General features: G+C 36.1%; 3 protein-coding genes, 3 long non-coding RNA genes and 1 pseudogene across 14 annotated transcripts in view; all 7 read left to right on the top strand.

Annotated features, from left to right (window-relative positions):
* Window positions 1-15,433: 15,433 nt before the first annotated feature.
* LOC112031819 (cathecol O-methyltransferase 1-like) lies at window positions 15,434-24,353 on the top strand (annotated as a pseudogene).
* Window positions 24,354-29,383: 5,030 nt separating this feature from the next.
* LOC136063836 (uncharacterized) lies at window positions 29,384-29,717 on the top strand. Its single transcript, XR_010625486.1, has 2 exons — window positions 29,384-29,433; window positions 29,524-29,717. It is a non-coding gene; the product is annotated as an uncharacterized LOC136063836 (long non-coding RNA).
* An 844-nt stretch (window positions 29,718-30,561) lies between these two features.
* On the top strand, window positions 30,562-31,568 carry LOC136063835 (uncharacterized). Of its 2 annotated transcripts, XR_010625484.1 has the most exons (4): window positions 30,562-30,634; window positions 30,740-31,147; window positions 31,238-31,328; window positions 31,412-31,568. It is a non-coding gene; the product is annotated as an uncharacterized LOC136063835 (long non-coding RNA). The 2 variants fall into 2 exon arrangements; XR_010625485.1 differs by having other exon boundaries at window positions 30,562-31,147.
* A 6,378-nt stretch (window positions 31,569-37,946) lies between these two features.
* Window positions 37,947-39,401, top strand: LOC136063844 (serine/threonine-protein phosphatase 7 long form homolog). Its single transcript, XM_065764805.1, has 4 exons — window positions 37,947-38,418; window positions 38,526-38,613; window positions 38,794-39,189; window positions 39,282-39,401. Exons 1-3 carry the CDS (start codon window positions 38,024-38,026, stop codon window positions 38,929-38,931), a joined length of 621 nt encoding a protein of 206 aa, XP_065620877.1. The 5' UTR covers window positions 37,947-38,023; the 3' UTR covers window positions 38,932-39,189; window positions 39,282-39,401.
* A 2,129-nt stretch (window positions 39,402-41,530) lies between these two features.
* LOC136063843 (uncharacterized) lies at window positions 41,531-42,887 on the top strand. The gene is made up of 2 exons (XR_010625492.1): window positions 41,531-41,767; window positions 42,455-42,887. It is a non-coding gene; the product is annotated as an uncharacterized LOC136063843 (long non-coding RNA).
* A 5,402-nt stretch (window positions 42,888-48,289) lies between these two features.
* On the top strand, window positions 48,290-49,610 carry LOC112010734 (uncharacterized). The gene is made up of 2 exons (XM_024043118.2): window positions 48,290-48,550; window positions 48,810-49,610. Exons 1-2 carry the CDS (start codon window positions 48,290-48,292, stop codon window positions 49,608-49,610), a joined length of 1,062 nt encoding a protein of 353 aa, XP_023898886.2.
* A 20,433-nt stretch (window positions 49,611-70,043) lies between these two features.
* LOC112004434 (disease resistance protein RUN1) overlaps window positions 70,044-72,089 on the top strand; it is a 13,190-nt gene continuing 11,144 nt past the window's right edge. For all 8 annotated transcript variants that reach the window (XM_065764799.1, XM_065764796.1, XM_065764798.1 and 5 more), the window contains exons 1-2: window positions 70,044-70,208; window positions 71,653-72,089. The exon at window positions 71,653-72,089 is cut by the window's right edge and continues 128 nt beyond it. In XM_065764799.1, the coding sequence (XP_065620871.1) occupies window positions 70,123-70,208; window positions 71,653-72,089 (523 nt within the window). In that variant the 5' untranslated portion in view covers window positions 70,044-70,122. The remainder of the gene's footprint in view (window positions 70,209-71,652) is intronic.

Here is a 72,089-nt window from a genome sequence, read left to right on the forward strand (position 1 = left end):
AGGGTTGAGATTGCATCCCCAAGACTCCTGTTTCATCCAGAACATACTAGTTAGCTTTTGCCTTGCAATCTGAGCTATGTCACCACTGTTCATGGTCATTTCCTCATTAATGCGGTCAGAAGAGTGGTTGTCTTGCATTTAATGCGGAGGGGTATAGCTTCCACACCCTTCTTCTTTCAGCCTCCTCATATTCTGTGCCAACTCCACCTTCTTCCTTTTGCGATATTTTAACTTCATGCATTTCGCCTGGTTATTGCTCGTCCCTAGGGTTAGCTAGTCCTCATCCCGTGGTTATACAATGCTCGTCACAGAGGTTCGAAGTGCGCCCTCTGAAATCCCTCTAGCAACCCGTTTAAATGGAATTTGAGATCTTTGGGCACATAGTTACACCACCTAATAACTTGTTATTGAATTAATATTTTAAAAATCCAACTGTTGAATTACATGTTTTATATGTTCTTAACATGCATGCCAATTTTCATATTAATTGGAAGCTATTTACCATTTGATTTATAAACTTATCTTTTATGCATTATTTTAAACTACAAAAATTTGAATTTTAACAATTGATTGATGACATGGCTAATCTTTGATCACTTCGAAATTTTGCAAGTATGAAGAATATATGAAGATAATGTAATCTAACAGTAGATTTGTCAATATTCGCATCCAATTAAAAAATATTGAGTGGTGTAACATTATTTAGAATTGTACATGTTACACAAGGTGTAACTTGAATCCAAATCATATATATATATATATATATGGGTTGGGTTCAAGTTACACCTTGTGTAACTCTACAAAAGTTACACATTTTTTAAACCGTAAATTTCTAAAAGCTCTATCAATTAAAAAAAAATCATTAAATGTGATTGCTTTCTACCTTATTACCTAATTAATATTAGCTCTCTCTCTCTCTCTCTCTCTCTCTCTCTCTCTCTCCTTATTTATTGCTTTCTAGTTTCCACTAGATAATAATTTTATTCCACACAACCTAACAAAAAAAATTTTAAAAAAAAAAATCTATTTTCTCTAATTTCACAACAACTACCAATTAAAAACAAGAGTCAAATAAGAATAACTTTCAATTGCTCCTTGAGAAAACAAAAACAAAACAAAACAAAACTTCAATTTTGAGCCTATCATACACTAAACACGCAAACCTCCCACCTTTTCATCGCCAAGCAATTGAAATTTTGAAAGGTAGATCTTCTGGACTTGCTGCTTCAAAGCAGTCTTACCAAAAAGAAAGAGAAAAAAGTCATATATCACACCATATAATAATTGTGTAGGTTTGTTAAAATTTTAATTATGTAAATGTTTTTTGTTTATATGTATCTATTAAAACATTGATAATGTAGAATTCAATTAAAAAAAAGTGATATTCTGTTTAGTGTATGATATGCTCAGACTTTTTTTTTTTTTTTTTATATATATATTTTAATTTATGGAACTTTTCATCTGTTTTGTTTACTGGTGTTTGGTAGCCATGGCCCACCGGGGTGGCCCTTGTGTTCAAACTCAGTTTTTTCTTTGTTTTTTGTTTACACAAATATATACTTCTATTTTCACTATAAATTAAAAAAAAAAAAATTTATTTGATGAGAAAAAGTTATCTGATAAAAAAAAAAAAAAAAAGTTATCTGCTGCTTCAACGCAATCTAACCAGAAAATTAGATTTTTTGTTTAGGTTATGTTGAACAAAATATTATCTCTTGGAAAGCAATAAATAAGGAGAGAGAGAGAGAGAGAGAGAGAGAGAGAGAGAATGCTAGTATTAATTATGTAATAAGGTAGAAGCAATCATATTTAATGATGTTTTTTTTTAACTGTTAGATCTTTTAGAAATTTACAGTCTAAAAAAGGTGTAACTTGAACTCATCTCTCTCTCTCTCTCTCTACACACACACACACACACACACACTCTACTACTACTACTACTACTACTACTACTACTGCTGTTGCTACTACTACTATTAATACTATTTAAGGGGTTTCCTCAGTTTGGAATCTTCATTTTTGTGATTCAAAAATACCACTACACCTGAATAAAATTGGAGGACAATCCAATAAAATTACATTTCTAACTTCTAAACAACCCACTACAGAACTTCACATCCACTATATTACTAAAATTCAAATTTGCTATAATCACTCCTATTAAAATACGGCAACCAACTCTCCTCTTCTTCTTTTTTTCTTCTTAAAAAAAAAAAAAAAATCTCTATTGCAAGATCTCCTTTATTTTTTTCCCTCTCCTTCACGTTAAGTTGGCTTAAAAAAAAAAAAAAACTTTTATCCTTATCCATTTTTCTTTTTTCTTTTGGAATTATTATCCTTATCTCATCATCTCATGTAATTTTTATTTTTTATTTTTTTTATTTTAATTAGATTATCCAATGTAGTTAAAAGAATATTCAATTATCCACCAACATATACATATATATATATATATCACAAAATTTCTAAAAAGAACTATGGGGGTTGTCTTGGTCTTGGCTGCGTGCCTTAGCCATGGCGGCCTGGCCCATAAGTGCTACCTTGATCTTGGATGTGTGCCTTTGCCAAGGCTACTTCCCCATGGGGGCTATCATGGCCTCCGGAGCATGCATGTGGGCATGCCATGGCCTTGGAAACGTGTCCACGGGGGCTGTCTTTGCCTTGGCTACTTGCCCATTGGAGGGTTATTTTCCCAAATCAGGGTTTTTTCTAAAAGAAGATTTTTTCCTCAAAGGAGGTTATTTAGGCAAGCTAGCATGCCTTGGCCTAGGCAGCATGCCCGTAGGAGCCGTCCTGACCTTTACTGCTTGTCTATAGGTGCTGTCTTGATCTTGGCTGCATGCCTTTACCATGGCCGATTCCCTATAGGGGTTATCATGGCCTTGGAAACATGCATATGGGCATGCCATGGCCTTGGTAGCATGCCCACCAAGGCTACCATGACCCTGGCTGCTTTCTCATTGGATGGTTATTTTCCTAAATAAGGGTTTTTCAAAAAGGGGGTTATTTTCCGAAAGTAGGTTATTTAGGCAGGCCAACATGCGTTGGCCTTGGCAACGTGCCCATTAGGGCGGACTTGGCCTTTACGGCTTGCCTATGGGGGATGTGTTAGCCGTGGCTACGTGCCTTAGCCATGGTGGCCTTGCCCATAGGTGTTACCTTGAACTTGGCTGTATGGCTTTGCCATGGCTACTTTCCCATGGAGGTTGTCATGGCTTTTGGGAGCATGCATGTGGGCTTGCCACGGCCTTGACAACGTGCCCATGGGTGCTACCTTGGCTTTGTCTGCTTGCCCATTGGATGATTATTTTCCAAAATAAGGTTAATTTTTTTTTCCTAAAAAGGGATTATTTTCCCAAAGGTGATTATTTAGGCAGACCAGTATGCTAGCAGCGTGCCCACGTAGGCTGCCTTGGCCTTTTTAGCTTGCCGATTGGGGGATGCTTGCTTTGGCCTTTCTAGCTTGCTTATGGGGGATGCTTTGGCCTTGCCTATGTGCTTTTGTCATGGCTGCTTCCCCATTGGGGCTGCCATGGCCTTAGCAATGTGTCCACATGGGCTACTTAGCTAATTACCCATCGAAGGTTTACTTTCCCAAATGTGGGTTTTATCCAAAATAAGGTTTTCTTTTTCTCAAAGGAGCTCATTTAGGCAAACTAGAATGCTTTAGCCTTGGCAAAGAGCCCATGGGGGTTGCCTTGGCCTTTGCTTCTTGCCTATGGGGGCTACCATGGCCATGGTTGCGTGCCTTAGCCATGGCAGCCTTTCCCATGGGTGCAGCCTTGATCTTGGCTGGGTGTCTTTGCCATGGTTGCTTCCCCATGGGGCTATCATGGACTTGGGAGTGTGCATGTGGGCATGCCATGGCCTTGGCAGCGTGCCTATGGGGGCTAGCTTGGCCTTAGCAACTTGCCCATTGGATGGTTATTTTCCAAAATAATAGTTTTTATTTTAAAAAATTTTTAAAATTTTTTCTCTCTAAAAAAAGGGGGGTTATTTTCACAATGGAGCTTATTTGGGCAGGCCAGCATGCCTTGGCCCTGGCAGAGTGCCCACCAAGGCTGCCTTGGCCTTTGCTGCTTGCCTATCGATTATGCCTTGGCCTTGGCAGTGTTTCTTAGCCATGGTGGCCTTACCCATGGGTGCTGCCTTGAACTTGGTTGTGTGGCTTTGCCATGGCTGCTTCCCCATAGGAGCTATCATGGTCTTGGGAGCATGCAAGTAGGTAGGCCATGGACTTGGCAACGTGTCCACGGGGGCTACCTTGCCCTTGGCTACTTACCCGTTGGAGGGTTATTTTCCTAAATGAGGAATCAATCGAAAATCGTATCTGCTAAATTTTAAGTCGGCCCAAATAGCAGCTTAAGCCCATTAAGGATTAGGGTTTCAGATCTACTTCTCCCACTATATAAAGGAAACCCTAAGTCACGTTTTTGAGTTTTGAGAGAGAGAAGAGTGTACCTCTTTTGTATCTAGAGTTTTGTACCCAATCCTCTCTAAGTTTTTGTTGCTCATACTTTTCTATTTTGTGTAAATCTCTTGTGAGATCTAGAGGAGCTTTCCTTTACACAAAGTTTAGGGTTTTCAAGGTAGAAATAATATCAACATCTTGATGATCAACTCGGTTGCTGCTATTGGAGTTTAAAGAAAAACAAGCGGGGATACTTGTATCTTGATTGGAGAGTTCAAGAAAGAAGGAGTCCGTGGATTCAGAGCTTGCACGTGGTCGTGTCAGTAAGTTCTACTGGTAGGTACCATTAAGAAGTCAAGCGGGGAGCTTGTAAGTCCTTTTGTATGAACTTCGATTCTTTCGCATAGTGGATTCAGGTTTACCTTGAGGATAGCTAGGTCAAATCCTCCCTAGGTTTTTACCGTGTGGTTTCCTGGGTGATCATATCATTGTGTCTTTTATTTTCCATTGCTTTACATTCTTGATATGATTGTTTGTTTGTGATAATCTAGAATTGCATAAATTGACTAAGTTAATCACTTGACTAATTAACTAGGTTAATCTGGTTGGTTTAAGGGGTCTAAATTTCTATCATACATGGCAAAACCCACCGAGTGATTTTAAGTCACCATTCCTGAGAATTCACTATTATCAAAACAAGTGGTTACAAGATAAGGAATCTTAGTACATCATACCAACACACAGTTAAACCCTTATCGTAATACCCAATTGGACTTGTTCTGTAGTGACAATCTCTCATTTTCAATGTACTGCTCCCTGTACATGACTAACCAATTGTGTGGATCCCAGTATGCGACTTGATTACCAGCTTGAGAAGGATGTTGGCTTCAAAGTTCTTCAATTCATTACACGTTGAAGTTCAAGGAGCTCCTTGGTCACAAAACCTTATGGTGTACAAACACAGCAGCTTCCTCAAAAGAAAGAAGAACTAAGGTAAACTAGATTTCCGGTCACACTTTTCTTCACGCTTGTGGAATTGTGCTTTTGTGCAATTGTGCGTAACCTTTTACGGCCCTTAAAATAATCCTTATATATGTTTAGGGTTGTGAAAAAAGAAAGCCTAAACATATACTCACGAATTGAATGAAAAACAGCTTTGAAAAACTTAGTTTCATAAAACTCGATAGATAGTCATCTATCGAGCTAGCTGTTGAGGCACGGGCTTCAACAGCTTTCAAACCTCGATAGATGCTAGTTGTTGAGATAACTGTTGAGCTTTAATGAACAATACTTCTTCACTTGATTTTTGGACAGGCTTGCATAGCTTTAACACTTAAACTTGAAATATAGTTTCTTGAAAAATTAAACACATCCTAGATCTACCAAATTACAAGTAAAGTGCGTTTTGTCAAAGGATTAGACAATTACATAAAATGTTGACACATATTCCTAACATTGAATCACATATGTCCTAACAAGGGACTCCGACCAAGTTGAGCGCCTCTGCCCACACTTCCTTGCAGTAGTCCCTGTAGACCTCCGCTAGCTTCTCTGCTAAACGGATCTTAGTCTACTGCATCCCAAGATTATAGGATGCCTGCTTCGAAGCCTTTGCTGCTTTCTTAGCCATCCGAGCAGCCTTCTTGGCCTTCCTAAGTTTTGCCTTCAAGTCCGCGACCTACAGCTTAGCCATGGCTAGCTCTATTTCAACATAATGGAGCTTCTTGCATTGCTCCTTAGCCTGGTCTTGGGCGTTCTTGAGGTCGGCCTCGACACTCCTTCTCTCCCTCTCCTCCGCTGTCAGCTTCGTGAACAGCTTCTGGTTTTTCTGGTCTGCTACACTTAGGGCCTTACTGATCTCGGCGTAAAGGTTAGCCTCGAACCTGGCTTCATTGCGGGCATCCTTCACCCACTCCTCAGCCATAAAGACCTCCTGGACGGCGTGCACAAAAACAAGGGAATTCTATGTAAAAGAGAGAGAGAGAGAGAGAGAGAGAGAGAGAGAGAGAAGGACAACCTATCATAACAACCTAGCATGACAAGAAGCTTACCAAGGCTAAGTCCCTCTTTAGGGACAGCAAAAGATCTTGCTGCCTCATGGCCTGTAATGTAGCCATATATTTGGGTAGCAGTATGGGCTGCTCTAGGGCCTCAACTAGGTAATGGGCATGCCTTTTCTAGAACTCCCTGATGGAGGAGCTTCGCAGTATGGTTGGCCCTTCTAGCTTCAACCAAGGATCCCACACTAGGGTGGGAGGGCATACCTCAGCCGTGCTATGGTCCTCCTTACTTTCAATCGAGGAGGCCCTCTCCTAGCCCTTGGTTGTCTTTTGCTTCTTGGGTTCCTTTTGGGGGACCATTTCCCCTTCCAAAAAAAAAAAAAAAAAAAAAAAAAAAAAAAAAAAAAAGGTTGGCCATAGCAAACGGGTTAATTGTAAAAGGAGGTGGGGGGAGAGAAGGAAGAGGCTACAACCCGGGGGTGTCCTTGGACACCGAACCCTTGGCCTTATTCATAAGGAGTTCACGTAAGCCCTTCTTCCTGTTCAGGGCCATCTCCTTTCCTTCTTCCACGGAGCTACTGTCTATGCATGTGATGACAAGGCTAGGGGTGTGAACACTTGAAAATCTATCGAGCTTTTCTTCTAAGTCTGAGACTTGAACCACGTGCTCTCCTTGTTCCACTCCCTCTTCCTTGAGATGGAACTAGTCTATCTCTACCTTCAATAACAGCCATGATGAAGCTGTCTCTCCTCTTAAGATCGCAGCTTCGCGGGGAGAGCGATGGGAGGGCAACTCAATTGGCACAATATCTTCTCGGGCTAAAAATCCAGGCATTGAGACGTCTATCCTAGCTAGCCGAGGATCTCCTACCCTGATTATGTGGCCCACGTCTTGGAACTTGTCGGATAAAGGCTAGAAGTCGAGGATGAGATGGATGACTCTCAACTGTCTGTCCTCGCTCATAAACACCTCTGACCTTAGTACTTTGTTGAGGTCTGCGACATTGATAAAGTTGATGTTGGGGGCCACGTATCTTTTATCTGCAAAAATTGCTGAGAAACAAAACCACAGTTAGAACAATAAAGCCCTCTATCAAAAAGAAATGAAATACTAAAGAAAAGGAGAAAGCAACAAAACTAAGGAACTAGTGTCCATGTTAAAAGACCTAAACCTAGGGTACCCCACCTGGCTTTCCCTCTCGAGTTGGGCTGTGAAGACCGTTGTGCCATTCACCAGAGATGATCAGCTATTCATCCTTCATGCCCTTGTTGGACTTGGGAAGACGCGAGATGAGCCTAACCACTGAAGACCTAGACTTAAGGTAGTAGCTTGAGTTTGCCAGGAGATGGCATTTGTACATCCAAACGACGTTGTGCCAGGTGAGGTTCAACCTCATTTGCTCGTTGAGAGCATCTACGCTACCCAAGACTCTAAATAGGTTAGGCATGCACTGTTGAGGGTAGATCCTATGGGCTATCAGGAAGTCCCTAATCACCCTCCCTATGGGTAGCCTCATCGCCCCTTTCTATGAAGGCAATCATGGGAATGACGATCTCCCCTTCCCTTCTGTGGGTAAGCCACCCACCTAGAGGGCAGTACTATAAGGAAACGCCTTAGGGAATGTGATACAAGGCTCTAAACCCCTCTATACCAGTGAGGGAATCTACTAAATGAGCGAACCTACCCATCTAGGTGGACTAAGGAGAAAAGAGAGAAACTTGTGTGAAGGCAGAAATAGAAAACCGACTAGCTGAGGAGAAAATAGCCTAAGAACAAAGAAACTTACGAGAATAAGGACAAGGGTCACTTCAAAAGCTTCTTGAAAGCTTGAAAATTTAGGAAGTCTTGAGAGTTTGGATATTTAGGAAGTCTTAAGAGTTTGAAGATTGGTAAAGTGAGAGAAATGAACTTCCCAAGCGCCTTATATAGGAGGTAGAATTGGGTGGGAGTTATCTCGCCCAAAATTTAAGGAGAAATGCTAACCATACGATCTCCATCTCACTGTAGAATGTGGGGAACAAAGCGTCGCTTGGAGCATTTAATGAGATGTTGTGGACTCCAAAGCACCAGAACTGTTGCGGGGCACATAAAGTGACACTTTCACATGTGGAAATCAAAGAAACGTGTGGAATTAATTATCCAAGGTTGAAACACCATTTTTCTCCTCAGATAAGGGAAAAAAACCGGAGTTTTGAGGCGCTATTGTGGGGTACAAGAATTTAAATAAGGTATTTGCACCACATGTCATACCCATGGCCGAGGAGGGCATTATTGCGCTGAGGAGGTCACACGCTCGGATAGTAAGGCCACGTTATCAGCACGTTACTAGAGGAGATCATATTGTAGAGAAAGAGCTTTAGAGAGGGGGTTAGCCTTGACATGATTCAAGGGATGGTGGCTACCACCACATTTAATGCATCCCACCAAACCTTCTGGCTACATTTATGTGGAAAAGACCCCTGAACTGTGCTGCCTTGGCTGTCCCAACTCACAAGGGGCTTGGGAGGTGTCTGATAGGACAAGTAGTCAAGTAGTGGCCTAGATGATCAATAAATGAAGGGCTAAGATCATCTAAAAGGAGCTATATAATGTAAGAGACCCTCCAAGGAGTGGGGATCAGAAAATTTGGAGAGAACACACTGTAGCAACAAGAACTGAAATTGTATCTAAGTCCAAAAGAACTATATTCAAGAATCATTTTCCTCGGACTTCACCGAAGAAGGATTTCCTTGCTTAGAACTTTTCTTTCTTTGCTTTCTTAGTATCTTTAATCCACTGTGCGCGTTGCCTGATCCATTGAAGCACAGCTTTTAAGCCCACTCTCTACAATTTTATTGTATCGGGCTCTTTGGGCCTTAATCCATTCATCTTTTGGGCTTAGGACCAAAACCTTCCCTTACATATATAATTATAAACAAAGTGGATACAATTAAAAGAGTAATGGAATAATGTGATTTGAAAACAATGATGTTGCAATATGTCAAAAATATATATATACATATTGATGGTGAAAAAGTGTGATTAGAGAATATTACTCCGATTTTGCTATCCAATGTTACATTAGCAATAGCACAATAATTGTCACCATAAATCCATAGGCACAGCAAATCATGAACAAAAAAAAAAAAATGTTGGCATTATAGTTTTCGTTGTTGGGAAAAATTCCATATAAGTGGGAATAAGTTTCAGTAGGCACAGTGAAAGCACAACCACACAAGAACACTATAATTTACATGGAAAATCATTTCTCCTTGAAGGGAAAAATCACAAGATAAACTCCGAATAATTTTACTATATTAAATAAAGACTACAATATTTAGATATACAACTTGAGCAAAGAAAAACTCTGTTTTTCTTTTCACTTGTGGCTCTTTTCTTTACTGTTTATCACTCACATTTTTCTCTTGTTGTATGTCTTTTTCTCGTCTTTTGCTTTCTCTAACTCACACAGTCTTTCAAGATTGCACTGTCCTCACACTCTGGGACTCTTTTTGCACCAAATGGCTGAATGACATTTTCTTTTATTTTTTCATCTTTATCTTCTTTTCTTCCTTTCACACGCATGTCATCAATTCACAATAAATGCAAGCCAACTTGCCTTGACTTTTGTATGTAATATTACAGAAAAAGATAACTTCAATTCTTCCTTTTTGGCAAGCTTCTTTAGGAAGCTCCTTTAAACTTGCTGACTTCTCAGCAGCTTGTCCAATATTCTCATTTAATGAGTTAAGCCAAAGTGTAGGCTAGACCCATGTGGTGCAATGCACCCAACATTCGTATCCCTAAATCATTCAATCTCTATAAATCCAATAAACAAAATTTCCAGTTTGTGAACAAAAGAGATTCAAATCAATTCAAAGTTTATGTTAAATATGTTATTATCAATGCGATGTGTTATACCGTGTTGTATATGCTAGAGTGGATGTGAAAGGGGAAGCATAAAATAGGAACACTAAAGTTTATGGATTAGAGTAGTTATATTGTTCATCCGCTCGCTTTTACACTATTCCGCACTTTATATTAAAGTTGTGTAAAATCTATCGAGCCGTAATTTTAATCGGGGGTCTAAACAGCTCTTGTGTTTTTCACCACGTTTTCGAGCTTTCACTTATGGTGTACAAACACAGTAGCTTCTTCAAAAGAAAGAAGAACTAAGGTAAACTAGATTTCCGGTCACACTTTTCTTCATGCTTGTGGAATTGTGCTCTTGTGAAACTATGCGTAACCTTTTACGGCCCTTAAAATAATCCTTATATATGTTTAGGGTTGTCAAAAAAGAAAGCCTAAACACATACTCACGAATTGAATGAAAAACAGCTCTAAAAAACTGAGTTTCATAAAACTCGATAGATAGTCATCTATCGAGCTAGCTGTTGAGGCACGGGCTTCAACAGCTTTCAAACCTCGATAGATGCTAGTTGTTGAGATAACTGTTGAGCTTTAATGAACAATACTTCTTCACTTGATTTTTGGACAGACTTGCATAGCTTTAACACTTGAACTTGAAATATAGTTTCTTGAAAAATTAAACACATCCTAGATCTACCCAATTACAAGTAAAGTGCATTTTGTCAAAGGATTAGACAATTACATAAAATGTTGACACATGTTCCTAACATTGAATCACATATGTCCTAACAAGGGACTCCGACCAAGTTGAGCGCCTCTGCCCACACTTCCTTGCAGTAGTCCCTGTAGACCTCCGCTAGCTTCTCTGCTAAACGGATCTTAGTCTCCTGCATCCCAAGATCATAGGATGCCTGCTCCGAAGCCTTTGCTGCTTTCTTAGCCATCCGAGCAGCCTCCTTGGCCTTCCCAAGTTTTGCCTTCAAGTTTGCGACCTACAGCTTAGCCATGGCTAGCTCTATTTCAGCATAGTGGAGCTTTTTGAATTGCTCCTTAGCTTAGTCTTGGGCGTTCTTGAGGCCGGCCTCGACACTCCTTCTCTCCCTCTCCTTCGTTGTCAGCTTCATGAACAGCACCTGGTTTTTCTGGTCTGCTACACTTAGGGCCTTACTGATCTCGGCGTAAAGGTTAGCCTCGAACCTAGCTTCATTGCGGGCATCCTTCACCCACTCCTCAGCCATAAAGACCTCCTGGATGGCCTGCACAAAAACAAGGGAATTCTATGTAAAAGAGAGAGAGAGAGAGAGAGAGAGAGAGAGAGAGAGAAGGACAACCTATCATGACAACCTAGCATGACAAGAAACTTACCAAGGCTAAGTCCCTCTTTAGGGACAGCAAAAGATCTTGCTGCCTCATGGCCTGTAATGCATCCATATATTTGGGTAGCAGTATGGGCTGCTCTAGGGCCTCGACTAGGTAATGGGCATGCCCTTTTTGGAAGTCCCTGATGGAGGAGCTCCGCTGTATGGTTGGCCCTTCTAGCTCCAGCCAAGGATCCCATACTAGGGTGGGAGGGCATACCTCAGCCGTGCTATGGTCCTCCTTACTTTCAATCGAGGAGGCCCTCTCCTAGCCCTTGGTTGTCTTTTGCTTCTTAGAAGAAGGAAGAGGCTACAACTCGGGGGTGTCCTTGGACACCGAACCCTTGGCCTTATTCATAAGGAGTTCACGTAAGCCCTTCTTCCTGTTCAGGGCCATCTCCTTTCCTTCTTCCTCGGAGCTACTGTCTATGCGTGTGATGACAAGGCTAGGGGTGTGAACACTTGAAAATCTATCGAGCTTGTCTTCTAAGTCTGAGACTTGAACCACGTGCTCTCCTTGTTCCTCTCCCTTTTCCTTGAGATGGAACTAGTCTATCTCTACCTTCAATAACAGCCATGATGAAGCTGTCTCTTCTCTTAAGATCGCAGCTTTGCGGGGAGAGCGATGGGAGGGCAACTCAATTGGCACAATATCTTTTCGGGCTAAAAATCCAGGCACCGAGACGTCTACCCTAGCTAGCCAAGGATCTCCTACCCTGATTATGTGGCCCACGTCTTGGAACTTGTCGGATAAAGGCTAGAAGTCGAGGATGAGATGGATGACTCTCAACTGTCTGTCCTCGCTCATAAACACCTCTGACCTTAGTACTTTGTTGAGGTCTGCGACGTTGACAAAGTTGATGTTGGGGGCCACGTATCTTTTATCTGCAAAAATTGCTGAGAAACAAAACCACGGTTAGAATAATGAAGCCCTCTATCAAAAAGAAATGAAATACTAAAGAAAAGGAGAAAGCAACAAAACTAAGGAACTAGTGTCCATGTTAAAAGACCTAAACCTAGGGTACCCCACCTGGCTTTCCCTCTCGAGTTGGGCTGTGAAGACCGTTGTGCCATTCACCAGAGATGATCAGCTATTCATCCTTCATGCCCTTGTTGGACTTGGGAAGACACGAGATGAGCCTAACCACTGAAGACCTAGACTTAAGGTAGTAGCTTGAGTTTGCCAGGAGATGGCATTCGTATATCCAAACGACGTTGTGCCAGGTGAGGTTCAACCTCATTTGCTTGTTGAGAGCATCTACGCTACCCAAGACTCTAAATAAGTTAGGCGTGCACTGTTGAGGGTAGATCCTATGGGCTATCAGGAAGTCCCTAATCACCCTCCCTATAGGTAGCCTCATCGCCCCTTTCTATGAGGGCAATCATGGGAATGACGATCTCCCCTTCCCTTCTGTGGGTAAGCCACCCACCTAGAGGGCAGTACTATAAGGAAACGCCCTAGGGAATGTGATACAAGGCTCTAAACCCCTCTATACCAGTGAGGGAATCTACTAAATGAGCGAACCTACCCATCTAGGTGGACTAAGGAGAAAAGAGAGAAACTTGTGTGAAGGCAGAAATAGAAAACCGACTAGCCGAGGAGAAAATAGCCTAAGAACAAAGAAACTTACGAGAATAAGGACAAGGGTCACTTCAAAAGCTTCTTGAAAGCTTGAAAATTTAGGAAGTCTTGAGAGTTTGGATATTTAGGAAGTCTTGAGAGTTCGAAGATTGGTAAAGTGAGAGAAATGAATTTCCCAAGAGCCTTATATAGGAGGTAGAATTGGGTGGGAGTTATCTCGCCCAAAATTTAAGGAGAAATGCTAACTATAGGATCTCCATCTCACTGTAGAATGTGGGGAACAAAGCGTCGCTTGGAGCATTTAATGAGATGTTGTGGACTCCAAAGCACCAGAACTGTTGCGGGGCACATAAAGTGACACTTTCACATGTGGAAATCAAAGAAACGTGTGGAATTAATTATCCAAGGTCGAAACCCCATTTTTCTCCTCAGATAAGGGAAAAAAACCGAAGTTTTGAGGCGCTATTGTGGGGTACAAGAATTTAAATAAGGTATTTGCACCACATGTCATACCCATGGCCGAGGAGGGCATTATTGCGCTGAAGAGGTCACACTCTCGGACAGTAAGGCCACGTTATCGGCACGTTACTAGAGGAGGTCATATTGTAGAGAAAGAGCTTTAGAGAGGGGGTTAGCCTTGACATGATTGAAGGGATGGTGGCTACCACCATATTTAATGCATCCCACCAAACCTCCTGGCTACATTTATGTGGAAAAGACTCCTGAACTGTGCTGCCTTGGCTGTCCCAACTCACAAGGGGCTTGGGAAGGTGTCTGATGGGACAAGTACTCAAGTAGTGGCCTGGATGATCAATAAATGAAGGGCTAAGATCATCTAAAAGGAGCTATATAATATAAGAGACCCTTCAAGGAGTGGGGATCAGAAAATTTGGAGAGAACATACTATAGCAACAAGAACTGAAATTGTATCTAAGTCCAAAAGAACTATATTCAAGAATCATTTTCCTCGGACTTCACCGAAGAAGGATTTCCTTGCTTAGAACTTTTCTTTCTTTGCTTTCTTAGTATCTTTAATCCATTGTGCGCATTGCCTGATCCATTAAAGCACAGCTTTTAAGCCCACTCTCTACAATTTTATTGTATCGGGTTCTTTGGGCCTTAATCCATTCATCTTTTGGGCTTAGGACCAAATCTTGCCCTTACATATATAATTATAAACAAAGTGGATACAATTAAAAGAGTAATGGAATAATGTGATTTGAAAACAATGATGTTGCAATATGTCAAAAATTATATATATACATATTGATGGTGAACAAGTGTGATTAGAGAATATTCCTCCAATTTTGCTATCCAATGTTACATTAGCAATAGCACAATAATTGTCACCATAAATCCATAGGCACAGCAAATCATGAACAAAAAAAAAAAAATGTTGGCATTATAGTTTTCGTTGTTGGGAAAAATTCCATATAAGTGGGAATAAGTTTCGGTAGGCACAGTAAAAGCACAACCACACAAGAACACTATAATTTACATGGAAAATCATTTCTCCTTGAAGGGAAAAATCACAGGATAAACTCCGAATAATTTTACTATATTAAATAAAGATTACAATATTTAGATATACAACTTGAGCAAAGAAAAACTCTATTTTTCTTTTCACTTGTGGCTCTTTTCTTTACTGTTTATCACTCACATTTTTCTCTTGTTGTATGTCTTTTTCTCGTCTTTTGCTTTCTCTAACTCACACAGTCTTTCAAGATTGCACTGTCCTCACACTCTGGGACTCTTTCTGCACCAAATGGCTGAATGGCATTTCCTTTTAGGCTAGACCCATGTGGTGCAATGCACCCAACATTCGTATCCCTAAATCATTCAATCTCTATAAATCCAATAAACAAAATTTCCAGTTTGTGAACAAAAGAGATTCAAATCAATTCAAAGTTTATGTTAAATATGTTATTATCAATGCGATGTGTTATACCGTGTTGTATATGCTAGAGTGGATGTGAAAGGGGAAGCATAAAATAGAAACACTAAGAACACAAGAGTTACGTGGTTTAGCCTTGTTGGCCTACATCCACGGAGGAATCCCTTAAGGGCTACATATTTATTGTATAAGAGTGTAGTACAATAACCTGTGTTACAATGAACCATAACATAAGTATATATAGGCGACTAAATCCTAGACTACTAGTCAAAGTAGGAATAGGCTTGAGCCTATTACATTGGACTAATATGTCAAATATATCTCTAATAGTTTATTTAATGGCTTCTCCCAAAGAATCCCATCGAAGCATTCTTGATGGTGATAAAAAAAATAGAAGAAGAAGAGAGTTTCTCCCATGCCATGTAGCTGGTGACATCCATTATGCTGCCTATGGCCTTGCACTTGGCCATTGAGCTTGGGGTTTTTGACATCTTAGCCAAAGCGGGTCCTAGAGCCATCCTTTCTCCTTCAAAGATTGTAGCTCAAATGCCTACCAAGAACCCTGGCGCATCCATACCGCATTCTCAAGTTGCTGGTCAACGACTCTATGCTTGGTTGTGCTGTGGTTGCTAACAATGGGAACTTTGGGTCTTTCTAGAGGCTCTACAGTTTTACCCTTGTGTCTAAACACTTTGTGCCTAATGAAGATGGCGTTTCATTGGGTCACTTCACGGCCTTGCTTCAAGACAAGGTCTTCCTTGGCTAGCTGGTGTGTCATGTCTTTTTTCTTGTTTTTATTCATGATTCGCTTCATATACATTACCTTGCTCTGAATTGCTTAATGTTAAGGTCGTATTTTATGTAATTAACTAATCTTTTGACAAAATGCACTTTATTTGTAATTAGATAGATCTAAATTGGGTTTAATACATCAAGAATATGTTGTTCATGTATATTAAGTGTTCATATTGAATGGTTTTTAGACCCCTTTACCCAACCAAATTAACCTAGTTAATTAGCCAAGTGATTAACTTAGTCAAATTATACCAATCTTGGTTATCACAATCAAACAATCATATCAAGAATATAAAGCAGTGGAAAAATAAATAACATAATGATATGATGACCCAAGAAAACCAAACCGGTAAAAAACCTGAGGAGGATTTGACCTAGCTATCCTCAAAGTAAACTTGAATCCATTATCTTAAAAGAATCGAAGTTCATACAATAAGACTTACAAGCCCTCACGCTCGACTTCTTATTGCTACCCACCAGTGGAATTTACTGACACGACCACGTGTAAGCTCCGAGACCACGAACTCCTTCTTTCTTGGATTCACCACCAGATACAAGCACCCACGCTTGTTTTTCTTTAAGTTTCAATGACAGCAACTGAGTTGATCATCAAGGTGTAGATAACATCTCCTCCTTGAAAACCCTAAGCTTTGTGTAATGGAAAGCTCCTCTAGATCTCACAAGAGATTTACACAAAACAACAATATGAGCAACCTCCAAAACGTGGCTAGGGTTTGCCTTATATATTTAGGGCAAAAACATAAAACCCTAAACGTTTTAGGAGTTAGGATTGAGTTGGAAATTTGCAGAAAAACACGTTCTGCCCGATACTCGATTGATTAAGCCAAGCCGAAAGTCACTAATACTTTCTACAGCCACTCGATTCCAACTTTACGTAAACGCACAACTTTGATCAAGCCTAAACAAGACTAAATAACCTGTTTTGATCATGGTTTGCAAACAATACAAATTAGAGTTCTAAATATATAAATTCCTAAATCTTTAGAACCAAACAAACTCCCCCTTTGGCAATCCGTGACAAAACACAAACTAAAGCTCAAAGTTTAAAAATAAAATAGCCCTTTACAAAACAAATCCAATCCTAACTACTATCCATTAGTTGCAAGTGTAGACAGCAGCTCAATTGAATCAACCTCTATTTCCTGAAATACTCAGCAAATGCTTAAATGCATGTGTGGAAAATACAGGTAAACAAAATAAATTCTTGATTTCACAAAAACACAAAATAAAGACATATATCAAATGAATAACTCATAAAACATAAGTCAATAAGCAGTGAAACAAGAAACACAAAAAAATCTCCCCCTATCATGAATAACCCAACAAAAATACATCTAAAGCCAAAAGAATGTAAATACAAGGTACAGCTGCTATCTAATCACCACAGGCTCCAAAGAATTACAAAACTCCCCCTATCAGCAAAAACACTATAGGCAAAAACCAAAATCTACTCCCCCTTTTTGTGACAGAATGCCAAAGGGCAATCACAATCCATCATTAAAAGAAGGTGGCTTACATCCATTTTTACATTCTTGTCCATTAGTGGAATCTACTCCCCCTTTATCAGTCTAGTGGAATCTTGTTCATTTTTTTGGTGACTTACATCCATTTAAGGAATCTTGTCACTTAGGTTTCGCCAGTGATTTACATCTGCCTTGGTGAAATCTTATCACTTAGCCATTTTTTGGTGACTTACATCCATTTAAGGAATTTTATCACTTGGCTTCGTCAGTGATTTACATCCATTTAAGGAATTTTATCACTTGGCTTTGTCATGTGATTTACATCCCTTAGATTAGGGAATTTTATCACTAGCCTCATCATATGATTTATATTCCCACTTGGGGAATTTGTGTCATTTTTTGCTGGAAAGATTTCTTGACGCTATGTCATTTCGGATCTTCTTGAGGCCATGTTGATATTTGCATTAAGTAGTACATGCACTTGTCAAGACTTGGTTAAACAAGAATTTTAGAACAATTTATACATGAACCAATGGCCTAGGTGGGCCTTTTTCTTATTTTCTTGTAATCCTAGAGTTTTACCTCTTTTGATTTGTCTAGTACTACATACATTTTTTCATGAAACCTTACTAGGTGTAAATTTTTATAGACGAATATAAAAGAGACAAAAATAAATGTGTTACCTTAAATGATGATGTTATTTTGTCCCATACCTTGATCTTTTTATTGTTGGGATCTTCTTGACTAGCTCTTCTCTTTTTAAGATGATGAGCTCTTCTCTTTAAGCTCAACATGATACTTTGTGTCTAAGGCCTAGATTTCTTTTGCTACAATTTTTTGAAGGCGTAAGAACTAGGCCACGTTATTGCCCCCATTCAAACATGAAAAGTGCAATTCTCATTTGTTGACAACTAGAGGAATAGTCTATCATGATTGAATTTTTTTTTTTTTTGGGAGTGCTTTGACGACTATGGCCATTGTTGTTTGTAATAGCAATTTCCTCTTCCTTCTTCAGGAATGAAAATGTACAAATATGCGATTGCATGCTATACAATTATTTGACAAAATGCATTCTATATGAATCATAGAGAAGTATTCTATGATATTAAAAAAATTGAAGCTATTTGACTATATGCTTTAAAATGGTATTTGTTAGTTGCTTGCACCGTATATAATTTTTAAAGAAATTTAAAAAGCTCTTGGTGAGTTGACAAAGATAGCACATATTTATTGAGACTTAAACTCATGACCATATTGTGAACATGATCAGCTAGCATTTTAAGTTTGGGAGACTTAATAAAACTTCTCTGAATCATGACGATGAAACATATGCTACTAATAATATATGTAGACATATTAATTGTTATAATTGTGATAATTTTATAGCAATATTTTCAACATGTTCTATATATACATATTTGTAGATAATCATGCAAGCTAGATATGCAATTAGTTATAATAAGCTAATATATGGCATGGCTAATTAAAAAGAAAGAAAGAAATGAGTTACCTCGACAAGAGAACTTAAATCACAATACTATTGTGCACGTATCTCGATCATTTCATTGTTGTAGTCTTCTTGACAAGCTCTCCCTCTTTTAAGATCTCTTTTGTTAAGCTTAACATGCTATTTCATGTTTGAGGCTTAGATCTCTTTTGCTTTATTCTTTTGAAGGTACAAGTACTAGGACACTTTGTCTGTTCAAGGTTATATTTCCTTCCTTTAAGGACAAAGGTTATGCCAAGTGCTTCTATTATTACATGACTAATTGGTTACGCATATACTACAATTTAAAGAGAGTACTTATGCTTGACATGTGATCTATCATCATACTTTTACATTCAATAAATATTCAAGCTAATGTTTTTTCATCACGTCTCATACATACCATTGTGTGAGCCATTATTTAATAGACATATAGCAGTGTCAACAATTATAGACATATAGCAGTGCCATTATGAAAGAAATATTCGTGGTGCTATGGAAAGAGTCTAGGCCTTTCCATGATTTATGGCCTTGATACAAAATTGCCTTATAGCAGTGTCAACAATTATATATAGATAGAGATGTTGTGGTATGATGTTATCATGTCACATACCTCTGATCTTCTTTTTAGCAAGCTCTTCTTGATGAGATCTCATCCTTAATCTTATGGACTTGACAGTATATGTACAATTGAGATAATCTAGTTGCTCTAGTCTAGTTGTTGTACTACATGTACTCTTTTTGTGCAAAGTGTACTAGGAGCAACAATACCAATAAAGAAATTCACAAAAAATATTAACCACAAATGTAAAAAAAAAATTTGTGGCTTGAGCCCAGAGACATTATGACTTTTCAAATGGAGTCATTTAAGCAATAAAAATATCTCTTAGAAAAAGAGAAATCACAATTTCTAGGTAAGATTCAGATTTGATATTGCCCAAATATCACAATTTTTTTTGTTTCTAATACACAATGATGTAAATTTTTCTTTTTACATAAATGTATAATTCTAGTGATCTCTTTATCAGTTGGTCATTTTCTTAGACTGTGTATCATCAACATAGAAAATCCATGGTGTTGTAGTCAACATTATTATTTTATAATTGTTATCATATCCTCTTTTGTGTGGATGTTTTTAAGCTCATAGGTGACTGCTGCCATATTAGCTTTTTTGGACATGTATATATAATGCTCTTGCCAGACTTGTATCTCATGTATAATAGATCTATTTAAACCTAAATCGTGAAAGTTTTCACAAGGTACATTTGTAGCGAAAAACTAGAATATTCATTGTCATTACCTAATATTGATTGGGTTTGGCCAAGCTAATTGGACTTTCTTTTATGTCCAAATATAGTGTTTTTAAACTTGGTAAGATAGTAAAATCTAGCATTAGCCTCTTTAGTGTCTAAACTTTGAAATCATGATATAATTTTGGTGATACAAAAAAACTTTGTCAAGGCAATAATACTAGATTTCACCTTTCCTATTTTAGCATGACATATTAAGAAAGAAGAGCGATGATAAAGCATCTCTGTATTTTTCTTTACTAACCAATACGGAGTTTTCAACTTTGTCTGATATCTAGTGTAGTATTCTTGAAAATAACTAACACATTTGACTGACTGCTCTAAGAAGCATTTATAAAATTAACTTTCATTAGAAAAGTAACTGTAGAAAGTAGGAACATATATTTACTAACTTCATTTATTCAAAAATTCTTTGGAATTCTTACATTTAATTTTAAAATTCTAAAATGGCAACCTAGAAGGTTTTAATGCCTTCTAAATCTTGAAAGGCGTTAAGGTTTGACTTCACATATTTAACGTCCAAAATTACGATATACAATTTTGGTAAGATGGTAGATTTTTGGCTTCTTCATTTTTCTTCAATGCTCAAAATTAGTATCTTTAAATTTGGTAGAATAACGAAAGTTGAGAGCCTTTACCTTAAATGGTCCTTATACTTAGATAATGTAGCACTGCAAATTTGTAACCTGAAACAACAATCTTAACATAAGCATTATTTTAAAATAAGGTGCATGAGAGGTAGGTGTTGGGTGTATAAACTGATGGGCCACTAGGTAGATATAAGCATCATAGAAACTCATTTACCATGTAAAGAAGATATCATAGTTTGTAACCGAAGTAATATCACCTGTTTTTTTATTTATTTATAATTTTTTTATATTTGCTTTCAGTCTATATTAGTCAAAGGCTGGTGAATGATTCATTTCAAATGACATAACAAACAATAACTTGAAATTGGTGAATATGATAAACATGAATGGCACATGGTGATATGTGGTGCTAGTGGATAACAAAAGGCTTGGCCGTGTGGGTCATCGACCATCTTATTATCACTTTAGCCTCATGAGTATGACACATGGGCTTCAGGATTGCCCCAACTTCTGATGGATGGCCTAGACTAGCTAACATGAGTAATTGAGTTATTAGATAACATACCAGGCACCAAGCGAGCCTGAAGAAAACCACGAAAATTTATCCCTTTTGCATCCTCTTTTGTCTAGCCCCCTCCTTTACCATTTTGACACTTCTAGTGACGTGAAATGTCCACGAGGTATGATTGAAGAAAATTTCAACTCAGATTGGGGGCAGCACGGAGAAGTGGGGCTTAAGGAGCCCATTGTTGTTGTTACAGACGATGAGCGAGATTTGTCTTTTATTTTTGGAGTGTATGCGGTAGTGAGGCTTGTCTCGATCCAGCCAAATATTTTTAAGGATAGCTGGTGGTGTTGTTGCAGTGGCCATGGACATATCTATGGATCAGTTAATTAAGATCGTTCATTGGAGTGATTGTGGTAAGTTTTTTGTCTATTGATGTGTGGATATGCATTTTTCGTTGATTGTTTTGGGACGAGCTTAGCAGTTTCAGTATCTGTGGTTTTAGATTAAGCAGAGTAACCCTTTTGTCTTAGGAAGAGCTGAATGGCTAGTCTCTCCCCGCATATGGCGCCAAATTGATGATGCCAAAATCGTCAGTTGGGTTACTCGTTCAATCCGAAGTATTAGAAGATCTTGTCGGACTTGCAAGATAAAAGAGAGATAGATTGAAGAGACCACTAGGTTGTGTCTGGTGGGAGAGCCTCCGATGCTTAAGTTAGTATTAGCCCATATATTTCGTATATAGATAGTGTTTTGTAGTAATTTTTGATATACCTTAGCTAGTGAGACAAATTGTCCCTTTTATAGGTGACTTAGGTAGCTATTGGACATAAATGAGGGTGATTATTACCCTAATTGTAATGTTCTTAGCGTAGATGAGAGAGTTTAAGACCTTTGATGGTTGTTATTGAATGTGTTGGGCAGTTACTCATCTATCTTTGATGGCCTACTAATGACGCAATGATCGTCCATTAAGATGGATGACCTTAATGGTTTTTATGGACTCATCAAGTCCCAATTGAAAGATGCAATTCTTGAGGGAGGAATTCTGTTCAACAACGTCTATGGCATGCATATGTTTGAGTATCCTTCCTTGGACCCTAGGTTCAATCGGGTTTTTAACACAACAATGCTCAACCACACTATTATCGTTATGAGTTGAAGGTATGTATATAGTAAAACTTTCAATGCTCTCGTAAATGCTCCCCAAGCTGCCCACCATTCCTTGCTTTTTGAGAAGCAGAATGAAAGTTCCCACCGGCAGGGCTACAATGTGAATGAGGAAGTCAATGAAATCCTTGCCAGCTTCAGCCAAAAGCACACCATGGCTTTCTGTGTTTATAAGAAGTTTCAAATTCACGTTGGTTTCTCCCATGGACTCTGTCTAACTTTATTTTTAACGAAGATTTTTGGACAAACTATATGGCATCACTATGATGCAATGAACAACCTATGTACATGTTGCTTGGCGGTTGGTGAACCACCGTTCAATGTCGGCCACGAAATGAGGACTTATGAAAAGTTCATTGTAATTATCTCCTAGCTTTTCTTTTTCTTTTATTACCCTTAAAACTTGGGTTCATTTGCTAAAGCAATTATGTACTACATAAATTTCATATTCTGACACCTCAGTTCTTTCTTTTGTATCAGCACGTACCAATTTGAAACCTTTCTTTAGTAATTACTCAATTTTAGTGGGGAAGCCTCATTTTTATTTTTTTATTTTTTTTTTCAAAAGGCAAATAAAGCAGTGTTTCGTATGAAAAGCAACTCAGGCAATTAGTTGATGTTGGCGATGGTCTAGGAGTTACTCTTAACTTTATCACTTCCAGATATCCCCACATCAAAGGCATTAATTTCGACTTGCCTCATGTTATACAACATGCCCCATTGTATTCCAGTATTATTTTAACTTAGTCTCCTTTTTTTCACAATATTGTTAAGGATTTTTTTTTATATGTTATCAATTTAAAGTTGGATTAATCATAGTTTTAAAAACCGGTACGGTCAATGAATCATTTTTGCTCCCAATTCCCCTTTTTTAGCAGTTTTTAATTGGTTCTAGCCAGTTTTAGGGTTTTAATTGGACTGGGTTGGTGACTAGTTCCCAGTTGAACCGATTCGCCTAGCTAGTCCAATTTTTAAAACGATGGGATCAACATATGAATTTTATGGAAAAATAATGCTAATCTCATAATTTTAAAAGCCTAGATAGGCTATATAAATACACAAGTTATGTAGATAAAGAGGCGCGTTAACTAATGTTGCTAGCGTGGACCATTTAGGAGGAGATACGTTCAAAAGTATTCTTAAAGGGGACAACATTTTCATGAAGAACCCAGTGGAGTTGGTTGAGTGGTTGGGTACTCAGTCCCAAAGTGGCTCTTGAGTGGAGGTGAAAGAGCCCAAGTTCGAGCCCTAGCACTTTGGAAAAACTTCCTAGGCCAAGGATTTACCTCTGCCCACCCGTTGCGGTAGTGATTAGTCCTTTGGTTGAAAACTTTGGGGATACACTAGGTCTAAGACCAGAAAACACTATATATATATATATATACTTTTTTTTTTTCATGAAGGTAAATTTCAAGCAATGAACAACCTATGTACATGTTGCTTGGCGGTTGGTGAACCACCGTTCAATGTCGGCCACGAAATGAGGACTTATGAAAAGTTCATTGTAATTATCTCCTAGCTTTTCTTTTTCTTTTATTACCTTTAAAACTTGGGTTCGTTTGCTAAAGCAATTATGTACTACATAAATTTCATATTCTGACACCTCAGTTCTTTCTTTTGTATCAGCACGTACCAATTTGAAACCTTTCTTTAGTAATTACTCAATTTTAGTGGGGAAGCCTCATTTTTATTTTTTTATTTTTTTTTTCAAAAGGCAAATAAAGCAGTGTTTCGTATGAAAAGCAACTCAGGCAATTAGTTGATGTTGGCGATGGTCTAGGAGTTACTCTTAACTTTATCACTTCCAGATATCCCCACATCAAAGGCATTAATTTCGACTTGCCTCATGTTATACAACATGCCCCATTGTATTCCAGTATTATTTTAACTTAGTCTCCTTTTTTTCACAATATTGTTAAGGATTTTTTTTTTTTATATCTTATCAATTTAAAGTTGGATTAATCATAGTTTTAAAAACCAGTACGGTCAATGAATCATTTTTGCTCCCGATTCCCCTTTTTTACCAGTTTTTAATTGGTTCTAGCCGATTTTAGGGTTTTAATTGGACTGGGTTGGTGACTAGTTCCCAGTTGAACCGATTCGCCTAGCTGGTCCAATTTTTAAAACGATGGGATCAACATATGAATTTTATGGAAAAATAATGCTAATCTCATAATTTTAAAAGCCTAGATAGGCTATATAAATACACAAGTTATGTAGATAAAGAGGCGCGTTAACTAATGTTGCTAGCATGGAACATTTAGGAGGAGATACGTTCAAAAGTATTCTTAAAGGGGACAACATTTTCATGAAGAACCCAGTGGAGTTGGTTGAGTGGTTGGGTACTCAGTCCCAAAGTGGCTCTTGAGTGGAGGTGAAAGAGCCCAAGTTTGAGCCCTAGCACTTTGGAAAAACTTCCTAGGCCAAGGATTTACCTCTGCCCACCTGTTGCGGTAGTGATTAGTCCTTTGGTTGAAAACTTTGGGGATACACTAGGTCTAAGACCAAAAAACAATATATATATATATATATATTTTCATGAAGGTAAATTTCAATTTTAATTTGTAGGCATTTTTTGTCTTGATTGACCGGTAACCATGATTTAAATCCAAATACATTGTGTAGTGCATGAATGCTTTACCCCCTTTAGATTGCTTCTAACTCTTGATTCGACCCCTTAAAAAACTCCAAGGGATTGGTTTAGTGGTTGCTAAGGAACTCATAAGATTCATGAGGTCTGAAATTTGAAACATCTAACTAGCATCTTGGAGTTATCCCAAAGGATTCCTCCTTTTAATTATATATAGGTGTGTTAGAATGAAAACTAGACACACTCAAATGAACAATGAAATGCTTGTACACCCTCAAAGATGAACTATCATGATATGACGAAAGTCATATTCTATTTGTATTTGTATAGCAATTATCATGTTATGACGAAATCATACAAAAATTCAAAGATGAATCCCTAATCACCCAAAAATAAAATGAAAAGAAAATTTTCCAAAAAAAAAAATCGCACAAACATATTATTGTTATGCAATTTCCGCATATATATATATATATATATATTACGTCTATAACATTTTCATAATACTTTCAGAACAAATTATAGATAATAAATTGTTATTGGTTCTAATTTAAAATTATTATTCAATTTACTTTTTCGTTTGTCACTTAATTTTTTTTGTAAAAATATTGTGAAAATAGTACCTTTAAAAATAAGATAATAATAATTAAAAAAAAAATTACCGGGGGGGGGGGGGCAGTTATCAACTTATCATGAATCTTTGACATCCTTCTAGACTTTATTTGACCCTTCATTACTCATTTTCATTTCTCACCGAAAAAGCAAGAGGAAAAGCAAGAACAAAAGTAGCCATGGGCAGGAACAAGCGTCAAAAGGCAAGAGAAATGGCTGCTGCTGCTGCTGCGACTTCATCATCTTCAGCACAAACCCACATCGTCATCGGCCCAACAACAATCATTGACAACCAAGAATCACAATGCATTCAAAAAAGAGAAGAAGAAGAAGAAGAAGCTTTCTCAGAGGCCATGGAACTAGTGTACGGGTCAATGCTACCCATGGCTATACACACAGCCATAGACCTTGGCGTCTTTGACATCTTGGCCAATGTGGGTCCCAGTGTTACGCTCTCGCCTGAGGAGATTGTGGCCCAAATGCCAGGATTTTTTTTCAAAATAACAACATTTTGCGAACAATTTTGTTAATTAACATAGTTTCTAAACTATTTAGGAAACTAACATCTCGAGCTTGTAACTCGAGTATAAATAAGTTTCTCGTTGAAATCGAACTCAGAAGACTAGAGTTTCACATAGAGCTTCCAGCAAAACCAGGTACGATTGTTCCGATCAAACCCAAACCAATAAAACTAGGCACGATTATTCCTATCAAAACCTAAACCCTACAAACTCAAACCCAAACCCAACAAACACGCCAACACCACCGATCGGAACTCACAACCCAAAACCAACAATCACGCCACAACTCATCCTAATTGGAACCCTAAACCAAAACTCAACAAACGCTATTCATACCCACAGAGAAGAAGAGGAGACCCATACCCACCTGTTCTCATCTTAGTGGTGAATCAAGTCTGTCTATGCTTTCTCTCTTTTCTCCGATTTTGCCTTTTTTTTTTTTAAATTCCAAGAGCGGCTCTGATGCTGGTGCTGAGATCTTGAGTTGGAGAAGAAAAAGGAAGAAGGAAGTAGAGAGTGGGGTCTTTGGTTTTTCAAAGCAGGAACTCAAGATTTACAAACTCGAGTTTTTAAGACATGATTTGCTAGTGAAATCAACTCTAATAAACTTGAGAGGTTAGTTTTCTAAATAGTTTGAAAGCTATGTTAACTAACGAAATTATTTGCAAAATGGTGTTATTTTGAAAAAAAAAATCCCCCAAATGCCCACAACGAATCGGGACACACCAGCCATGATTAACCGCATTTGTAGCCTACTGGTGCACCATGGCGTGTTTGGTATCTCACTGTCTCTTTGGATGATGATATTTTTCACAGGCGATGCTGGCTCACTTTAGTGTCCAAGTACTTTAGGCGTGGTAACCAACAAGATGGGGTTTCCTTGACACCCTTGATGGATTTGGTTCTTGACAAGGTTTGCTTGGATAGTTGGTCAGTGACTCAGTCATCACTTTTTGAATTTTTTATTCCTTTTCTCTAATCATAAAGAAATCCCTTTATTTCTTTATTTGTTGCCAAAACGTTTGACTTTTTGTTGATTACTTCTTATTGCACCACGTGGCAACGTAAATTTATGACACATTCACATATTTTAGAACAATTATGTCTTTTTATTTTCAATAAACACCTTTTCAGTCAAGAAGCACTCTACAATTTTTTTAAAAACCAAAAAGTTATGTCTTTTATTGAATTAACCGAAATCGTTTCACTACAATTTTTGTTACAGTTGATGGCTTGATTCGGTTTATTTAAAAAACTGAACAGTCGTATATATAAAAGAGTCTTACATGGGTAGTTATAAATTTTGCGAGTGTCAAATTCCCTCACAAAAAAAAAGCAAACACTTCTTCTATCTCTCTATATGCTCTTCTTCCTCTCTCTCACCCTCTCTTTGTACTTCCCTCCATATAAATTTTGTCCTATCTGCAGAAGCACTTAAAGCAAGAATTCACCATTTTTGACTAGCAAAGTTCCAAAGCAAGTCTAAAGGTTCACTGTAAGTCCAAAACTTTTTATTTTTATTTTGCAATTTTCTAATGATTTTATTTGTTTGGTGAGACATGAGGGAAAAGAGAAGGGAAAAAAGGGTTTTGGATCCTGGGAAAGAATGAGAAATCTGAGGGCACTACCGTTAAGATATGATGAAAACCTAAATAGTCGAAGGCTATGCCCTAGCCAATTCAGAAAATTGTATCAATCATCCTCTAGAGAAGGAGGAGAAGAAGAAGAAGAAGATGAGAGAACGGTCTCACCACCCTGTTACCTTGCGATTTAGAAAACATGTTAAGCAGTCTTCTTTTTTTCTTTCCTTTTTCACTGATTTTTTTCCTTCTTTTTTTTGCCATTGATTTCAGGATCAGGTACTAAGTTTTTGCCCTTCTGATTGATTTCTCATAGTTCCAAAAATCCCCATACAAAATTCTCTAAGCAGAAACCAATGGCTCTCTAAGTGGGTATGTATTTCTTATTTGAATTAGGATTGTGGGAATTATTGTTGATTGAAGAGATTGGCAGTAAAGATTGGGTTTCTAGGGTTGTTTTTAAGAAATTTCAAATAAATTTTTTGGTGTGTTTTGTTTGATTTGTTTCATGTGTTAACTATTAATGCTTTGGGATGTCATAGGGGAAAAAATGTTGATATAGGGGGGAAAATGTTTGACAATGAATAAGGGAGAGCAAGGAAAAGTGATGTAGTAAGAGTTGAGGCATTGCAACTTGCACAGCCAGTTTGTGGATCATGGACTCATGGAGTGGCTAATGTAATAGGTATAACTTGATAACATGGAATAATTTACGATATTTAAAATTATGAGAACTACAAGTAGAAGAAAATTACAGCATTATGAAATAAAATAATATCAAATGGAGACAAACTACTGATAAGAATTAGGAATATTAGAAGGCAAAGATTAATGCTGCGTGAGATCATGGCATATCATTTGTGAAAATATGACATTCATAAGTGCCATAGCTACTTCTATGTTGCATTGTAAAGTTATCATCATTAGTTTTGAGTTTTAAAAAAAATGTTTTTACTGTGTTTTAACTCAATTTTATTTTCAGATAATATTCATCTCATATATTTATTTTTTATTGTTCAAGACTGCGTTTGGTTCTAAAGTGATGGTTTCACTCTCTACTATTCAATTACAGTCAAATTTCAATCTGAATAATTGCAATTGTTAACTTATTTTATGGAATTTTTATCTATTCAAGATAATTACATCAAACTTAGGCATCTACATCCCATTGTGGATTTCCATAGCAGGTATGTAAGCGATTTTGCTGCTAACTTTAAGCTTTAATATTTTTGGACTTCAATGGGGACTGCTTGATGGAATCTAACATAAGTTTTCATTTTTAATGTTTTGAGGCATGAGGAGTACTTTTAGAAACGTGATCATGCATTTGAATTTATTGTCTGTATGAAGAATTTACCTAATTCAATTTCTTAATGCTTTAGAATTTATGAAAAAAAAAATCTTAATGCTTTAATACGATTGCCTTTTGTTGGATTCACAAAATCCTATTGATCCCAGGCGTTGAATTTTTGTGTGTAAGGTTTTCATTGTAATCGATTTCTTGGCTTGGTTGGTTTGCAGCAGTTTTGTTGCTTTTTGGATTTATGCAAAACCTATCTTTTCTGTCCTGGTTTTCACAACTTCCTTAAAATATGTATTGTCATTATATGTCATTCTATTTATTTGTTTATGCTAATCTAGGCAATGGCAACAGAAAGGAAGGAGGTGAATGTTGTGACAGATTACATTCTAAAAGTAATAACAGCAAATTGTTGAATTGATTATGAAATTGTTTAGAACTTATCAATATAGTTCACTTTTATTCATTTTCCACATTGTTTTCAGGTTTTGGGATTGGAAGTCTGTGCAGATACCTTAGTTGGGAATCAAATGTTAAGGGGAATATCTGGAGGGCAAAGGAAACGAGTTTCAACCGGTAAAGTCAAATTTGTAGTACATATATACAGAATCATATTCTCTCTACATCTGTATCAATAATATCTAATACTAAAATTGTAGGTTAGAAGTTGGTTGGACCATCTAAAGTGTAATTCATGGATGAAATATCTACTGGTTTGGATAGCTCAACAACATTTTAGAATGTGAATTCAATCAAGAAATATGTTCACATTAGAACCAAACATTTCTTATTTAGTGTTTTTATTATTGCATGGATTTGAACATGAGAAATGAAATTATTGTAATTGCATATTATTTAAATATGTATCATAATATAATAATATATATTTTGCAAAACTTTCCCGTGCATTGCATGAGTTAGCGACTAGTTAGTTCTGTTTTGCAATCTTCATGTCATGCTTTGTGATTTGTTCCCTTATGGGCCATAGGCCCATAGAGAATGTTCCTTGGATAATTTGCTTGAATCCACAGCACCATTTGACATGCATAGCTCGTTGATTAGTCAATTTGTTATATTACTTTTGCCGCCACTTGGTGCTGATCATTTTTGGACTTTCAATTAACTTTTATGGTAATAGTTGTATAGTAGAATGATAAACGACAATGACAAACTTGCATAAGGACAAAGTGTTGTTAATTCAATACTTAGATTTATTATTATTATTATTGTTATTTTGTTTTTTTATTTTGATTTTGGGGGTGGTGGGTCGAACCCCAACATGGGAGACAGGGGAGTACTGGTAGATGCCATCTGGCTACAAGACATTTGGGTACTTGGATTTATGTTCATTGTCGTAATTATAATCATTGTTACCTATTAGGAATTGTAGTTGTGGCTGATTTTTTGGCATAGTCAAGTAGTTTAATAATGTGGTCAACACCCATCTCAAAGGGATTACCTGTGTACCTTATGCTAGTTGTTCCCAGACTTCATCAAAATTTTACAATTGTTAACTTATTTTATGGAATTTTTATCTATTCAAGATAATTACATCAAACTTAGGCATCTACATCCCATTGTGGATTTCCATAGCAGGTATGTAAGCGATTTTGCTGCTAACTTTGAGCTTTAATATTTTTGGACTTCAATGGGGACTGCTTGATGGAATCTAACATAAGTTTTCATTTTTAATGTTTTGAGGCATGAGGAGTACTTTTAGAAACGTGATCATGCATTTGAATTTATTGTCTGTATGAAGAGGTAATTTACCTAATTCAATTTCTTAATGCTTTAGAATTTATGGAAAAAAAAAATCTTAATGCTTTAATACGATTGCCTTTTGTTGGATTCACAAAATCCTATTGATCACAGGCGTTGAATTTTTGTGTGTAAGGTTTTCGTTGTAATTGATTTCTTGGCTTGGTTGGTTTGCAGTAGTTTTGTTGCTTTTTGGATTTATGCAAAACCTATCTTTTCTGTCCTGGTTTTCACAACTTCCTTAAAATATGTATTGTCATTATATGTCATTCTATTTATTTGTTTATGCTAATCTAGGCAGTGGCAACAGAAAGGAAGGAGGTGAATGTTGTGACAGATTACATTCTAAAAGTAATAACAGCAAATTGTTGAATTGATTATGAAATTGTTTAGAACTTATCAATATAGTTCACTTTTATTCATTTTCCACATTGTTTTCAGGTTTTGGGATTGGAAGTCTGTGCAGATACCTTAGTTGGGAATCAAATGTTAAGGGGAATATCTGGAGGGCAAAGGAAACGAGTTTCAACCGGTAAAGTCAAATTTGCAATACATATATACAGAATCATATTCTCTCTACATCTGTATCAATAATATCTAATACTAAAATTGTAGGTTAGATGTTGGTTGGACCATCTAAAGTGTAATTCATGGATGAAATATCTACTGGTTTGGATAGCTCAACAACATTTTAGAATGTGAATTCAATCAAGCAATATGTTCACATTAGAACCAAACATTTCTTATTTAGTGTTTTTATTATTGCATGGATTTGAACATGAAAAATGAAATTATTGTAATTGCATATTATTTAAATATGTATCATAATATAATAATATATATTTTGCAAAACTTTCCCGTGCATTGCACGAGTTAGCGACTAGTTAGTTCTGTTTTGCAATCTTCATGTCATGCTTTGTGATTTGTTCCCTTATGGGCCATAGGCCCATAGAGAATGTTCCTTGGATAATTTGCTTGAATCCACAGCACCATTTGACATGCATAGCTCGTTGATTAGTCAATTTGTTATATTACTTTTGCCGCCACTTGGTGCTGATCATTTTTGGACTTTCAATTAACTTTTATGGTAATAGTTGTATAGTAGAATGATAAACGACAATGACAAACTTGCATAAGGACAAAGTGTTGTTAATTCAATACTTAGATTTATTATTATTATTATTGTTATTTTGTTTTTTTATTTTGATTTTGGGGGTGGTGGGTCGAACCCCAACATGGGAGACAGGGGAGTACTGGTAGATGCCATCTGGCTACAAGACATTTGGGTACTTGGATTTATGTTCATTGTCGTAATTATAATCATTGTTACCTATTAGGAATTGTAGTTGTGGCTGATTTTTTGGCATAGTCAAGTAGTTTAATAATGTGGTCAACACCCATCTCAAAGGGATTACCTGTGTACCTTATGCTAGTTGTTCCCAGACTTCATCAAAATTTTCCTAATGGTGGCTAACTTTGTTGTTGAATTGAATGAATGTTAGGTCTCAACTGAAGAATGCCATTCTTGAAGGCGGACTTCCATTTAACAAGGTCCATGGAATGCATGCCTATGAGTATGATGGCAGGGACGGCAGGTTCAGTCATGTTTTCAACACAGCAATGTTCAGCCACACTGCAATAGTTGTTAAGAAGATCCTTGAGTCCTTCAAAGGTTTTGAGAACCTCAAGCAGGTGGTTGATGTTGGTGGTGGCATTGGAGTGGCACTCACTTAATCACTTCCAAATACTCCAATATAAAGGGCATTAGCTTTGACTTGCCTCGCGTCATAAAACATGCCCCACCCTTTCCTGGTATGATGTCTCTTCGATCTATAATATTTGAAATAATATTGTGGAGTTTTTGTGTCATTTCTCCAAAGGTAACTTTCAATTTGACGAGCTCTCTTATTGGCATTTGAAATTGAAATGATCAATAAACTGGTTGCTGATATATTGCGTTTATATTTCATCACTTGAGTTGATTTAAGTGCAGTTCTACTTGGTCTCTTCTGTTGTACTGTCTATTGTACTCTTTACAACCTTCATATTATCAATCTCTTTGTACCACATCGCCCCAGAACTGCATTCTAAATTGAGAGAAACAGAGAGAGTAACTCCTAATGTCTGCTTAATTTGATGAAATTCTTGTTGGTATGGGTGTGTTCCAACTTCCATACACTTTGACCTTCATTGTGAATCTCCTTGGATATCTTAACATATGGGGCCTAGTGTGCAATTGGGCCTTATCTAGATCACACACAAGCGCTCCACTCCACCCCACCCCATCCCATCTTGCTTGTGTAAGTCCGGGTTAGTTTTACTCTGGGCTTTTATTTTTATCTCATTTCCATATATTTTGTGCTTTTAGAGCATTCCCATTAAGCATTGCAAATGCTAAAAGATGCTTTTTTTTTTTTTTTTGTTTAGCATTTATAACCCTAAAACTTGCTCCATCAAAGATTGTATATGTTAAAAAAATTTACAATACTGCTACAGTGCGCTCTCATTTTTTTTATTATTTCTTTCTTCCTTTTCACTTTCTCTTGTGCTCTCTGTCCCTCTCTCCTTCTAGTGTCTCTCTTAGAGGCAAGCCCTCCAATATAAATTTGTAGAAAGCGTAGATATTACCAAGATTGCCACCGGGTACGATCACCCAATCCGAAACTTCCCAATCGAATTGCTACAAAATCTCGATCGCTGCAGTTTTTTGACCCTTGAGTCGCAAGCTGTTTAGCGATTTGGCCAGGTAAATCGGCAACTCCGACATGACCTCTCAAATCAACTTCATACAGCCGTCAAAATCGGTGTCGATGAGTGTGGTTAGGCTGCGGTTGTTTTTCGTGGATCGTGGATCTCTACGGTGGTTCATGGTGGGTCTCTGCGATGGTTTGGTGAGTGGGTTTTGCGATTTGATATTGGTGAGAATTAATTTCAGTGGTTTTGGTTGATTTTGGTGGGTTCTTGATTTCGGTGGCTAGGTTTGTTGGATGATCAGGTGGCTTTGGGTGCTAGGTGTGGGTTGATCAGGGTGGTTTTGAGTCTTGTTGTATTTTATGATTCTTTTAATTTGGATGATTCTTTGATTTTGTTGCTTTCGATGTGGAGGTTTTTTTTTTTTTTTTTTTTTTTTTTGCTGTTGTTTGTGGTTGTAGCAATGGTGGGTGGATGTGGTGGTTGTGATATGGGTGGATGGATATGGTGGCCGGCAGCGCTGGGTTGTGAAAGAGAGACACAGAGGAGAGAGAGACAGAGAAAGAGAGAGGAAGACTAAAAAATAATAAAGAAAGAATATTTAAATAAAGTGTTAAAAAAGTAGAAGTTTTGATGTAAGGGATGTTGTAAAGTGATGTGTTATATGTTATAAAATTGGGTTTTGAGATGGTAAATGCTAAATTTTTTTGAATTGTTTATGGGAATGCTCTTAAGAGCTGTTTGTGACTGTTGATTTCAGCCCATTGGATATTAGGTGTTTGAAAGAACTTGGAAGCTTACGAAACTTGTTTTCCTATCAAATACAAAATTTATTTTCTTGTCCTGTCTTCAGATTGCAATGAAGCATGAACGCATAATGGATCATTTCTCTTCCACCAATGAATTTTTAAGTCAGATACAGTATTTATTTTCTAGCTTCAGCTTGTTACTAAGTGACCTCAATTCTTTTATTTATTTAAATATCACATATCTAAAGAGGTAACTGCCTCGTGCCTGAGGGTACTGAGGAGAAATAAGCGACTTAATCTCACTCCCCTCCTAAAAATGGCAGTCTGGGAAAGAACTTATACAGCCTCTACAACTGTTGAAAAAGTTGTTTCTCATTATGACCAAGTACATACAAGTAGTGCTTTCACATAGAGAGGCTCTTAACAAATTTATATGCCAAATGCGTAGGGTGTATGTATGCATGTAGATATGCATAACACTCGTATGTAAGAACAACAAAAAAATTTGTCCCCTCTTAAACACCATTCTATCATATAGATAAATGCGAAGAAAACTAGTAATACACAATGATGGAGCTATATGGAATATAATAAGTGAATAAAAATTATTAACAGTGTTTCAAGAGAGAACTAATGAACCATAACTGCAAGCAAGAGTAAAGATATTGTTTGCAATTGAAAAAATACATCTCATACAAGCATAAGGTGAGAAGGTGGCAATTGACCTTTGAAAAGAATTTCTGTGCAGTCTTTGTTCCTATATGTTCTGCGCATCACCAAGTAAAACACAAAAAGGAGAAAAAAGCAACGGATCTCCAATTAAGAGGAAAGTACATAAAAATAGAATTTCATATCATTTCCTAAGAGGAGATAGCAGGCCAAAATGGCCCATTACCATTAATTTTGGAAAAATTTGGCCCAAAAACACTGTTTCGGAAATAATTAGGGAAGTACCATCTTTTTAAGTACTCGAGTTTAGTGAACTCGAGTACTATGTTTTTTGACTTCCGCTGTGGCACGCTGACATGGCAGCTGAGTCAGAAATTTCAAACAGTACTCGAGCTTCTTGAGCTCGAGTACTGTTCAATGAGGTACCCAAGTTCACTAAACTCGGGTATTGACCGTATTGGCGCCAATTGCGATTTAAAAAATTCAAACAGTACTCGAGCTTCCTGAACTCGAGTACTGTTCAATGAGGTACCCGAGTTCACTAAACTCGGGTATTGATCTGTATTGGCGCCAATTGCTACAAGCAATTGGATTTAAAAAATTCAAAACAGTACTCGAGCTTATGAAGCTCGAGTACCGTTTAAAAAATTTTCAAAACTCTGGTTAAACTCATTTCTAAAACCTAAATCCATTTTAATTTCACTCACTTCTCACTCTCAAACCAGAACGCCCAAACCCTCTCCCTCTCCTTCACACATTCTCACAAAGCCCAAACCCTCACACTGGCGGCGGCAGAGAACCCGTTGCAGCGGAAGAGTTTTGTCGGCGGCAGAAGTCTCTCTTCTGCTTTGGAAGCTCGAACGGCAAGTGGAGTTCTCGAAGCAAGTAGAGCTCTCTCATCGGCGAACTCTTGGGAACTCTACGGCAACGGCGGCGGCGGCGGAAGACGCTCGTCGGCGACCTCTCACTCAGGTCTCTCACTATCTCGCATTAAGGTAAGTTTTTTAGTTTTTTAGTTTTAGTTTTAGTTTTTTTAGTTATTTATATTTCATTTTAACTATGGTAATGTGAAAGTTTAGTAGGGTTTCCTATCCTAAAAGGTAAGGGGTTTAAGATTTTTAAATTAGTGTTTAGTATGTGTTTGTTTTCTAAATTTTTAAACAATTGTCTGAGAAGGGTTTAGGTTTTGCAAGTTTTGTATCCAAACCCAGCTAGATTATATATGTAAATTATTGTCTGAGAAGGGTTTAGGTTTTGCAAGTTTTGTATCCAAACCCAGCTAGATTATATATGTAAATTATTAGGATGTCACTATCGCTAATTTTATTTACTTTTAAAATTAGTAATTTTCTAACAAAAGTAAACGTGTTAAATATTAAATTTTAGGTAATCCAACCCTTTCAACCAAACTTATGGTTAAATAAACAAAATAGATTTGAAACAAGTTTGTTTTTGCAGACATAAATGTCTTTGAGTTTTGGATGAAATTCCTAAAATTTTGTAGAATTTTACATCTAAAATATTTAGAGAGAGAGAGAGAGAGAGAGAGAGAGAGAGAGAGAGAGAGAGAGAGTATGCTAGCAAGCTTAGAAAGAAATTGGGTAAAGTGTTGGGATATTGGGATTTCTCAGGTTGAGTACCCCTCTACATGGTAAGTTGCACAACAGAAACAGCTGATGTGGATATTACATATAGTTGTTCCATTATAGATGACTCGTGCACCAATTCCTGATGTAAAGTGGCTGTAGATTCTGCCTTAACCAAGAAAGAGTTTATACGATGTTTGGCTGAAATAAAACAAGAACAGGCTGCCAATTAAATTTTATATCAAGTTTCTTCGTTAGAGTAGAATTTCCTTGGACATTTGAAACATAAATAAAAAGAAGAAAATCCTCAATGAGATTGAAAAAGAAATATTTTTACTCTTCCCACGGCTAGCACTTGGAATAAGTTTGCATTTGATGGTAAATAAGACGAGAATTTCCATTGTGGAGAGGATGTTGTTCTTTCAATTGCTTTCTGAACGTTTTGGATGCATCCACTAGGATATAACCAAAATATTTGTAGGAGCTTATGATTTAAGTTGTAATTTTCTATTATACTTTCAACTGGTCTTTGTTCTGCTGATAAGATAGTGATTTTGGTAAGAGTTTCTGAAATTTCTTTTGTTTGGTTGTTGTCCCTGACAGATGTCAGTAGAGTTATGATTGCTGAATGTATGATGTAAATATGTCATTGGTGTGTAAAGCATAGTGTGAAAATCTTTGTAACACCTTGGTTGATGACCGTTAAGCTCGCAATAGTCATGGAAAGCAACTTGCTTACAACTCACTATTTCTAGATTTGGGATTCCAATTCATAACATTGTGCCTGAACATGACTTTTCCACAACTTTTGCATCTTAGTGCACAAACTCAAGTGTAAGATAGAATGACCCTTGCTTATTGTGATATAAGTTCGATGCATACTGCCACAATACAAATCAATTTATTTATTTTTACCTGTAGAAGTAGTTATATTTGATTCTACATTAATCACCTTTAATTTATGCCAGATATGGACCCACATAGAGCGGGACCCTCTATACAGGATGTCTTGACGAGGCAGGATGTGCATCGTTCAAGTTTGCTTTGGGATGCTCCTTTGCCAGGCGAGGTATGCACTTGTCCAAAATCGTTGTCAATATATGTAGTAGAAAGATTTTTGGCATTTAAGTTTGAACCGTAATTATTACGTGCTTAGTGAATGCTATTATTAATACTAAGTTGCTCTGTTTGCAGGAAGTGCCAGGTGTACTGACTTGTCGTCACCGAGACAAAGGTTTGCTTGAAGGTCTGTTTGAAGGTGGGTTAGACCCACGTATCGCTGCTCATATCACGGATGCAGGATTAGATGGACTACTTCGGGTCCCAAATATAGACATTGACCATAGCTTGATCACGGCTTTGGTGGAGAGATAGCGGCCGGAGACACACTCATTCCACTTGCCCCTCGGTGAGATGACCATCACGCTGCAAGACATAGAGGTACCCATATGGGTGATTGGAGTGAACTATGTGCTAACTTGCTAGGGCATAGGCCGCCGAGAGAACTTCGTGGAGTTAAGAACACCGGAGTGATGGAAGGGCCGAGGATAAAAGCCAAATGGCTTGAGGATCGGTTTAGCAACCCTCTCCCGGCTGATGCTAGTGAGGAGCTTGTGCAGCAGTATGCTCGGTTTTACATACTGGAGATGTTGGCTGGTATATTGTTTATGGACAAGTCTGGCGAACGGCACTCAGTTATGTATTTGCAATTTTTCAATCCAATTAGCAATGGAAAGAGATATAGTTGGGGTAGTGCAGCACTAAGTTGGCTATATAGACACCTCTGTAAGGCATCAGAGAAGGAAGCCAAGCAGATTGGCGGTGCCGTGCTATTGGTGCAGTTGTGGGCATGGGAGAGGTTTCCACACATATGTCCTGTGATGAGGCATCCACACCAGGCATTGCCCCCAGGTCCACTTGCTATCAGGTATGTAGGATCTTAGATAGTTACCGTTTTACATTTTTGTATTATCTTTTTTGCACGGGAATTATGTAAGTAACTAATATGAAGCTTATGTCTGTGTTGTTTGGTAGATGGAAAGGGGCTAAGATAACAACTGAACATCCAATGCACGTCCTACGCGCCTATCGTTTGTCACTCACTTCGCTACGGCCAAATCAGGTATTGTGCCTTACAAGTGGAAATCGCTTTGGCATGTAGTTGTCGTACTTACAAGTGGGAATGAATAAACATTCTTTATTTCAGAGTTAAACATTGTTGCCATGTATTGTTCACATTCGTTACACATTTTTTCTAATTATATTGTTAATATGGTTGTTTACATCTATTGGATCATTGCAGATTGTCTGGGAGCCATACAGAAATTATTTGGGTTCCCTGCCCGCATATTGTACGGCAGGCCAACGCATATGGAGGTCTATCGTGCCGCTCATACATTTTTGGGTGGTTGAAGGCCATCACCCAGAACGTGTTCTCTGACAGTTTGGGATGAAGCAAGACGTACCGATCAATGTCGATACTTCAACTGAACTTCACAAGATAACACTTCAGGGCAAGCACGAAAAAAACTGGGCTGATGAACATAGAACACATATTGCTAAATGGGCGGCGCATGCCACAATTGCCGAAGCATCGCCATTTCATGGGGAGATGAGCTACAATGACGATTATATGGTGTGGTTTCGTCCTCGCACTGTTCGCCATATTACGAGAGAGACCTCGTACTGGGATACTTTGGTAAGTTTTCAAACATTGTTTCGTTATAAATGTACCTCGCTTCGCATAGTTTAGTTCAACCTACTAACACTATTCTTGTATACTTGTGACAGGTTGAATCACAGTTGAGGATTATGGAGAAGTGCGAACCAGGGTCTGAGATCTACAACGACTGTATTAATGCCTTGCGAGCTGTTGAAGAGCTCGGTCGGTTGACATTGGACGATGCACGCACTGCGAATGCACCGCCCTTTCATGGGGAGATGAGCTACAATGACGATTATATGGTGTGGTTTCGTCCTCGCACTGTTCGCCATATTACGAGAGAGACCTTGTACTGGGACACTTTGGTAAGTTTACAAACACTGTTCTGTTATAAATGTACCTCGCTTCGCATAGTTTAGTTCAACCTACTAACACTATTCTTGTATACTTGTGACAGGTTGAATCACAGTTGAGGATTATGGAGAAGTGCGAACCAGGGTCTGAGATCTACAACGACTGTATTAATGCCTTGCGAGCTGTTGAAGAGCTCGGTCGGTTGACATTGGACGATGCACGCACTGCGGGCAACACAAGTGAACCGGCTGTAGGGCGTGGTCGGCAAGCAGGTAGACGCCAACGGCAAGGAGGCCGTCAATCTAGTCAGGGTCCCACATCTGGTCGACATCAGACACCCGTGCCCACATCTGGTCGGCGTCAAACACCCGTGCCCCCATCTGGTTGGCGTCAGACACCCGTGCCCATATCTGGTCGGCCTCAGACACCCGTGCCCACATCTGGTCGGCGTCACACACCCGTGCCCACATTTGGTCGGCGTCACACGCCCGTGCCCACATCTGGTCGGCGTCACACACCCGTGCCCACATCTGGTTGGCGTCACACACCCGTGCATGACCACACCATGGAGGAAGCAAGTCAGACAGTAGATGAGATGTGTTTGGACATTGGTTATGACATGGGCTCCATGGCGCACGATGATGCGGGTCCATCCCATACGTTTGTCCATGGGGACACATCTCAGTCCCCATCCATGAGGAGCGATGATACCTGCCCACCCACATCCCCTACTACATCTCCGTTGCCCACCACCCGTATGGCTCCCCCACTGACTACCGGCACTGCCTCCGCAGATGTACATGGTAGAGATGAGATGAGATTCATGCCCACCCCTGGTGTTGTCCCCCCTGAGTTTGTGCATACCGAGTTCATCCAAACACAGATACCCGCCCCCCCACCAGAGGCTTCACACATTCAGGATCGGCTGCGAAGGCTGCAACGGACACGGACACATCCTCCTGATTGTGGGACTGGACATGGTACAATACTTCAATTCAATACCGATTACATATACATCTCTTTATAATTAAATGATTTGCATATTAGTATTTGCTTGTGTTCTTTTCAGGCAAGGTGAGACCAGTCAAGGAACCAGTGAGGAGAAGAAAACGGGGATGATTTTCGATGGGCAAGAATAACTTATGTAAGTTATTTTTCAGTTGCACAACTGTATTACACTCTCCTTTATTTTGTCAGCAAAACTTTTGTCTACTATATTAATCTGTTTCTAAGCATGTTCAATTTTATCCAGTCCAACCGATACTGCCATGGGGAGGAGACACAGTTGGTAATTACTGATGGCCTGAAAATGATAATAAATTTCATAGTGATTTAAGACTCTTGAGTTCATCTCACATCCATTTATATATAGACAGGTTTCTGGGGACTTTGGGGAAGTAGAGTGGATGCTATTGACCATTACACTGATGAGATTGCAAAGTTGAGTGAAGAAGTAAGTCTTGATCTTTACCTTTCCCTTTTTTTTTACTCTTCCAAGCAAGCTGGGCTTAATTTATTGTCAGTTATCAAAGTTTCCTGATCTAAATTAAAGGATTAGATTTCTAGTCTGGTTTAGTTTGGCTGTGCTTGTGTTGCTTAAGTAATTAGATGGTCTGAATTTGTGAATTATGCTGGGAAAGTCCCTTGCCAGTGTGATGTTTGAACAAACGAACAGTTTGCATGTCTGTTTGTGGTGTTTTATTGTCTTTTATGTAACTTGTCAGGAACATGCTTTCTGCTGTCTAATATGTATGCAGAGCATCTACATTTGCTTTATTTTTTTGTTCATCAGCTTAGATATGATTTTTTTAAAGTATTACATCTATGTAATGTTCAAGGATTCTGTTGCCCCAAATTACTATTCAAATTTTAAATGAAGTAGTTATGAGCTTGCAATGGTATTCAAATATTTCCATAGCTTGTATGCTTTTGGCTGTGAAGTCCTTATTTATCACTTCTTGTTACCTTGCTTGCCTTTTTAACATGATATGGTTTACTTACGATGAATGTCACTGTTTCAGCAAGTTATAGATGAAGAAGATGAGAAATTGAATAATCTGAGGAAAGAATTGGGTGATGAAGTTTACAAGGCTGTGACAACAGCTTTAATGGAGATAAATGAATACAATCCTAGTGGGCGGTATATAATATCAGAATTGTGGAACTATCCAGAGGGAAGAAGAGCTACACTTGAAGAGGGGGTCATGTTTATATTGAAGCAATGGAAAGTAGCTAAACGCAAAAGGGGAATGAGTTGAAGGTTGGTATAAGTTTCATTTAGTTTATTATAAAAAATAAGTGAGATGAATGAACAACTATGCGAGGCGCTCATTAATAATATTAAATTTTGGCAGACTAGCATGTAATGAGTCTTGAATGTAGCCTTTGCCACCTTTACTGAAAACTTTTTTTGCTGCCTATGATAGGTACTGTTGCTTTGGTAGTAGACCAAGCTTTTACTACCTAGATAGGTTGCATGTTTTCCTGGAAGACAATTGACAATTAGATATAAATTCAACAGTGAATGAAGCATGAGGATACACAGACCATGTCACTTCATTTTTTTTAAAGCAGTGTTCTGCAAATATTGCATTTGTATTTGGCTCAGTTTTTGTTTACAAAAATAATCCAGCTGTTATGTCATAGTCATACAACAACAACCAAGGCTTACTCCCAAAATTTTGGGGTGGGCCATGGATCCTCAACAGACTAGTCAGGGTCAGCCCATGTTATATAGTCTTTACCCATGATTATGTTAGTCATAAATGATGTTAAATTCTTTAGTCGTTAGCCTTTGTTATAGTCATTCCCACGATTATGTTAGTATAAATGAGTAAATGACATTAACTTCTTTATTCAGTACCTTTAATGTACCCATGATTTCAGTTGTAAGGAAAGCCATATTCAATACTTTTCTCACATTAAAACATTGTTGCTTTGTTTGCAGGAAATAATATATCTGAGTCCTCTAACGGAACAATGTAGTGGGATTTGGAAGACATGTCACTGAGAGATGGAATCATCTGCCGCTTACATGATGGTGGCGGGTGTTCAAGGCATGTGTTCTCTGTAATTTATTTTGTTTCATATCGGAGAGACGTTCTCTTTCCAAGTCTCCATTGAACAACTTGTTGAAAGCAACTGCATATTTAGCATTCTTCTTGTTCAATGGATGGGAAACTTTATGGAAAATCTATTTGAAAATGCAGTGTAGCCTTCAATCTAAAACTTGTGTTTTAAAATAAACTTATTTTCTTCCCCCGTTCCTTGAGTATTTGAGTTACCGTTGTAGTCCCATATCTACCAAACATAACCATATGTGATTGAGGTATAGAAACATCAAATATCATTGGGTTACAAAGCCTCTATTCATTTCTGATGGAATTATCTTATAAGTTTAGAGGGGACAACTTCCTCGCAACTGTTGAGGTGGCGAGTTGTTAATGGTAAGCAATAAAGTGGCGTTAATGGTAGGCATATATGAGAAACAATAATAACTTTGTCAACTCAGCAGTTCTGGAAACTATCGTGTCTATAGTGTATTACTAGAAAATATTTAACTCCAAAGTCTAGTTTTGGAGTCATAGTCATCTTGATGAATAATGAAATACCAAACTTGTGACTGCTACTATCTACATTCCCTGGCTTGGATCTTGCTTCATAAATAGTTAGCCGCACAAAGATGGAATGGGCTTAGGTCTCTTGCTTATGGTACTGCATGTGGGCATGTATTGGCTTCAGCTGAACTGCAAGCCTTTTTCTACTTTGTTCCACGTCCATTGTTCCTTGGTGTACACTGGTATCCCAATTCAGGGATCAACTGCATAATTGGCCATATCAAAGTTAGTTTAGTGGGTAATCACTTTCACGTAAACTTACAAATAATACTACTTATCGAAACTGTAAACAAAATCACTTTCACTGTCATTGAATTCTTTTTATTTCAAACGGCCAAGTAATGATACACTTAGTTTTGGGCTTTACAGATATTACTCTGCACGTAGGAATTTTTATTGTTATTGGCTGTTACTTTATCAGTCAACATCGTTGTTATTACTGGATGTCGCTTCTCAAGTTCTAAAAACATTGTATATTTGTTTTTTCTCTTTATTTAGGTGCCAATTGCAATTGGAGGTCCTGGATTAGCACCTGGTTGCAGATTCCGTAGGGATATTCGTACTGGAGGGCTTCCCAATGTTGCTACAACTATTATGAATCTCCATGGATTTGGCATGACTAAATTTCATACTGAATTTGTGCTACAGAAAGGATTTGGAAATTTATGAAATTTTGTTGCTGCAGAAGGAATGTAAAAATCTGTGCTTGCTTTGAAGTGTAAAACTACCACATAAATATGAAAATGAGAGTGTATTGGTTTGTAATTAGTCTAAGGATCATTCTGTGTTGATTGTAGATTGTGTGAATTTGAGTGTGAGAAAGTGCATTGCAATTGTTTAAAATTATGATGATCCAATTGTTGACAGATTCATTTTTACTTTGGAATGATAACTGATAACTGTCATGATAGTTCGATATTTTCGAAGGACAAGTTATATGGTCTGTTTGGTTAGACATTGTTGGCAGATTAAAAGGGCAAGTTATAGGTTGTATGCTTTATTATCTTTCCTATTTAAAATTTGGTTACTGATTTTCCTGGGGGAACTTCCATGTCAATATATATGTAAGCAATTGTGGCTCTGCCATTATGGTTGGCAAGTGCAGTTTTTTTTTTGCTCCCTTAAATTGTCAATATAGGTGTTTTTAATTTGTTCATTTTGATGGGGATGCCACACGCTCCAGCTGCTGGAGCAAAAGTGAATGGTACTCGAGTTCTATGAGCTCGAGTACCCTTTAACTAGTACCCGAGATTCACATACTCGGGTACTTATTTAAAAAAATCAGCGAATTCCAAAATTTTTTAAGGCAGATTAGTACTCGAGTTACAGAAACTCAGGTACCGTTAAAAACAGTACTCGAGTCCTCGAATCTCGAGTACCTTTATATCATTGGTACCCGAGATTCACAGACTCGGGTACTTATTTAAAAAAAAAAAATCAGCGAAAATTTTTAAAGGCAGATTGGTACCCGAGTTACAGAAACTCGGGTACCTTTAAAACAGTACTCGAGTCCTGTAAACTCGAGTACCTAGTGCCATACTTATTACCACCTACTCACCAACGCTCCAACCGTTGGAGTAAATGCATAGTTAATGGTACTCGAGTTCTTTGAGCTCGAGTACCTTTTAACTAAATGTCACCCCGTCAGCATTAAGCTATTTTCAGTACAGAGCTCTCCAACTCCATGTGCGAGTCAGATCTTTTCAGCATAAACTGTTTGGTCACCTTCTGGTCTTTGAGCTGTGTCAGTGTCTCCATCAACCAACGTGCTATCCATTTCACCGTTGGGTCAACTCCCTTGTGACCAGTAGATAGAGGTAACTATTAAATATGCTTTTTTAGATTTTTATGCATGGGTTAAATGACAATGCTTAGTTTTTTAGATTGTGTTCGTTTGAGATTTTTATGCATGAGTTTCATCTAATGAGTTTTGCAATTACAACTGCTGATACATACATGGTTCTATATATATAGTGGAAATTTAACTGTGTAATGAGTTTGGCCATTTTCATCTCAAAATGAGTATTAAATTTAATTACAATATAATAGTAGAAATGTCAACTGAAACATCTTTTTATTATTACCACCTAGTCACACATCCAGATGGTTTTGAATCTAGACCTTGTAAATCTATATACGGTAAGAGGCAAGTATAATGTAAGCTATATAACTCATTGGCATTAATAGTTAACCATCAATCAGTGGCGACTCTAGAAATTTTTTTTAGGGTGTTCCTCAACAAGCACAAATTACACAATTTAATAAAAAGAAAAAAATTTACATTGACAACAACAACAATAAAAAAAACACATAAATACATAAAGTTTACAATTGCCTTCTACGTGATTTTTTTATCAAATATTTGTCCATAATTCTAGTAAAAGAATAAACAATAAACTATAAGTTCATTTGAAATATTAATAAAAATATTAATTATTGTTGTTTAGTTGTTTCGTTAATTTGTTTGTCTTTTATAAATTATAAATTGTCATATTGTTGTTTCATTAATTATAAAATTATTAATTATTGTTTAGCCTAACATAATTTAATTTGTTTGTCTTTTATAATGTATTGATTAATTAAATTATTAATTATTATTTATTAATTGCTTCTTCTAATTAATTATTAATTAATTAAATTATTGTTTATTAGTTGCACTAACAAACACTGTGCAAATAATCTTTTTTTTTTGAGAAACATTAATGCAAATAATTTAATTTGACTCAAACTATGTATATAAATATATATTAATCAATGAGTGCCAAAAGAGAAAGTGACATGATGGGAAATTACTTGATTAAAAAAAAAAAAAAAATTCCTAAATTGCCCAAGCCCAATGCCTTGACTTATCCCTTCCTAGTTCAGACGTTCAGAGGTTCTCATTTTTTTTCTTTTTTTTGTCACTCTTGTCTTGAATGGTTCTCATCCACACATTTAAACTTCTTACTTTCCCAATGCCTTGACTTATCCCTTCCTAGTTCAGACATTCAGAGGTTCTCTTTTTCCTATCTTTTTTTTTTCTCTCGCAAGTCTCTTCCTCTCCGCCATTCTCAGTCTCTTCATTCTCTTCCTAACAAATCTCTTCCTCTCCCTCCTTCTCAGCCTCAGTTACAAACAACAAAAATGCAAGATTTTTTTGTCATAAAAATCTTGCAGAAACATTGCGTCGTCATCGTGCTCTTTTTTTTTCCAAAAGATTTTGCAAAAGTATTCATCTCAACGTTTGACAGATCTCCTGGTGGCGAGGAAGACCGATCTCCAATCTCAGATGCACGATGTGTTCTGGTTCTGGAGCTCGAGTTTGAGGCCCGATGTGATGATCGATGTGCTCTGTTGTAGCGTTGCTCGAGGCAGAGGCGTCGTTTGTTGGTTGTTGTCGTTGATTTGCTCTGTTCAGGGTGTTCCTAATTTTGGTTAAGGGTGTTCCTAATTTTTTTTTAAAGGGTAAACAAATAAAAAAAATTTAATTATTATATATATATAAAAAAAAAAATTTCAGGTCAGGGTGTTCCTGGGAACACCCTGGCCTAAACGTGGCGTCGCCACTGCCATCAATATAAAATTAATATGAAAATTGACAAGAAATATTTTCTAGCTATGCTAACATAAAGAAAGAAATGAAAACATAAATCATATCAGCATTTACTCGTTCAAGGTTAGAAATTTGAGGATTGTACTTCACTAATGTGAACTTATATGTTTAAGGTAAACAGAAAAAAAAAAAAATCGAATAAAATTCTAATAACATTAACTATTTTTGTAGATAAAGTAAAAAAACAAAATAATAATATGCAATTAATATAAACTTATAAATTACGTAAATTCCTTTTTTCTTTCTATCAAGTGGGGCATATACAGTTTGGTATATTTTTCCCTTTTCCTACCGTACAGTTTCTTAATATAATCTTTCCTTCTCATACTTACCTTACCTATGAAACTTGCATATAATATGAATTCATTTCTCAACAAAGAAATTGGCTTAATAAAATAAAGTCGAAATGGTTGACATTTTATTATTTTATATGTGTATAAAATATATATATGGTTAAGTGCACATTATGATCGAGATTCAATTATTTATATGTCTATACACATAGTCAAGGAGGTTGAGTTTGAATAGAAAATTTTTTTATCATACGCCAAATTTATGTAACTATTTATAGATTATGACAACTTTTAATATTGTTAATAACAGGTTGGTGATGGATTTTCACTTTTTCTATGTGTACTATGATGGAGAGATGTATTATCATGAGTTGCATGGGTTGTCATACCAAGGCTCAAACCAAAAGCAAAAATGTGTTAAGGTGAAGCGTGGGATAGGCCTTATGAACGTGAAACGAAGAATATTGAAGGCGATGGGGTTAGACCAGTCTAGGCATAACATTTCCATCGTGTATCGAGCACCTCAACTGGTTGTAGGCACCCAGGTTGTCTACAATTCACTATAGTTATCGAGTGGCGCCGAAGTGAAGATGATGTGGGCAGTTGTTGAACAAATGGTGGTGAAAGGATTCGTTGCTTCAGAGCTCTATGTCACTGTTGAGCCCACCATAGTAGAGGTTGGAGAGGGTTCACAACATATTGTTTTGGATGGAACTGTAGATGAGCACATCGACTTAATACCATTACAGTCTTATCAAGGGTGGGCAGAGAACACAAGAGATGGGTATGGCAGTGAACCATGGCAGACATTTGCCGGTGTGAACTCAACTGAGGAGGAGGAAGGGCCCCCACACGTGCATGAAGGAGAGCATTTATCTTATGATGAGTTGCATGGGGGCACATCCGAAAATGAAGATCATTACGGACTTGGTGATGATGCAACCCATATTGATGTTACTAGGGATGACTTCAAAGAGTTCCTAGATACCATGGGTGAACATGAGGATGTTGATCATATTGAAGATGTGGTTGTAGAAGAGAATAGAGACACATGCCCCGGTCCCGATTCTACGCCGGAATGGTTCACGAAAAACACTTAGGATAATATGTTTGATCCATCACCGGTTATGCAAGTGGAAGTATCAAGTTGGACGCCTGGGGAGCAGCCACTGAAAGGGATGGTATTCGCCACTAAATTGGCAGTGCGACATGCGTTGACCTAGTACGCATTGCGAGAGAATTTTAGCTTCAAAACAGAGCATTCAGACTCAGAGAGGCTTATGGTGAGTTGTGAGGATGATTCATGTCCATGGTCAGTCCGTGCAATTTGTTGCAAGGGAGACAATGTCTGGAAGATCGCAAAAAGCAAGGGCCCCCACACGTGTGACAAAATTCAGAATGCTCATGATGGTCGGATGATTGATTCGGCGTTCCTAGCATACGTACTTGAGCGCTATATACGAGAAGACCCTGCGTATAAGATAAAGAACTTACGCCACGTTGTTTTGGCCGACTTAAAACACGAAGTATCTCACTACAAGGTATTCTTTAACTTGCATTCTTTTTTCAATACAATGTAGAGACATCAGTCTTCTGTGAAGTTTTATGCATGATATTTTTTCCCAAAACCCGTGAATACTTTATATTATGAAAATTGAAATTGAAAAAGAAAAACAAAAAGAGGAATAAAGATAAAAAAATATTATCTTTATATTATAGCCTTACAAGTCTTGATTTGTTTTCTTCAACTATAATTACTTGTATTCATTTCTAACTTAATCATCATAATTCACATACAAGGTATGGGATGCCAAACAAAAGGCTGTTGCAGCTATATACGGGGATTTTAAGGAGTCTTATGCAGAGTTGCCGCATTTTTTGGCAGGACTTACTGATGCAAGTCCGGGTACACAATATAAGTTAATAGTGGACGATAATTATGAAAGGGGAACCTGTACATTCAACTCCGTATTTTGGGCGTTTCGACCATGTATTGTTGGGTTCAAGCAGTGTAGGCCTGTGATTAGCATTGATGCAACCCACCTCTATGGAAAATATAAAGGGAAATTGATGATTGCAATGGCGACAGATGCTAATAATAAGATTTATCCACTAGCCTTCGCCGTTGTCGAGAGCGAGAGCACAGAGACTTGGGGTTGGTTCTTGGCTTGTATAAGAACGTATGTTACCGACCGGAGACACCTGTGTGTCATATCTGACAGACACCCTGGGATACAAGCTATCTTCAGAGACAGTAATCGAGTTGTCTCCCTGCGGCCTCCCATGACAGAACATCGTTACTGCCTTCGTCATCTATGCAGTAACGTCAACACTAGATGGAAAAATGAAACTTTAAAGAATCTAGTATGGAGGGCAGCAAGTGCTACCCAGGAGCGAAAGTTCAATGCCACTTTCGATTCAATTGAGAATGTCAACGGGGATGCGCACCGATATTTGAAGGATGTGCCCAAAGAGAAATGGGCTCTAACTTTTGACAACGGTTATTGTCACGACCCAAACCCGATATCTGGATTTGTGATCATGACCGGCATGCTAATACCAAGCCTAAACCTGATATTAACAAGAACCAACTTAATATAATTTTTGTACATACTTAGTATATATATACCTAATAAAATTAGCCATTTAATTATTTATAATCTTTACAATTCTTATTCAAAAGTATTATAAAATAATATATTTATTAAGTACTCTTGAAAGTGGCTTAAAACAATAATTAATCACTTAAACACATAGTTTAATTATAAAATTGGGTCGGGGTGTTACATCCTTCCCTCCTTAAAAAAATTTTCGTCCTCGAAAATTATAACAGTAAATATCTTTGTATTACAACAATGTGAAATGATAAGTTCAGAAAATCACAAAACATTGTAGAATCACATGTCAAGTCATTTATATACATTACAACTCTCTATCTGATTAAAATTTTTCCTTAAGTTATGATGCATGCTTTCAACAATTTTCATGCTCAATTAAAAGATACAACGCTATATACACATGCAGACAAGTACTAAGAGCACATGTCACTAACATATATTCAATCTAAGAATACAATTAAGAAATGCTTTCATGCACCAATCAAAATTTATAATATCAATATAATCAGTGGATTTAATAAGAAAAGATCTTAATTGTGACAAGCAGATATTAAAAATCACTCACTCGTCAAAATTTTAGTAACTTGGGCAACACAATAAATTTCAAGAGGTACAATAGAATAAATCAATCAAATAAGATCAATTCCACAAACTCAAAGAATTTCTTAGAAAGCATCAATTTCTTAGAAAGCATCCATTTAGCATATATCTCTCCTTTATTAAAAATGAGATATAACGTTATGCATTATCAACAACCAAAAACTTATCAAAATTCACTTTGACAACATTTTTTTTTTCCCCCCCAAAATAAACTTCATCAAATAATATCATCACAAGTGATATTTTATTATACTAAAATCATACGTTGTCAATAACTTGTTTAACCACACGTGAGCTCAACGGTAGCTAACAAATTACTTGACCAAGGAATAGGCAAAATAATCATTTTATGTCACCCCACATAAGGTTAGTTGGCAAATGACTTAGCAGATCACACGTGGCCAGCAGTGTTCAACTAAATCAGTCCATACCAACATTAGGAAGGCTGACTATAATAAAATAATATATACAAATTCTCAAAACATTTAATAATTCTCTCTTAAAATTTTCTTTCTTTCTTAAAAAGTTCAATAAGCAATTCCAAGTAAACAATATAATCCTTGTTTTATATTTCAAAAATCAAAATGGAATCCTCCTCATTGAAGTATAAACATATTACTACCACACTATAGTTTATTCGAAGGATCTCATAAGTTCACTTGTACTCGAAAAGAGAAAGGGCACATTTATAGTCTTTATAATAACCATAGCTTACCAAAACCCTAGTTAGTCTTGAACCCTAACTCTAAGAGCACTACAAGCACTCATAGACAGATTTTTCAACCCGCCCAAAGCCACTGTCAACATAATTATCAGAGTGGCCACAAATTCATGCATACTACCAAAATTCTTTAGAGCCAAAAGAATCATATTAGCTTCAAGAAGATTACTAAATTCAGAATATGCAAGGTCAAGTTGCTTTTTAGATGCCAACCTTCGCTTATTTCTAATACTTCTGTTTGTTTAGGTTTTTCATTTGAACATTTTCTTTTCACTTGAGTTTTCTACCTTAAAGTTCGCAAAAAGGAAAGAAAAATCATACAAGGATTGAAACAACATAAGACCATAGGCGACACATGATCCTAGAAGCTTCAACCTTGCAGAATATGCATTAAAATGAATTGCAGAACAAATTTCACAGCCAATCTTAATAGTGTTCAAATGAGGCCATAAAAGCACAACGTCCATGGCAATAATGCTAATTCAATGTTTGATATAGTAATTTCCCATGTAGCATTTACGAATCATCATATTAAAATAATAAAGAGAAAGGAAAGGCAAAGGAGATAAGCACATCTTTAGATAGCACTAGCAACTAGCAACATAAAAATCTGGAACCTTATTTTCCCTTATTTCACCATTCAAACAATTTTACAATTTGTAATGGGAAACTTTGTCTCAACTCTACATCAAAATTAAAATGTAGCACTTCAATTGACACATGCAATTGTTATGCAAGAACAGATGCATGTTAGCAACCAAATTTTATTTTATTTTTTTTTTCTTCTAAATATACTGTGAATATATATACTCTTTCTAGGATCTTGGGCCAATTCTTAGTATATGTCCACCATGCACATCTAAAGTAGACTAATTAAAAATTAATGCATTAGAATAATGCCAGAAAATGCTATTATAAAAATAGCTTTGTTAAGGACATTTAAAAACTTTATAAATTTGAGTCCATTTAAAAACTGAATAACCCCAAGTCATCAATTTTGAATCATAGACTACCAAACAATAGTTATTACAAATCATACTTAAATAAGCCAAAACACTCATTCTGACAAAATCATGTGCCATACAACTGCTTAAACCTTCCAATACCTCAAAAATTATATGTTGTACTGAATTTACTAAGTTAATAGCAATTGTAATAAACAAAATCTCTAGTGAAAAATTCATTCCTTAGCTAAATGTGGAACAAACTTACTCTATCATGTATGCTTCCCCTCTTTGAAAGCCACAATAATACAAAGAGTCAGATTACCAAATAATAGAAAAGATTGAAGCACTGAAATTTGTATTTTATTAAGGGCTTTAAGATTTGGCTTCCCTTTAGGTGGTCAAAACTACTTTTTAATAAAGATACATCACACATCTTGTTTGTGCTCCATTTTCACCTTCTTTTTTTTTTTTCTAGTCAAATACAGAAGCCAACCACAGTTTCTTTCATCAGAAAAATACATAATATATCAAACCTAAAGTTAGCCTACTATGATTCCATAGTACTCTAACAAAGATGATTACAAAAGTTTCTATGGAACAAAATTGATGAAAGTAATCTTCTTTGATTTGTATGAAACAAGATATACCACAAACACCAATGTAGCAAGCATCATAGGATTAATAACAAAAGAGCTACAACCCTGGCAATACTGAGCATGTTTTCATAATTCAAGATATCCAAAAATGCTAGTAGACATCAACTAACAAACCAATGATCAAACAATTCAAACATCTCAGAAGAGATGTACCTTATTTGTCTACCCTTAACTACCCAATCTTCATATCTAACTCTGAAGATCAATACTTAGAGTCTACAAAATCATAACCTTTGCTCTGATACCACAACTGTCACGACCCAAACCCGATATCTGGATTTGTGATCATGACCGGCATGCTAATACCAAGCCTAAACCTGATATTAACAAGAACCAACTTAATATAATTTTTGTACATACTTAGTATATATATACCTAATAAAATTAGCCATTTAATTATTTATAATCTTTACAATTCTTATTCAAAAGTATTATAAAATAATATATTTATTAAATACTCTTGAAAGTGGCTTAAAACAATAATTAATCACTTAAACACATAGTTTAATTATAAAATTGGGTCGGGGTGTTACAGTTATCGTTATGGGGCGATGACTACAAACGTGTTCGAGTGCTTCAATGGTGTTCTAAAGGGTGCTCGTAGCCTGCCTATTACAGCAATGGTGAAATACACATGGTTCAAACTAAATGCTTACTTTGATGATCGTCGCAATAAGAGCATAGCGCAGTTGAAATTGGGTCAAAGATGGACTAAATATGCCTTGGATATCTTCATGAGAAATAAGGTGAAGGCGGAGAATCACAGGGTGACGAGATTGAGCGCACAACAACAATCATATCAAGTAGATACATCGCATAATCCAGGGACTGCTGGACGTGGGGATCACACGCATGGAGGTAATCTGTTGCAAAGAACTTGCACATGTCAGAAATGGAAACTGTACAAGATACCATGTTCACATGTCATTGCAGTTTGTATTAGGTATCGACATGATGCAGAGCAGTACATTGACCCATGCTATAGTGTGGACGCACTGTTCCGGAGCTATGCTCCCGTTTTCCCTGTGTTGAAAGATAGATTATCATGGCCGGATCCTACAAAAACTCGAAAGGTCCTCCCTAACCCTCGATTAATCCGAGAGAAAGGTCGCCTTGTCTCAACACGAATTAGGAATGAGATGGACGAGGGCGGGAGACGGCCGAGAACCACACCATGGAAGGAGGGGGGGAGGAAGGTGCAATGCGGGTTGTGTGACCAAGAGGGCCATAACCGAAGAACATGCCCTAAGCGGAACGAGGTACCGACGAGTGGTGGTCTCGCGGACTAGGTACGCTAAGTTTGAACCATGGCATCCTTTTAAATGTAACATTTTTCCATTTTTTTAATGCTCATCATAAAAGTTCTAACTTCTGACTTGTTCTTAAACATTGCTACAAATCAAAGGAATTGCCTAAAGAATCACAATTGAACGCTTTAGTTCCTCCTAAATGTCTTTGATTGCACTAGTTCAAAACTTCAAATTATTATGCTTATGATGATGATGACTTTCTCTTTATATTTAAATTATTGAACTTGTGTATTGTTTTACTTAAATGCCAATTAGCTTACAAAGCTTCTCTACTCCCAACAATTCTATCACCAATAAGAAAGATGATTTTTTTTTCCCTTACTTCAACATTGTTTGGAAATAAGATTGTGTTAGCAAGGATTTTAACTTAGAATATAAACGTGTAAATTTTTATTAGTTTGTAATTGGTAAGCTGTATTGTTTTCACATAATTTGGTAACTTGTGATTGAGAAAAAAAAATACATGGTAGCATGGCAATGACTAAGAAGTTCATTGGTAGCATAGGGGGCAATGACATCCATGTTATAGAAAATGAAGATCATCTTCATAACAAGAAATCTTCTCTTCGATCCATTTTAATTTCTAGCCTTTTAGGTTCCAAAATTTATATTGATAGAAAGTTTCAATCTATCAACTCAAATTTTGTATTGATGGAAAGTTTCAGTCTATTAACTCACCAGCTATTGTCAATTATAACTCACAAGCTATTGTAAATTATAAAGTGTATTTATATGAATGGTCATCAAACCATTATAAGGTTTATATTTGCATCCAATTAGAACTAATGCATTTTTACATAACCAAAGGAACCTAACAATGAAGGAGTTGCATTCACATTGAGACCGCTAATATAAAGTCTTGTGTCAATGTGCCTATGTCAGAAATTTACTAAAGATCATGCATTTTGTTACATTGCTATGAAGGAGTCAAGGGCACAAAAATTTAAAAACAAATCATCAAGCATGAAATGGTGGCCTTCATTGTATAATAGCAACTGAAAATAAAGATGATTTGCCCATGTAGTTATTTGCTAGGCTCATATGCTCTTATTGTCACAAGATGCTCTCCGGTGGTAATCAAGATTTCATCTTGGTATTCTTTTTTTATCAGATGTCTCTACAGGTCACTTACTTTTTTCCCTTGATGAATGCACATAGGTTGAAACAGTGGCCCAGTTTGATGTAGTTTTTCTTCTTTTTGCACTGGGCTTGGAGTTCTCCATAACGAAGGTTAAATTCTGTTCTTTGGCCTGCTTCATTTTCTTTCTCTTTTAGTGAAATTGTGATTCAAACTCTATAACTGTGTCATTGCAGCTTCGCGTTGTTCGAGCAGTTGCTGTTCTAGGGGTCCTGCTATAGATTTTCTTATTTATGTGCCTGTGTGGCATACTAATATCGGTATGTCTACAAATTCTAACAGAAAATTCACAAAAGTTTGCCCCTTTCTACTTGTGAAAACTACTTGCACCTGCTTATGTGCCATAGAAAAGTTTGACTGAACTGGGAATATTAGAAACGCTTAAAAGAGATGCAAGTTTGAAAGTGATAAAGAACGACAAGATTACTGAGGATTCTTGTATGATATCAACTTCATCTCAAGTCCATTGAAGAGTTATTTTGCTCTTTAGTTACATATCTTGTGTTATATTTTGTAATTATTTTCTTAAGCTTCGGATTTGGGCTCTCAAGTTAAAGCTTTTTGTTTTAAGGCAGCATTAATATAGAGTAATTTGATGGTGTTGATTGATTCAATTTAGTGTACTTTTATGAATTAATCAAAATAACTCTATGAACATGACATCGTCGTGCGCTAGCTATTCAGTTGTAACGTCATGTTGTAGATAATATCAAACTTGCTGCACCGACTCACAATTGAAAGGCAGGGTACTGACACCTGAAACACTGATAATATCAAACATATCATAGTTAGGTTGATCCAACCACTGGTGAGACAAAGGATGATGGTGTTGAAGATGAATACCAGCTAGAGGACCTAGAGGTTGTAGCAGCTGATTACATGTTGAAAGTTGGAGTCTCCAAATTCAGAAATGCATGGGAAAGCATGGGTGATGACTGCTTCCCATGCATTATACTATTACTGGCAGGGCAGATTTTCTCTCTTTTATTTTTTTTGGGGGATGGGGGTGAATCTTTAGTATGTAAAGAGCAACAACTTGCAAATTGCAATGACCTATGCATTACTGGACAGTTTAACAAGTTCATAAAATTTTCTATTTGGCTTGGAGGGATGTTAAGTTCTAAAACAAATAGAACTGTTTTGAAAAAAATAATTATACAAATTAACACTGGGATTAAGTGAAAATGCCCAAATAATACCACCTTTGAGTTCTCAAGGTTACCATATAAGTTGGGTGCTGAATGAGTTGCTGGTGATTTTATAACCAGCCTTTCCATATACCACCAATTTTGATCACATGTAAGTATTAAAAAACCTTAGGCATGTCATAATATAATATAATATAATATTGAAAGGAGGTGTAGGGGGAAGAAAATCAACCAATTGGGAAAGAAAATATATATATATATATATATAAAATATTGTGAATTTCTTCAAAAAGCAAAAAGAAGAAGATGAAACAAACTGATTAAAGAAACCATTGGGCCATTGTATTCTGTTTCTAATGATTTGAGTTAGATAACTAACCAAAACCACAAAAAACAACATATTCTTTCTTTGTTTTTTTATTGAGAGAGAGAGAGAGAGAGAGAGAGAGAGAGAGAGAGAGAGAGAGCATGAGCTTCTAGCCAAGTGGACCTACCAGTGAATTTAGCTAAGGGCAGCCACAACCCCAGAACTAGGACGTAAACATTGCATTTTCCAGAAATTGGCAAACAGACTAGTACCCGAGTTTGGTGGACTCGAGTACTGAACACAGTACTCGAGCTTCGCGTACTCGAGTATTACATTGCACAGTACTCGAGCTTCCTAAGCTCGAGTACTGTTTGGAACTAGGACGTAAAGATTGCATTTTCTAGAAATTGGCAAACAGGTTAATACCCGAGTTTGGTGGACTCGAGTACTGAACACAGTACTCGAGTATTACATTGCACAGTACTCAAGCTTAGGAAGCTCGAGTACTGTTTGGAATTTTTAAATCCAATTGCCATGTCAGCCATGCCACGGTGGAAGCATAAAACATAATACTCGAGTTCACCAAGCTCGAGTACTTAAAAAGGTGGTAGATTGCTGTTTATTTCCGAAACAGTGTCTTCGTGCAAAAAATTTCGAAAATTGATGGTATATGGCCAATTTGCCCTAACAGGAAGGGCAACTGTTATTTGTTTATATAGTAACATTCTGGTTTCTTCTTTATTCTGTCTTAAGCGTTATATTTGTTTATATAGTAACAGGAAGGGCAACTGTTTCTTCTTCCCAGGTTAAACTGTCAAATTGGTCTTCTTTCTTGTAGTAGTTCATTTGAGGAGTTCATCGTGCAATTTAAGTTTAAGCATTGGGCTGTTAGAAAATTAGATATGCTACGCCATTTACTGTTTACACAAAAAAGGAATTGGGTATCGATAAGTCTGATGCTGGAAGTGGAAATACCTCATTATGTCCATTTGATTGTTCTTGTTGTTTTTGAGGATACATGCAAAAATCTGTTGGGTGTAGTTGCTTCCTTTGATCCAGTGAATCAGATTTTCATGTGGTCTTATAACTTTTCATTTGCTATTTTGTTGTTGTAATTTGAGGGTATTGGAGCACAGCTTTCTTTTGCCTTGTACACTAGAACTAGATTACATTATTATTTTTATCTAATTCAATCAATTTTGTGCTTATGATTAAGCATGTTTCTCAAAGTATGACTTCTTTGAATCCAAGATATGAATCTTTGTAAGTTTTGAGGAAGAATTCGATGCAGTTAGAGCCGTGTAGTCTATCTGTTAGTCAAACTAATTCTCTTACACATTTAAAGTAGAACAATATATAATTATTACATTTTTGCAGTCCTGAATTCATGGTGATAGTACAGATATAAATATGGATTTTTCATATAACTCCATTGGTTCTTATAGTTTCATTTACTTGAGTGAATTGTGTGATGCACTCACTTTATTGCTTAACATTCAAAAGCCTTTTTTACGTTCTTGTGAAGTTGATCTTGGGGATGTCTCGTGACAACTAATATATGCACTGTTGTACATTTGGCTGATACAGGGTTCAATATCATAAACTTTTTTTATTTACATCTTTGCCTGATACAAGGGTTCCAATTAGCATAATGGATACTATTTATTTAAATTTTTAATGTCTTTTGAAGGATGTTGTGCAATTTTTGTAGTTGAAACTAGGGATGTTACCATGACAAAAGTTGCAGTTGACTGATACAGAGTTTTATATATTAGCATTAACTCAAAAATTGAGGCTGATTTTTACTTCATTACTATGTATATCAGAAATTTTGATCTCCTTTGTCCAAAAAAAAGAAAAAACAAAGGTCTTTAGGCACCATTTATGAATTACCTAGCTTGAGTTTCTGAATCAACCCTAGGCTTGTGGTATTTAAAATTTAAAATTCCTTTTGCTGAATCTAGTCATTTTCTTTTGTTGTATCAGTATTTGTAAATCAACTCTCCCCACTGCCATAATTTGAACTCCTTCAATATCATACTCATTTGGGAAATGGGAAAAACTGTGTAGATACATGTCCATTTTCTACTAGCTTTTACATTTAGCTTTTAGTTTTTTTTGTTTAAGTACAGCCTTTTCATTTACCTTAATTTTTTTTTCCCTTCCTTTTTCAAAGCACAAATATACTCTGGTCCACTTTCCAGCAAAAAGCCACATAAGCTTATATACGTTGACAAACGAATTACACTACGCCTTCATCTAAACCATCTGGGGTCTATTCACTTTTAATATAATGTTTCCAGTGAATATAGTTGGAGCTCCCTTGTCAAGGGAATGCTCTATAATCTGTGTCATAACCAACCCCAGTAAGGTCTTGTATTATCTTAGGCAGTCTTGCTATGAGTCCCCCTGAACCAAGGGTGCTATCTTCCCATCATTGGCATGTTTGCATGTATTCAAGATCAAAGGGAAATGCTTGAATATCTTCCTACTGTTTCACCCAAGGCCGGAGTGTCAAAATATGCTCTTTTTATTACTGGTTTATTTTGTGAGTTGGATAGGCTTAATGGTAAAAAGACACTCAAAAATCTAGTTGCCATTCTTTATTATTGCTTCCACTGACTTATAGGTTTCTCAATAGCTGTTCTTTGGTGCACCTTGCAACTTATATTGATCCTGATTGCTTGCTTAAACATCTCTTTCGCCAGGAACATTCAAGAAAATTCTTTCAGTGGCATTATACCAAAGCATTGGCCAATCTACTAGATTATTAGCCTCATTATCATATTCACCGTATAAACGTGAACCTCATCTAGCCAAAAGTGTTAGTATAAGCACACTAGAACTATATACACCAGCATCTCAGTTAAATAGCCCATATGCACATGTTCTGGCGTTGTGTACCCAAGTTTTCCACGAATATGAAAAACTTGTACATGCCATTGACCTTCGGGAATTGACATGGAGAGTGAGAAAAAAATCAATTTGGCAACGTTGTTCTCGTCCAATATAATGTTACCCAGCTGAATATGTATGTATGGATAACAGGCCTGAAAATGCTGTATAGAGATATGCAACTGCATTAGCTATGCCCATTGCAATCCTTAATTTTCATTTCAATGCTAATGGCTCGGAGTTAAGTTCCTTAGTTGATGGGATACAAATACAGTTGGAGAGAATGATGTCCCTTACAAATTCATACACTAGAATCGGATTTTTGGTCTCTAAGCAACATCCTAAGAGTTTTAGAACATTTTGGTGGACACTCATTAATTTGTGATCCAATGACAATGTCTTTGAACATCTCTCCAAGTATAGCCCATGATCTTTTGCCATACTTTTTAACTAAAAATAAGTGATCTTCCAAAGAACCCTTGTAAAAGTGAAAACCATCTGCATCCAAAAAATTTGAAGTGGGTCACAGTTTTATGTTGCTCTCCTGAGCTTTTCAGCAGAGAAGAAGACATGAATAAGATTTCTTTCTCCATTGCAAAAGGCAATTAACTCCTCTAATAACATTCTTCCATTCTTCATAAATGGTGTCTTTGTCTCCTCTTTGGCTTCCCTCTTCATTTCAAACATGAAATTATCTTCTTCATCAAATCCTTAGGTTGAATATTGGGATATTAATATACATGCAAGATATGATAAGATAAGACATGAAGAAGCTGTAATCAGGCTTTACATAATGATATTTGGAGATCACTAACCAATCTTTGCTTACAGATCAATCGGCACGCACAATTTAGAGTTTGAAACTAGTAGTACTCTTCCACCATGTAAATCATGAATTGTAAGTATTTGAAACAAATTATTTACCTAAGTACATGATAAGAAATCAAAAGGCTTTTATTGATGACCCAGGTTGGCTATTCTTATCACTAATGATTCGCATATCATATAAGCAATTGGGTAGTGAGAGTGCTATCATATCAATTTTTGCGCAAAAGGTTATCAAAAAGCCTACGTCCAGGGGCAGTAGTTCTCAAATTAACAATAAGAACTAGAAAAGATTAAACAAAGATATAATAATTCGAAAAAAAAAAATTTGAAGTTAAAATATGAACCTAGATCCACATTAAACAATATCAATTAAAATTCAGCAAATAAGTAGACACATGAATCCCAAAACAACATGATCTTGATCCCGCTCTGACCATATAATGTCATGTAATGAATTAGAAGTAGAATCTGAACTACCATACCTACCGTAAGTTCTGTGAACCTTATCCCATTTTTATGACACATCGAGATATCGGTTCCTCCTTACAAAGGCGGGATACGCAATAATTAATCTCCCTAAAAGTAGTTTTAAACTCTAAGCCAGCGTGAGCTTGGGAGTACACAGAGCCTCTTAAAAAGAGATGAAGGTGTCGCCACTTGATTATAGATCTCGGAACCAAAACATGACTCCATGAATGTCTTTTAACCAAACTAGGTTCGAAGTTAGGGTATAGGATGGAAAGAGGTTAGGCACCCCAAGTTTGCCCAGCCATAACTGGCCTTCATATATTGTTACTCAAACTGGATGGAGTATAAATTATCCTGGAGACTCAAGCACATATGCATCTATATCTAAAGCCTAAAGAGCAGTTGACGTGTCCTATGAAGCAGACAAAGAAAGATAAAACAAGTGACCACAGAAACATGTGAAGAGATATACAAATAAAGAGACAAACAACTTGTGGCATCAAGCTCAAATCATCAACATGTAGGCGGGGATGGACCCAGGTGGAGGCCTGGGCCCCCCTAGCCCTTTTTTTTAAATATATATATTTTTTTTTTAACTTATGATATTTTTCATTTTTTGTTGTTGGCCCCCATTTCCAAAACCTTAAGCCCTCCTCCTCCTCCCCAGTCAGTCCAACCAGCTTAGCACAATTAGTAACAATTCAACCTAAAAATTTAACAAAAACAATAAAAGCATTTGCAATGGTGATTGTATTTTAGTAAAATAATAATAATAATAATTTTACAACCAAAGAACCAAAAAACCATGTGTTATTGAAGAAGTTAAAGCTAATTTTTTTACAATTACAGTAAACTGGTATAAATACTAGTTGACTGTAGCAAGTTGTTAAAAATAAAAGACAATATTTTATTAAGATTATCTCTCTTCCTTCAATTAAAAAACTCAAATTCTCTCTCTTTCTTATTATTTAAATGAGTTTTTTATATTATTTTAAATGAAGAAGTAAAAAAATAGAACATCGATGTTGGGTGTATTGTAAAGTGAGGTAGTAAAAATAAATAAAGTATTGTGAATAACTTCAACAAAAAGAAAATCCTAGCTAGCCTAGTATTAAAAAATCATAGTTTTTTTTTTTTTTTGGTCTTCGTTGGCAGATAATTGCATATGAATGTATTAAGAAATAATGATTTTGTGTATTTATAATTTGTTAATATTATATGGATGCCTATTTGGAATTTTTTTTTTTCATTTATACTCTGGCCTCCTCTAACTTAAAATCCTAGGTCCGTCCCTACATATAGGCATGGAGAACATCATATCAACTACGCTCAAGTGTGTGCATAAATATACCCAATCATGCATGTGTATGAGACACATGCATGATTGGGTATATAAACTTAAATGATCTTGATTCGTCCTGAATGATCTTGCATGTTTTAAGGATTGACTTGAATCTTGATTAATTGAGGAAGAGTTAATTTGACTTTTATGTTTCCATTTAAGTTCAAATCAAATATCTCAATTATCTTGGAGCTTTTAAGATGTCTTCTTCCAATTAAGTCTTAAATGAATTATTGCTTAAATCTTGAAACCAATCTTATTTAATGTTACTTTCATTTATGTTTGAAAAATCAATTAACTTCCAAAAGGGAGTGAAACCCAGCTAATTATTGTTACCTTCATTTATGAGTCAAATGTCTTCCTTATTTATCTCTAGTTTTTTTAGTTACCTTGTGAGGTTGAAATCAAAAATAAAGTTAATGAGAGAGAAAAGATAAGATATTTTAGGTTTTAGGTTCAAAGAAGGAAAGAAAGGAAAGATATTTTAGCTAGGTATCTTGAGTTTTATTATATGTGATACAAAAGGAAATAAAACAAGGTAGAAGACATGTATTTAAAAGAAAACATAACAGTTAAGAAAAGATAGTGAAACATACAATTAAAAACTGATGAAATAAAAAAGGAAAGGAATTAAAATAATTCAAAAACAAAAATAAACAAGAGTCAAGGATGAGAATATGGATCATGGAAAAGATCTACATCTCCTCCTCGTGGAACATATAGTGTTGTTGATGACCGGCCTCTTGGCTGAAACCCACTACCACAACTGTCTATAGAGCAAAATAACTTGGAATGATTTGGCTAGGATTTTTTGAATGACCCTAGGTTATTTGCTAACAAACTTTGAATTTAACACCAACTAAAAGTTTAGAATCTTAGCGAGTAGCAGATTATCTTTTAACTAAAGAATGGTTGAAGATCAATCAAATACTCACTATTTTTGCCCTTCTAGTCTTCAACCCTTTGGTTTAGGGTTTCAAGTGATATTTTAGCATAGTTTTAGTCAGGGCAGAGCTAGGGGGTTCCAGGGGGCACTTCCCCCCCCCCCCTAGCCCCACCCAAAAAATCTATTAATATTTCATCTATTATATATATAATACAATAAATGCATTTAAAATTATATAAATAAATAGTTAATAAATAAGATGATTTTTTAAACCAAAACCCTCATGATATAACATTTTTTATAATTACAATTTCAAAATGATTTTTTATGTAAATAAACCCCTAATAGATAAATAATATAATAAATATGTTATTTTGTTTTGAATTTTCTTGCATTCAAACATTGCTTAATATACACATGAATGAATTGTTATTTTGCAAATTATCTCAAATACTATATATATGTGTGTGTGTGTGTGTGTGTGTGTGTGTTCGCTTGCACATGCGTAAATGTGATGTCAAATGTAATTTTTGTCCCCCCTTAAGTTAGATCTTGGCTCCGCCATTGGTTTTAGTAGGTGGAAGAGTTTAGCCTTGGATGGTGAAAATTGGGGTATTTATAGGAGAACTAGTATTCTAAGGTTAGGTTAGATGTTTGTGTAGCTAGTTGATCAGGCTAATTGCCCTAGAATCAGGCCAGTTGCCCTAGAATCTTATTAAAACGGAAATGGACTGATATGAGTTTTTTTTATCCAAAAGGTGCATACGTCACAAATTGGGCTTGGGCTTAGATTGTATTAGGCCACTTATGGGTTAATCTACTCATTGGGCTCCACACACGATGCTAATCATTTTGGTAGCGGATATTGTATATGTCAAAACGAAATGGGGTGTCTACACCTATTATTAATGAAAATTAGGACCTACAAAAGCTCATAGACATGGAGGCATATATACTGATTGAAAATTAAGTGAAGATGACAAAGAGAATGTATCATGCATGTGAATCTAGGGAATTAAGAGAGATAGAAGTAGCTATTACATATGAATTTGGTATTTAAGGTCTATTATTTAATACCAATCAAAACTTTTATGTTCAACGAGTAAAGTCAAGGTATAATTTCTTTTCAATTTAGTATTTTGTGGATGTGGAAGTGTTCGTCAACATATGATGACTTATAAGCACCGTATACTCTTGGGAAATTTCATGACAATTGACTCGAAGGTTCTTGGAGTATATTTTCAATTTGTGGACAAACTTCGGCATCAATTTTTTGTATTTTTTGTTTATCGTTAGATAGCTCCAACAAATAGAAATCTAATATCAGAATAGACTTACCTTTTTTTTAAGTTGCATGCAATTGATTGCAATTTTTTCTTGTTGTGCTTTTGCTTTTGGAAAGCACAAAAAGTAATTTCTTGCTTTCGGCTGTGTCCATGGGGCACCCTAAATATCAATGCTTAAAGAAGTGGGCCAACATGTCACAACCACACATTGCAGTAACAAGCATCCCAAACCAATGTAGCTATTAGTTATCACTGCTGATTATTGTTAGAACTAATTATGTTTGTGCTAATACTTCAACTAATTAATACATGACTCAAGGAAAATACTAACCATGTTTGTGCTTATAGTTCAAAGAATTAGTGTAGTCACAATTAAGGTTCCTTGTTAATTGAGTGTGTGTCGTGCAATCACTGTTACACAAAGATGATATCCATTGTGTATTTGAGTCACCACCATGAACTCCTCAAGGCCAACCAATCGGCTCACATGCTTCCATGAGACTTGAAAAAAAAAAAAAAAAAAAAAAACTTGAACATATATCATCTTTTATTTATTTATTTCTTTCCATACATGTAAAAGAATTAAAAAAGAAAAAAAAAATCAACCCAATATAAGTTGAATAATGCATAAATCCTTAAATTTATAATCTAATTCTAATAGTGTAATAATTCCACAAGAGAACCTTTCAAAAAAATTCCACAAGAGAAGAAAAATAAATATGTATACAATTTTATACACGGAATGCACCAACAAAAACCTAGCATCCTAAGATTAGCTTATAATTTTTATTTATAAATGTATGCGTAATATCTTTAAACATGCACTTATTCATTGTTCTAAAAAGTAGATTACACAGAAGTGGATTACACAAAGATTTACCAATTATTTACAACTTTTTTTATTTATTTCCTTGCTAAAATAAATTTATCTCACCCTTTAATCGTTTTATAATAAACAAAATAAAGTAGGTTTTTTTGTTTTTAAGTAAACCAGTAATTTATTTAAACGCACTTTTTATTTCAATATTAGAATATAAGCAAATATATATATATATATATATATATGGGATGGTATCATCAATCATGGTAGTACAGTCTCAGACAGATGCAAACTTTTTTTTTGAGGTGGGTCACAGACACAAACTTTACAACCCACTACCCATTTATTATAATTGATAAAGTTTATATCCATTGCACATTATTATTCAACATGCAATTACACATTGTTCTAAAAAGTAGATTACACAAGTGGATTACACACGAAGATTTGCTAATTTAGCATAAATAAAAGGGGGAGGGTATGATGGTAGTAGTGGGCCACTGGGTAATTTGCATTGGGCAGTCAATTGTTTTTGGTCTATGCCTTAAAACAAAGTTGCCACGACAAGAGTTAGTGCATCTCATAACAATCTCACTTTGATTGTGGAGTTTGAACTATCCACCTCGTTATGACTGAAAGGCACTTTGATGTATCATAAGTGCTCATAAATCATACAATATAATATGTGTATTGTATAAATCGTATTGTATTGTAGAATTGTATGTATCGTACAATATATAAACAAATGCTTTAAAATGAGATTTTTTGTTAAAATTTATACTTTTATTTGAATCTAACAAGTTGTTAGACTAGTTTTTAATAGAAAATTATTAGGATACATAATTTAGCCTAATAAAATAACATATTCATAAGCAGTCTTACTTTGATTGTGGAGTTTGACCTGTCCACCTCATTATGACCCAGGGGCACTTTGATGTATTATAAGTGTTCATAAATCGTATGATATAATGTGTGTATTATATGAATGTATCGTATTGTAGAATTGTACGTATCGTACGATATATAGACAAATGCTTTAAAATGAGATTTTTTGTTAAAATTTATACTTTTATTTGAATCTAACAAGTTGTTGGACTTGTTTTTAACAAAAAATTATTAGGTTACATAAAATAGCCTAATAAAATAACATATTCATAAGTTTTTTTTTCCCTCCCTTTCTCCTACAAAATTTGGACTACACAGTACACACTTACACTTCACTTTAATATTTACAAATATATTTTATATACTATGAATAAGATATTAATTGATAATATAATTATTTTTTATTTTTGTCATTATTGTAATAAGTCCAAGAAACTAGAATGCCAAGAAGAAATATTTTTGAAAAAAATTATTAAAATAAAAAGAACAAGAAGAGATTGTATACGTCAATAGCAATGAAAATGGTTTTAATGAAGAAATAAGTTTGCAAAATGATAAATGTGATCATAGCATTGACTTCGATGAGGTTGATTAGGCAATATGATGAATATGATGAAAAAATTTATTATTTTTGGGTCATTTGTAATATATTATCACTTTTGAATTTAAACAATTTGAATGTGTATGTTATAAACACGTGCTAGTTTGATTTATTTAGTTAACTTGTTAAATATTGTTACATAAGTGATGAATAAATTAGTCATTGGTTGAATATATTCAAAATTTGTAATGAATATATTCAAAGTTCTATTTGTAATGTATTGTAACGGCTTAAATGAGTTACCATAACATGTGTTTCCATTTGAAAACACAAAATAAAAGGGTAGAAACTGCATTGGACTAAAAAGCAAGAGGGGAGAAACTGCATAGTTTTTTAATCATGACAATTAGTAGTATTTTACAAGGACAACTCTTGGGTCTGAGTGTTTTCAGTTTTGTGCACTAGACCTGATATGTTCTTGCCATAACCACAAGTATAGGCTTCAATTACTACTTTTTTTTTTAATGGGAAGGCTTCAATTAAATTAGTTCAATATTGTTATAATTTTTTCTAGATTGAACTATGATTCTCAATCTTTCTATTTCATCGCTATAGATATCAGACCTCATAAGCAATATGCAAAAAAATTGGCCATCACTAGCATGCCCTAGTAGCAACAGTATACAATTTTGGACACACGAGTCACGAGTGGGAGAAACATAGGACATGCTCAAAGTCTGTACTTAACCAACATGGATACTTCGATACAGCTCTCAGTTTGAAAGGGAAGACAAACCTCCTCAAATCTCTTAAAAGTGCAGGTAAATTCAATTTTCAATACTTAAGTGCTTTGTTTTTTTAAGTAACACTTAGTTTAGTATATTTTAGGTTTTGATGGCCTATAATGTCCTTAATAATTCATGCTTTTATTTTATTGGGAAGTTTATATTATTTTATTATGGTTTATGTAAAAATAGAAACTAAGATTTTGGGAGAGTTGTAAAATAAGATGGCAAAATTAATAAAATAGGTTTTTAAGGTGTAAAATAGAACTTTTTGGCATCTCGGATGTTAATGCTCTTATGTAATACTTATCAAAACTTTTATTTTCAACTCGTAAAAGCAAGGTACTTTCTTTTCAATTTGGTATTTTGTGGATGTGGAAGTGTTCTTAACATATGATGACTTATAAGCATCGTATTGGACACTTGGGAAATTTCATGACAATTGACTTAGAAGGTTCTTGGACTTTCTTTTCAATTTGTGGACAAACTTCTTCATCAATTTTTTTGTTTTGTTTTGTTTTGTTTGTTTATATTTAGATTGCTCCAACAAATAGAAATCTAATATCAAAATATTTACTTGACTTGACTTACTTTTTTAAAAAAATGGCATGCATTGATTGCAATATATTTTTTCTTGTTGTGCTTTCGCTTTTGAAAAACACAAAAATATATTTTCTTGCTTTCAACCATGTCTATGGGGCACCACCACGTCAAACCCACAACCTAAATATCCATGGTGTTTTTGGAGAAATTTTTAGGTCTACCGAGAGGATTGTTAACGTGGTCCTCCAGGTCCTTCTAACCAATAAAAAGTTGCTATTTATACAAATGTGACATCACCTGGTGCTTTTTTATTCTTAATTCTTGTGCTGACTCACACATTTACATAAATGACATTAATTAATTAGTTGGGAGGACCATTTTAACAATCCTCCCAGTGGACCAAATAATTTCTCGTGTGTTTGAGTCACCACCACGAAATCTTAAGTCCAACCAATTGGCCCACATCACAATCCAAAAACAGCCACCTAAGCAGCCATGAGGCTTGAAAAGAGAGACTTTAAAACTTTTCTTAACATCTTTTTAGGAGTTCAATAATTAAATAATGATAGGATAAATTGTTAGCTTAGTATTTGAATAACTCTTATCTACTTGTAGTAGATAAAGATTAGGTTTCTTTTAAATTTAAAAGTTAGTTTTATTTTGTAAAACTATCTATTTATATAACTTAATGTTGATTAATAACTAAATAAAGAAAGCTAAAAAATTATTTATTATTGAGTGAGTATTTACTTTGAAGGTTTAGAATCCCTTGAAACAACCAACAAACTAATTGGGTTCATAAAAATTTAACCTATGGTGTCCGCTTCTGATGATAACTCTTTATCATCAGACCAAGACACCAATCAGTTTTTGGTGTAGATGGGGATTGAACCCCAGATCTCTTATACAACCATTAGAGATTTTACCAGTTGAATTAGCTGGAACCCACTTGGACATTTTTTTTTTTTTTTTAATTCCCTTGTTTATGTACTTATGTTTGGTTGGGTGGATTTGAGGGAAGATGAAAAAAAAAAAAAAAAAGAGTGAAAAATAGGAAAGAAAATGAGTGAGAGGGTTGTTTGGTTGGGAGGGAGAGAGGGAGAGAAAAATAGTAAGGCCAGTTGTTTTCTCTTTAGACCCACCAAAACTCAATTTCCGAAAAATGGAGAGAAAATAGAAGTGAAAATGTGGTCCAAAACTTTGGACTAAAATGCCCCCTTACCATCATTTCTGTTGTTCAGGTTTTGCTTCTTCTTGCTTCTTCCTCTTCTTCTTCTTCTTCTTCTTCTTCTTCTTTTTTTTTTTTTTTTTTTTTTTTTTGTGTTGTGTGTGTCATTTGATTCCATTAATTCTTAGTGACAGGTTTGTTTTGTTTTCTTAGGTGCAAGTGCAATTCGTTTCTTATTTTTATTTTTTGGGTCTTTTAGGCGTTATTTGTTTTGGATTTTTTATTCATTAGTTTTTTTTTTTATAAATGAAGTGGTCATTCATATTTTTTTAAAATAAAAATATGAAATAGTATTATTTTGTGTTTTATCTAACAGAGACATGATTGTAAATTTATACAAACTACATTTTCTATCCTCTCATTTTTCTTCTTAACCAAACAAAAAAAAATTTCATCCCTCCAACTAAACACAAATAAAGTAAAATAATTTTTATTTTATTCTCCCATTCTTGCATTCCCTCCCTATTTTCTATTCTCTCAATTTTTCATTTATCCAACCAAAATGTATGCTAAATTTATCTCACCCTTTAATAATTAAAAAATAAACAAAATAAACTAGTTTTTTTTTAATTAAGCCAATAATTTATTAAAATGCACTTTTTATTTCGAACTCTAGAAAATAAGCTAATAGAAAAAAAAAATCCATGTATTGTGGAAAGAGTGATAAAGTTTCTGGCATGTTGTGGAAAATTCATTGCGCTTTGTCAGAAAATTAGAGGAAAGTCAGGAGGAGACAACTGTATAGTACCTTCCTGCAAAACGCGAGTTACACTTACACATGGGATGGTAGACGGTCGTACTCACACAGACAACCCACTATTCTTCTTTTTCAATGCGTTCACTCTCACTTTTTCAATGAGTCAACAAGAGAAGGCATGTGTTGTGGAAAGAGCTGTAAAGTTTCTGACGTACGTTTGAATGCGTTCACTCTATGTTCACAATTTTCAGTCAAAAAGAGAAGGCATGTATTGTGGAAAAAGTGGTAAAGTTTCTGGCATGTATTGTGGAAAATTCATTGCGCGTTGGAGACAACTGTATACGCGTGTTCCACTTCCACTTACACATATAAGATGGTATCATGGTAGTACTCACACAGACACAAACTTTTTTTTTGAGGTGAGCAACAAACCAAATCTGTCGCCTCTCACCCCTCTCTTAGCCATGTTGTCACCGCTGCTGCTGCTCTGCTTCTTCTTCACAGCCACCGCTGCCGCTGCTCTGCTTTTTCTTCGCCGCTGCTGCCGCTGGTGCTTCTTCTTCTTTTCTACCTCTTCTTCTTCTTCTTCTTCTTCTTTTGTGCAATATGGGTTTGATGATTCATATATATATATATATATATATATTTTGCATATGGGTTTGATGATTTTTTTTTTTTTTTGGTATAATGGGTATAATGATTCATATATGTTTGATGAGTTTGGAATCTAAATTTTTGTGTATGGGTTTACTGAGTTTAGATCTAAATTTAGGATGATTTTGATGAATTTGTAGAGATGCTGGAATTCAAGAGAAGATAGTTAGAGAATAGAGTTAGAGGAAGAGAGATAATATGATGAGAGAGGGGAGGGAAAATATTATAAAAAATTAAATTACAAAGCTACAAAAGTTAAGTAGTCGTGTATATTCACATGGTTATTATAGCTAACTTGCATATTTATACAGTAATACACAGTCTGATGCTAGTGAGTTTTGAGCAATATTGGGTAAATTTCACCACTTTTTCTATTATGCACTCACTGATGTACATGTGGGTGTAATTTGCAGGCTAGTATAAGTTTGGGATTGCATGTCGTTAGTTAGGATGAGTTAAAAACGATTCAGTAAGGTAATATCTCGAGTTTTTATAGCTCGAGTTTCCTATAAAACTCAAGTCTCAAATACTCGAGTTTCACTTGCTGATTTGGAGGTTTTTTTGCCTCATGGATCTCAAGTCTTACAAACTCAAGTTTATAAAAAGTAAACTCAGTCTATAAGACTTGATTTATGTCAGCATAAAACTGAAAAACATAGTAAACTCATCAGAAAACTAAAACACTCAAACACAGAACAAACCCACTGCCTCACTGCGCACTCATCCATAATGCCTACACGTCTCACACCACATTGTCTCTATCTCATACCACATGGCCTCTCTCTATCACTGCTCCTCCCTCTCAACAAATTTATATTTCAGGTAAGGGTTTTATTGCCATTGTAGTTAGGTATTATTTATTGTTGGGGTGTGGGTTTTACTTTGCTTATTTATTTGGTAGATACTTAACATAATTTAGTTAAGATACGATGATATTGCGAATATATACAACTTTGTTTTGTTAGTGTAAATTTTGAGTATTTATTTGCATGATTTTTGTTAGCAAAATTTATTCAGCATCTTTAGTAATGTTAGGCTCTTACCAGGAGTGTGTTTTTATCATGACATTGAAGGATTTTAGCTTTATTATTATTATTATTTTTTTTTGGTATTGGGTATGAAATAGGTAGTCTTAGCATAACCCGAGAAGGATTTGAGCTTTTTTGTATTGGGTATGAAACAGCTATATAGCTAGGTTTTTTTATCATAACTAATTTGAAGACATTTTTTGTCTAACGTAAGAATGTGTAATGAAAGTCATGCCCTTTGAATGAATTGGAATTTGTACTTTGACTAGATAAAATGTTTTGTAGCTAACATATTACAATTGACTTTAATAGGTTTACAATGACTGTAATTGATATAAACCTATACTACGGTGGTCCACTTAGCAATGCCAATGCGAACAAGGGATTGCCATTTGAAGGGACGGGTATAAAGTGCTATTATACCCAAATTGATCATAGGTTGAAGACCCTTAATGATTTAAAGATGATAGTTATGAAAAAATTATGTGTGGACCCTGCTTTGCACAACATACAAATTATTTTTCGTTCTCCATATGAAGTCCTCAAGGATCAAATTAATTACAAGCATATGACGCTAGAAGCAGACGAACATGTGAAGATCATGTTTGACAAGATGGAGAAGATAGCCCAAGTATGTGTTATTGAGTTGTACATAAAGTTGGAGCTGCGTGCAGAAGTTGGCTCTGAGGAAATCCAACAAACAACCACAAGTTTACAAGTTACAATTTCGGATGCTCAATATGACTGTG

This window comes from Quercus suber, unplaced genomic scaffold (genome assembly GCF_002906115.3).
Source record: "Quercus suber isolate HL8 unplaced genomic scaffold, Cork oak 2.0 scaffold_584, whole genome shotgun sequence".
Lineage (NCBI taxonomy): Eukaryota > Viridiplantae > Streptophyta > Magnoliopsida > Fagales > Fagaceae > Quercus > Quercus suber.

Excerpts from the sequence above, each read along its gene's own strand:
- LOC112010734 (XM_024043118.2), top strand. The coding sequence starts at position 48,290 with ATGGTGAGTTGTGAGGATGATTCATGTCCATGGTCAGTCCGTGCAATT. Across the intron at positions 48,551-48,809 it reads ACGAAGTATCTCACTACAAG|GTATGGGATGCCAAACAAAA; the intron begins GTATTCTTTAAC and ends TTCACATACAAG.
- LOC136063844 (XM_065764805.1), top strand. The coding sequence starts at position 38,024 with ATGGAAGGGCCGAGGATAAAAGCCAAATGGCTTGAGGATCGGTTTAGC. Across the intron at positions 38,419-38,525 it reads CCAGGTCCACTTGCTATCAG|ATGGAAAGGGGCTAAGATAA; the intron begins GTATGTAGGATC and ends GTTGTTTGGTAG. Across the intron at positions 38,614-38,793 it reads CTTCGCTACGGCCAAATCAG|ATTGTCTGGGAGCCATACAG; the intron begins GTATTGTGCCTT and ends GGATCATTGCAG.